At 43.3% G+C, this 72,089-nt stretch overlaps 3 protein-coding genes across 3 annotated transcripts; all 3 read right to left on the bottom strand.

Annotated features, from left to right (window-relative positions):
* Positions 1-4,733: 4,733 nt before the first annotated feature.
* Positions 4,734-5,681, bottom strand: LOC113539068 (olfactory receptor 52K1-like). The gene has a single exon (XM_034310913.2). The coding sequence runs from the start codon at positions 5,679-5,681 to the stop codon at positions 4,734-4,736; it is 948 nt and encodes a 315-aa protein (XP_034166804.1).
* A 13,415-nt stretch (positions 5,682-19,096) lies between these two features.
* Positions 19,097-20,258, bottom strand: LOC117599100 (olfactory receptor 52K1-like). Its single transcript, XM_034310870.2, has 2 exons — positions 20,218-20,258; positions 19,097-20,069 (listed from the first exon to the last, which is right to left on the bottom strand). The coding sequence occupies exons 1-2, from the start codon at positions 20,256-20,258 to the stop codon at positions 19,097-19,099; spliced, it is 1,014 nt and encodes a 337-aa protein (XP_034166761.1).
* A 20,693-nt stretch (positions 20,259-40,951) lies between these two features.
* LOC113539380 (olfactory receptor 52K1-like) lies at positions 40,952-41,899 on the bottom strand. The gene has a single exon (XM_026935112.1). The coding sequence runs from the start codon at positions 41,894-41,896 to the stop codon at positions 40,952-40,954; it is 945 nt and encodes a 314-aa protein (XP_026790913.1). The 5' UTR covers positions 41,897-41,899.
* Positions 41,900-72,089: the final 30,190 nt, after the last annotated feature.

Raw genomic sequence — 72,089 nt, 5'->3', positions numbered from 1 at the left:
AAGAGGAAAGGTAAGAGTGTAGGACTGAGAATAGGAACTCTGAATGTTGGTAACTGAGAATAGTAACTCTGAATGACAGGGAAAGGAAGAGAGCTGGCTGATATGATGGAGAGAAGGAAGGTGGATATACTGTGTGTACAGGAGACCAGGTGGAAGGGTAGCAAGGCTCATAGTATAGGAGCAGGATTCAAGCTGTTTTATTATGGTGTGGATAGTAAGAGAAATGGGGTAGGGGTGGTCTTGAAGGAGGAGTTTGGGAGGAATGTTCTGGAGGTGAAGAGAGTGTCAGACAGGGTGATGAGTCTGAAGTTAGAGATTGAAGGGGTGATGTTGAATGTTGTTAGTGGTTATGCCCCACAGGTAGGTTGTGAGTTAGAGGAGAAAGAGAGATTCTGGAGTGAATTAGATGAGGTGATAGAGAGTATTCCCATGGGTGAGAGAGTGGTGATAGGAGCAGATTTTAATGGACATGTTGGTGAGGGGAACACAGGTGATAAGGAGGTGATGGGCAAGTTTGGAGTTATGGAAAGGAACCTTGAAGGACAGATGGTAGTGGACTTTGCTAAGAGGATGGACATGGCTGTGGTTAACACTTATTTTCAGAAGAGGGCTGTAAGAAGAAGAGGTCAAAGATAGAGATAGAGAAGAAAACCAAGTGGTGGAAGCTGAAAAAGGAGGAATGTTGTGAGGACTTTAGACAGAAGTTGAGGCAGGCTCTGGGTGGTCAGGTAGTGCTGCCAGATGACTGGGGAAACTACAGCAGAAGTGATCAGGGTGACAGGAAGAAAGGTGCTGGGTGTGTCATCTGGAAGGAGGAAAGAAGATAAGGAGACTTGGTGGTGGCAAGAGGGAGTTCAGGATAGTATCCAGAGGAAGACATTAGCCAAGAAGAAGTGGGACATGGACAGGACTGAAGAGAATAGACAGGAATACAAGGAGCTACAGCGCAGATTGAAGAGGGAGGTGTCTAAGGCCAAGCAGGAGGCATATGACGAGTTGTACACTAGGTTAGACACTAGAGAAGGACAGAAGGACTTATACAGGTTAGCTAGGCAGAGGGATTGAGATGGGAAGGATGTGCAGCAAGTTAGACTTATTAAGGATAGAGATGGAAGAATGCTCACAAGTGAAGAGAGTGTACAGAGGAGATGGAAGGAGTACTTTGAAGAGCTGATGAATGAGGAAAATGAGAGGGGAAAAAAGAGTAGAAGGGGTGACCTCTGTGGAACAGAAAGTAGATAAGATTAGAAAGGATGAAGTCAGGAAGGCTTTGAAGAGGATGAAAAGTGGTAAGGCAGTTGGTCCTGACGACATCCCGGTGGAGGTCTGGAAGTGCCTAGGAGAGGCAGCAGTGGAATTTTTAACTAGTTTGTTTAACAGGGTTTTAGAGAGTGAGACGATGCCTGAGGAATGGAGAAGTAGTGTATTAGTGTCGATCTTTAAGAATAAGGGTGACATGCAGAGTTGCAGCAACTATAGGGGGATAAAGTTGATGAGCCATACAATGAAGCTATGGGAAAGAGTAGTGGAAGCTAGGTTAAGGAAGGTGGTGGAAATTTGTGAGCAGCAATATGGCTTCATGCCCAGAAAGAGCACAACGGATGCAATTTTTGCTCTAAGCATTTTGATGGAGAAGTATAGGGATGGTCAGAGGGAGTTACACTGTGTGTTTGTAGACTTGGAGAAGGCGTATGACAAGGTGCCAAGAGGAGAGCTGTGGTACTGTATGAGGAAGTCAGGAGTAGTAGAGAAGTATGTCAGAGTGGTGCAGGACATGTATGAGAGGAGCAGGACAGTGGTGAGGTGTGCTGTAGGTCAGACAGAGGAGTTCAAAGTGGAGGTGGGACTGCATCAGGGATCGGCTCTGAGCCCCTTCCTGTTTGCTATGGTGATAGACCAGTTGTCAGAGGAGGTCAGACAGGAGTCTCCTTACACAATGATGTTTGCGGATGACATTGTGATCTGTAGTGAGAGCAGGGAGCAGGTGGAAGAAAACCTGGAGAGGTGGAGGTTTGCGCTGGAGAGAAGAGGAATGAAAGTCAGTCATAGTAAGACTGAGTACATGTGTGTGAATGAAAGGGAGGGAAGTGGAACAGTAAGATTACAGGGTGAAGAGGTGAAGAAGGTTCAGGAGTTTAAGTACTTGGGGTCAACAGTCCAGAGCAATGGAGAGTGTGGGAAAGAGGTAAAGAAGCGAGGGCAGGCAGATTGGAATGGGTGGAGAAAGGTGTGGGGAGTTCTGTGTGATAGAAAAATATCAGCGAGACTCAAGGGGAAGGTGTACGAGACAGTGGTGAGACCGGCTATGCTGTATGGTTTAGAGACAGTGTCACTGAGGAAGAGACAGGAGTCAGAGCTAGAGGTAGCAGAGCTGAAGATGTTGAGGTTCTCTTTGGGAGTGACAAGGTTTAGGAACGAGTACATCAGAGGGTCAGCTCATGTTGGACGTTTGGGGGACAAAGTTAGGGAGACCAGATTAAGATGGTTTGGACATGTTCAGAGGAGGGAGAGTGAGTATATTGGTAAGAGAATGTTGGACATGGAGCTGCCAGGCAGGAGGCAAAGAGGAAGGCCAAAGAGGAGGTATATGGAGGTAATAAATGAATATGATATGATGATATGAAAATGATATGAAGCTAGTGGGTGCAAGTGTTGAGGATGCAGAAGATAGGGATAGGTGGAGAGTGATGATTCGCTGTGGCGACCCCTGAAGGGAAAAGCCGAAAGAAGAAGAAGAAGCAAGAAAATTCAAGTGAATACTCTTAACTTAAACAATAAATCTGGTTGCACAAGTGTACACACCTTATTATAATGGGACATATGACTATGCTCAGAATTAACTAATCATATTTACAATAATGTTCAAATGTATTTATCATATACGTATGGGCTCCCATTGTCGAAATGCATTGATTAGGAAAAGGGTACAAAATAACATCCAAAACATTAGATGTACCATGGACACTATTAAGGCCATCATCAACAAGTGGAGAAAATCGGGCACCACAGTGACATAACCAAGAGCAGGTCATCCCTCTAAAATTGACAATAGGACAAAAAGAAAAGGAGGCTTATCAAGGAGGCTGCAAAGAGACATACAACAATATTAAAGGAGCTGCTGGAATATCTGGCAGATACTGGTCACTACCTGCATGTGACAACAATCTCTCATATTCTTCACATGTCTGGGCTATAGAGTAAGGTGGCAAGACAGAAGCCCTTTCACATGAAAAACACATCCAATCCCACCTAAACCACCTAAAATGATATGGTCTGAGGAGACCAAGGTAGAATGTTTTGGGCATGATTCTAAAAGATATGTTTGGCACAAAAACAAGACAGCTTATCTCCCAAAGAACACCTGGTGAAGCATGGTGGTGGCAGCATCATGCTATGGGGCTGCTTCTATTCAGATAGCAATGGGGCTCTAGTCAAGATCATGAAAAGGGATCAAGATCAAGAAGGAATTATGGATAGCTCTAAATACTCTATTTTGGCACAAAACCACTGTACATCCACTGTATATCCAATGTTTCAAATAGATGTGCATGTGACATCAAACAGGCAAACTTATGTGGGAGACTACACATTTTCTATAAACTCTTTGAATTTTAACATGAAAGAGAACACAAAAGGTATAGATTTTAAAATATTTCTTGTTTGTGAATACATCACTTTGAAAAAAAAAACTGGCATTATGGATGTGACACATTTTATTTTGGATATGGGGGATCTTTTTAACCCCATTTTCTACTGCTCAGGATTCAAATGCACAATTTCCAGATGATAGGGCATACTCTTTTCTGTTGCACCACTTGGGAGCCAGGATATGACATGAATGAATGGCTGTACCTAAGTTTTCATTATTCCTTGTTTGTGAGTTTTGGCATCAAAATGTAACAAAATATCTTGTTATTATATTCTGTATAATATAGATGACACAGTAATGCCTCTAAACCAGCAAAATGAACTTTAATGATGAAATGTATATACACATGAGTAAACCATTACTGAAGGAAAACATTTTAAAGCTGTGTGAAACTGCATTACATCACCAATCTGATTATCATTATGCCATTCCATAAATTACATTTCCATCCAGACCAAATTTCCATCATCGCCTCTGGTTTGCTCATTAGACAAAAAATTTAAAGAAAAAAAAAATTATATCAGAATGTCTGTAAAGCTGTTGTTAAAATTGTTAAAAGTTAAAAGTGTTATACAAATAAAACTGAATTGAATTGAATTTCTATCAAATTATAATACAGGAGTTTTGCATACTCTTTGTGTAAACCAAAGATGGGGGAGCTGTTCTCCCCTAGGCTCCCACAGAATCTAACAACTGTCAATCTCATCTAAAATCAATAAATCACTCACTCTATTGGGATGAAATATTGTTATGGCCTCAGTGATTTCATACAAAATATTAACCTATTAGATACTATTAGAGATCTATTGTACATATACAGAACTTAGTATACAGTACCGTATACAACTGTAAAATATACTATTATGTTTTATTAACATATTAGTATGTAACATTTTTAACTATATATTTACTATTGCTAATAAAATATATTATTCAGTATTAGTGCTCAGAATTCATTCTGTGTATGTGGTGTGACATTTAATCATTTAAGACAACAGTTATTTGATAAAATAGATAAAAGTTATTTCAATTAAATGCACACCAAAACAACCCTGCAATTATTACACCATCCCACTTCAGTATATTACTGTGGTAAGACTTTCATATGGTTCAGAAATTTAAGAAACTGTTTTCTTATTTCAGTTGTTCTTACTCCATAAATAATTGGGTTGAAACAACATGGGAATAATATATACATAGTACTCAGAAAGACACGAATATTGGGAGAAAAATTATTTCTTATTCTGTATGACATAAAAGCAATCAAGGCAAATGCTAAGTTGACTGTCATGACAATAATATGTGTAATACAAGTGTTGATAGCCTTCAAGTGGGCTTTTCCTGATTTCATGATAGAAGCAAATATTATTATATATGATGCAGTAATGAAAAGAAAATCTGATGTTGGTATAAGGAAAGCAGATGCGAGGCCAATTACGTTGTTAATAGAGGTATCTCCACATGCCAGCTGAACCAATCCCATATGTTCACAAAAACAGTGATCTATCTCATTTATTGTACAGAAATTCAATTTCCCAGCCAAAGAGGTCATTATGATTTTTAAGAATAGATTTCTGGTAACTGGCACAATAATAAACTTTAGAAAACTTTTGAATTCCATGTATCTGTGATAATAAAGTGGTCTGCATATAGCAAAGAACCGATCTAGTGCCATCCACACCAGTACAGTAGACTGGAATGCACCAAGAATCTGAATGCAAAACATTTGTATTAAACAGCTCACTAGAGAAATTCCATTCCAGTCAAATAAAAAGTTGAGCATCAAACTTGGTACAAAAAATATTGGCCAACATAAGTCCACAACAGCCATAAAACCTATTAGTACATACATTGGTGAGTGTAGAGTCTTCTGAGATACAATTAAATATATTATAATAGAGTTTGATATAGTAGACAATAAAAACATAAGGAAATAGGGTATGGATAATATGGGTCTCCATTCTCCCAAGGTCAGAAAGCCATTTAGCTTAAAAGTTGTGTATGAAATATTTTGTGGTGGGAAACCTTGCATGCTGTTCAGTCTCAAAACATTCTTTCCTGAACCACAGTTAAGGCAGGATTGCTACCAATAATTACATGTTAGGTCTTAAAACATAATATTAACAAGTGTATTTCTAGCACAGCACCAGTATTATCTGCTATATGTCAAGGACGATAGAAATCCCTTCTATATGTAGATAATAATCGATAGTTATTGCTATTCCAACACACAGGAAAACACAATTTCATTGACTTTACCTGTGTTATAATCATTAAATATTTTATAATATATATTATTAATCAATAGAAGATGCCTTTCAAGAGACATTCAATACTGTGTGGAAGAAAAACACAACAGTTTATAGTTTTACAGTGATATGTTACAATAAAACTCAGTTGTAAACAAATACACATGCTCTGTATTGTGCAAAGATCATAAGAAACATTGCATTTGAGGAATAGAAATGGCAAAATCCCATGCATGATATAGCTGACTATTATCCTCTTGGCCTTTCTAGGACTTGTAAAGCCGTGACTCAATATACACGATGTATCTATATACATGTTGTGTTCTCATGAGGCTCTGCTTTATTCCGCTTTATTCCTACAGGCTTTTGCCAGCAGTCATAGAATGTCATAGAATGACTGCTGCCTGTTTATCTCCATTACACACTTACTCTGTCTATTATCAGGTTTACCTCATGAATTATGTTTTTGAAGATAATTTTGGAATTCTGGATATAACTGTAATAGCTTGTCATTAATGTGGTGTAACAAAGTCCCCAGTGGAGGGTTAGAAAACTGCTTATTTTGTCATCGACAAAAAAAGCCCAAAGGAAAAACTTAAAATGGAATTAAAGTTAAAACACAGCAAATAAATGGCTTACTTTCCAGTTGCGCTATCAGAGGAATTATTAATGAATTATTAGGCTGCATGCAAAGTGTACCTTCATAAAATGAGCCAATAATTATGTGGGTAGCCTATTCATTAAATGACATTATAAATTCATGACTTGGATTCAGTATTTCATGGCCACATGAAACTAAAACAAAGTTGACACTGATGCCATCTAAATCCAAAAACACAATCCAAAGAAGCAAAATGAAGCAGAGTAGAATAAAAAACAGAGGAAGCACAATGAGCACAAAGTCAGACAAAATGTCCCTGGGTTTCAAAACACAAAATTTAATGTGGCTTCAGCTGTCCACTGCAGCTAGTGGGACAAAGGGAATTATCTGACATTGTGAATTTTAGAAAATCTATCAGATGTAATTTCTATTTTAACAATTACAAGAAAAGATGTGTTAGGTTAAGGCTCTGGGCTATTTTTAGGAAGGTTTTTAGGAAATCCTGGCACCATCAAGCTGCCATTTTTGGGTCTTTGAGCAAGACCCTTAACTTTGGTCTTATCAGCTCAGTTGTAAGTCACTATGGATAAAAGCATCTGCTAAATGAGTAAAATTCTGTATGTAATCAGTGGCTTTGGATTAAAATGAGGTTTTATCACTAATCCTCAAATATTTAGGCCTTCACAAAGTGCCAGGCATCTGAATTTGTATTCTACAGCTATTCTATTTGCATGCAATATTTGGCATATTGCACAGTTAAAAATACATTTGTCAAGATTTTATAGTTTACTTCAGCCTTTCAGAGCTTATTTCTATAGGTTTTGGGCTTACTTCGTTTTATTATTTTATTGGGTATATTGTTACCTTGTATTTGCAAATAGAACTTAAATGTTTAACAAGCCTGACAGACACATAGCTGAAAAATATTGTGCATGTTCTTTTCTTTTGCTAATATGCTCACTGGAACCCCGGAATCAATATCCATGTGCAGTGTATTAGTGCTACAACATTCCTATTCCTATAAGGAACAACACTAATATGTTGCTGTTCTTCTTCTTCTTTCGGGTGCTCCCGTTAGGGGTCACCACAGCGGATCATTGGTCCGCATATTTGATTTGGCACAGTTTTTTGCCAGATGCCCTTCCTGACGCAACCCTCCCCAGTTTTATCTGGGCTTGGGACCGGCACTGGGAGTGCACGGTTGTGTGCATCCCCAGTCGCTGATGTTGGTTCACTGACCAGGAATCAAACCCAGGCCACAGCGCTGAGAGTGCCGTGCCCTAATCACTAGTCCTCCAGGGACCCAGGAACAACACTAATATATTTGGTGAAATACTGATTTATATAGTAATGCAGTTTCTCACTTTCTGCAATCCAGTACCAGGCACAAAGGACCATAATATTAAGTTACACTGTGGTTCACAAACAATTTGTAAAAACCAAAGAGATCTGGTACTATCTTGAATGGCAACTACATAGTTCTCTGAATGATTGTCGTACCCCAAAACACTAGTGCTGCCACTACTGATTATTTTGTTTTTCAAATATTCTCTGAGTTATTGTCCTCAATATTCTAATATTCTATAAAGATAAGAAAGGTTCAAGACTTAGAAAAGAATCATATGAAAGGTTCTTCTGTGGGGTAACACCAAATAAGTCCAAATAAGAGTTTAAATTTTTTTTTGGTAACTGATGAACAAAAGACCCTTCGCTGATCGAGGCCTTGTTGTATGACAGGGCTTGTGTACTTTGGTGAAGCTCAGGGCTATATCATGGGGAGTTTAGTGCTCCCGGTATGGTCACCCTTGGAGAGCAGATTTGAGTGAAGCAGGAACAATAGTGTATAATAAAACAAATCAAAATTAAATTGGAAAAATATTATCAAATAAGAAATTATAGACCACAAACTAACAACCTGGTCAGCTTCCATGATAAATGGAGTCTTAGCACTTGCAAAACTGCAAAAGACATGTGCAGGTTTAGACTGTGACATCGGCATTTCAAAAATAGGTTTTTCATATACCCACAGATAGGAGGCACCCCTTTCATGTAAACACGTATCTCACGGGGCAATTAATTTTCGTAGGCTCAGCAAAGACTGTGCACACAATCACATAAGTGATTGAGAGAGAACAATGGAGATGGATGGGTGTGATTCGGAGGAACAGCCTCCCAGATTTGTTCAAGCACAAGGTTGCACACTCATAAGTGTGCTTGGTACCAGAGCCAATGGTCAGTGATTGAATTTGTGATTGTGTTACCAGATGTATATTTACATTTACAGCATTTGGCAGATACCCTTATCCAGGGTAACGTACAGAAGTGCTTTGTTGTCATTAATTCCTTCATTCATTGATTCATTCATTCATCTTTGTTAACAAGTTTATCCTTGTCAGGGTCGCGGTAGAGCCAGAGCCTACCGCAGGAACACTGGGATTGAGGTGGGAAACACCCTGGGTGAGATGCCTGTCCATCACAGAGCACCATGCACTAGGGATGTAACTGAATATGAATATATTATTCAGAATTGAATATGAATGCAAATACATTCTTATATAAATTCCCATGTGAACTACATCTCAAAAATAGCACACAAACACACTTGAAGCTAGCCAAAATGTTCAGGCACAGAAAAGATGCATTTTTCATAATTTTTTCAGTCTTTTCATGGGAAAAAGTTAACATTGTTAACACATTTCTAATTTGCAGTATATATTTCTGAAATGCGAAGAAAATTGGGGTCCCCAATTGGAGACGATGTCCTGCGGTATGCCAAAGGTGCGGAAGACATGAGTAGTGATAAGCTCCGCTGTTTCTTTGGCTGTGGGTAGTTTGGGCAAGGGGATGAACTTAACGGCCTTGGAAAATCGGTCAACAATGACCATGATGCTGGTGTTATCTTGGGACGGTGGAAGCCCGGTGATGAAGTCCATGGACAGGTGGGACCAGGGCCTATGAGGGATGGGAAGAGGCTGCAGGAGACCCTGGGGAGATTGGTGCATGATTTTGCTCTGATTACACACAGCACAGGCCCTGACATAGGTGATGACATCCTCCTTGATGGTAGACTGCCTCTGGAGGAACTCGAGAGTATGCGAGGGACCCGGATGACAAGAGAAACGAGAGGAGTGCCCCCACTGGAGAATCGGGGATCAAACAGACTTGGGTACATACAGGCGGTTGGTCGGGCCGCTTTCTGGGTTGGGTTCTCTGGCTTGGGCTTGTCTCACTGTGTCCTCAAGTTGCCACCTGACCGGAGCTACGATTTCCGAGCTGGGAATGATACGGAGGACCTTGTCCTCTCGAGACGTGCTACCGTAGACTCGGGACAGTGAATCAGGCTTGAGGTTCTTGGAACCAGGGCGGTAAGACAGGACAAAGTGAAATCTGTTGAAGAACAGTGACCAACACGCCTGTTGGGGATTGAGCCGCTTGGCTTGTTGGATGTACTCATGATTTTTGTGGTCCATGAGTACCTGGAATGGGTGTTTCACGCCCTTGAGCCAATGCCTCCACTCCGCCAGCACTGACTTAACAGCCAGAAGTTCTCGATCACCCACATGGTAATTTCTCTCTGTTGGGGTAAGACGGTGGGAAAAGAAAGTGCAGGGGAAGCGGGACTTGAGCTTGCAGAAGGCCGACTCAGCGTCCTGGCTCCAGCGAAAGCCGTCGGAGGTGCCCTTGGTGAGAGCCAATAGTGGGGCAGCAACGGAGCTGAAGATCTGGATAAACTTGCGGTAGAAATTAGCGAACCCGAGGAAGTGTTGGACCTCTTTTACTGATGAGGGGGTAGGCCAATCCATGACTGCACGCACCTTTTTTGGGTCCATACTGATCGGGCTTGACAATGAACCCCAAGAACTGGACCCGGGTCACGTGGAACTCGCATTTCTCCGGCTTGACGTACAGGTGGTTGTCCAGTAGGCATCTGAGGACTTTGCTAACATGGGTAACATGCTCCTGCAGAGAGCTCAAGAAAATGAGTATGTCATCCAGATAGACAAAGACGAATTTGTTAAGCATGTCCCTAAGTACGTTGTTGACCAGGGTTTGAAAAACTGTAGGAGCATTAGTGAGGCCAAAAGGCATGACCAGGTACTCATAGTGCCCCGTAGGCGTGTTGAAGGCGGTCTTCCATTCGTCACCCGGCCGGATACACACAAGGTGGTAGGCGTTACGCAAGTCCAGTTTAGTGAAAATCAAGGCCTCTTGAAGGACCTCAAAAGCGGTGGCCATGAGAGGTAGGGGATAGCAGTTGCGCACAGTGATCTTGTTGAGCCCCCTGTAATCGATACACAGCCGAAGGCCCCCGTCCTTCTTCCCGACAAAAAAGAACCCCGCCCCAGCCGGGGAAGTGGATGGACGGATAATCCCGGCCGCAAGGGACTCCTCAATGTACTCGTTCATGGCGGCCCTTTCAGGAGGGGACAATGAGAAGATGTGGCCTCTAGGGGGACTGGAGTCAGGGACGAGGTCAATAGCGCAGTCATAGGGACGATGAGGCGGCAACGAGGTGGTTTTCTTCTTACTAAAAACCGTCTTGAGGTGGTGGTACTGGGGAGGAATTCAGGACAGATCTCTGGTTTCTAGAGACTCGGGAGCAGGGTCAGGGTCTCTCTGGCCCAAGCACACAGACTGGCATGATGCACCCCAACTGAGAATTGCCCCCGTGGACCAGTCGATGTGCGGGTTGTGCTGGAGGAGCCAGGGGTACCCAAGGATGATGAGAATCTCGGGAGCCTTGATAAGGTAAAAACAGATTTCCTCCTGGTGCTGGCCGATGGCCAGCCGGAAGGGACGAGGTAAGATAGGTGATTTCGCCAGGGGCTAGCGACCTAACATCCAATGCTGTGGCAGTCATGGGGGCAAGAAGAGAGTTCTTGGGGATCTGGAGTCTCTGGGCTAAGGAAATGTCCATAAAGTTCCCAGCAGCACCGGAGTCAATTAAGGCCTGGAGTGGGTGTTGCTGGTGGCCCCAGGTGAGAGAGATGGGAAGGACCAGCCCGGAGTCAGAGGGAGCGGCAGTGCAAGTTAATCCCGCGACAGTCCTGCCTTGCCTGTACGGGACTGAGCGTTTACTGAGAGCTCGGGGCAAGAGGTACGGAAATGGCCAGGTCGACCACAGTATAAGCAACAGTGTTCCCGCATGCGATGGTTTCGCTCCGCAGGGGAGAGACGGGCCCTGCCCAACTGCATCGGTTCAGAGGGATCTTGGGGATCAGAGCGCCCCTGAACTGCAATAGGGCTGGCCGGCTGGGTGGGGGCACGGGAACGGCTCTGGGCTCTCTCTCTCCGATTATCCAACCGGATAGCCTGGTCAATGAGGGCCTCCAGGTCCGGGGCAGGCTCTTTAGCGGCCACGTCATCCTTAATAGCCTCGGATAACACTCGCTTGAATTCCTCTACAAACCTAGAGTAGCTTGCACCTTCCAGACGGCCGATGCCCACAAGAGAGACTTTCCAGGAAGAAGGGTAATCACATAGGTGATCTTGGCCCGATCAGACAGGAAGGAGGAGGGCTGGGTGAGGAACCCTTTACAAGCACCTGAGAAGTGCTGGGGGTAACCAAGGTTCAGCCACCAGAGTGGGGGCTCAAGACTCCTGAAGGGGCACAGAGGCTGCAGGAAGCTGGTCAGAGATTGTAGCTTGGTTATCCTGTCACGACCGGGGATCAAACCCAGGTCTCCGGCAGAAACAGACATTATACCCTTGAGCCACAGGAAGGTGGTGAACCTGCGAAGCAAATGCTGAAGTACTGCACAAGAATCTATTTATTAAGAAAAAAACAAGGAAATGACTCAAGGGAAAAAACGGGAAAACGAGAAGGCAACGAATAACAAAAAACGAAGACGGTCAGGAAAACCGAAAAAAAAGACAAAACTAAAATAGAGGAAAAAAAGGAGCAAAAAAGACAAAAAACAAGGCAAGAGTGCTAGGAAAAAACACAGAAGAAATTTAACTCGAGAGACGCAACTATAACGACGACAGGGGCTTAGGAAAGAACAATAACCAAGCGGGGAACAAAGGCAAAAGGGACAGCTTAAATACACCAAACGGGAACAAGACGCAGGTGAAAGCAATGAATCCAATTACAACAAAGAACTAAGGCTGAGCGACATCTAGTGGGGAAAATGTAACACAACAAAAACACAAAAAAGGACCAAAACTCTGATAGGTTTCAACAGGGTCTTCTCATAATTGACCTTCAGTCCTAGAGTTTCCATATGTGAGATAAGGAGCTCTGTCTGAATTGTTACTTGTTACAGTTTTTCAGATAAGAGAGTATGCATGGACTCTGGACCCATGGGTTCTAGGGCAACTCACACATTTAATTCTCTCGGATGATAAATGGGGCTGGTTTCACTTCCTTTTTCTGGAATCAGGAAATAAAAACCCAATCAGGTTTTCTGGTCCATGCACTACTTCTGTTGCTTGTTTTTCAAGTAGCAACAGCATTTTGGTAGTCAATGTAGGCAATGGGCTTGGGTCTTGCACCTCTTTGGGACTGACCCCTGTGTTTGGCAATGGCTGACAGTGAAACTGTAAACAATATCCTGTGGTCAGTGTATTCATTAGACACTGGTGTAGGCACCACAACTTCCTCTCAGATGACTCCATCTGAGACCCCCTGTGATAAAAACCGCCAAGGGACATCACCTTGCTCTATCTCATGCCCAGCTCCATCATAATTTGGGCCAAAATAGACATGTTCTGCTGAAACAACTTGGTGGAAAACACAATAGTCCTTGTGTGCACCTGGGCCCTATTGCACCATTAAATGAAATTCGTCCATGAACAGCACCATTGTGAGTAAGTGCATCACATCACTCTTATTCCACTTTTTAATCTACGCATTCAAAAACTGGGACCAATTACCTGGAGCTAGAGCTCCCTATAATTCCATCCCAGTTATTTAAAGTTATTTAAAGAATTCTGAACTTTGAGATGTCACTATTATTATTCTTAATTAATAATAATAGTTGATTAATTGCAATTAATGTTGTTAAAAAAATTAATAATAATTTAATTATTTTATTAATAATCAGAGCACTGAATATTAATATAAAATTTAGTAATTTTATGAGACTGATTACTTGTCAAGACAGATCCTGTCGGGAACTCAGTTTCCCTGAATGCACCGCAGCCTAAGAACATGACCGCCGCAGACTACACTTCCCAGCACTCAAGAAATGTCATGTTCCTAATCACAATTTTGATTACACTCATCTGTTCGCAGTGAGCACAAGCGCATATAAGGGACTCTCACACAAACACACTTCACAAAGTAATGCTCAGTGTTTGCTCAGGTGAACTTACCAAGCTGTTTATTCAGTGATTGTTATTCTCGTTTTGATGGTGTTTGCCTTTTGGATTTGCCCAGTTTGTGTTGTTTGCTGATCGCCTGACTATTTCCTGTTGTCTGCCAGCTCTTCATTAATCACCAACTGCACTTCCATCCACTTCAGTCTACTTTTCCTGACATTACTTAAAGAAATGTACAACCATCACTATTATTAAGTATAAGGTATCTACACTGGTCTGTTGTTATCAAGCTCCAGTGCAAAAGTAACCATACTACTAGGGACCACATTATTTGTGAAGATATTTTCACTTGCAAAGATGACATTTTGCAGTGTCTGTCCACAACAGTGTACACTTCACAGATCAAACACCAAAATATGTGTCACAGGCAGAGACAGGTAAGAAGGCTTTATTCAAAACTTGGCAAACAAATCCTAAGTGTTAAGCAAGATCGTGGTCACAAATCAGGCAGGGCATGAGAATCAAAACCAGAAACCAGATCAAAAACCAGAATAACAACACGTGGGATAAAGAGCTTGATAGTTTCAGGCAGGCATACACTGATACTTTGCAGAGAGCTTTTTTGTGGGTATTTTGTGGGTATTTATGCAGTGCTCATGATTAAGTCCAGGTGTTTGTGATCAGTAAGATGGCAACTGAGACTCAACTGAGTTGAGCGTTGTAATCCATGGTGGCCATCTTCATAGGCCGCAATGCATTTTGGGGATTGTGTGTGACACTGATTCCCGTGTTGATGTGACAGAAGATTTTTTTTGATAATGTAAGCAGGTTGACCTTCAATGCCGAGAAGCTAAGGGGGTAAGGAGGGAGGGACACTTTCAGCTAGTGAACCAGGAGTGACAGGCTTGAAACATGGAATGAAGTAGCAAGGTGGCAGTGACCAGTGACCAGTGGCAATGGTAAATCAAGTTTATAGGTTACTTCAGTGATTCTTTGGAGTATTTTAAATGGGGCAAGGTAATGGTGTGCCAGCTTTACGCACCCTTGGGTTGCACAGACATCCTTTGTCGAGAGCCATACTTGGTCACTGGGTTGGTACCGAGGAGTTTCACCCTGGTTTTGGTTGGTGAAATCTTTGTTTACTAGGGCATTTTGTTCAAGGTGTTGGTGTGCTGTCTCCCACACTTGTTCATGCCATCTGAACCACTCAAAATGTTCTCAGAAAGTGCCCTATTTCTTGGTTTGCTCTCTCTACTTGGCCGTTAGCTTAGGATTGATAACCAGGCGTCAGCCTGACGGATATCCCCAGCTTTTCCATGAAGCTCCCCCATACTCATGAGATGAATTGGGCCCCTCTGTCACTCACAATGTCTTCTGGGATGCCGAAGTACCAGAACACATGGTTGAAGACAAGTTTGGCTCTGGTTTGGTTCGTGTCTGTCTTCAACCATGGCTGACGGAAGGCCGGGCACAGTTATCCAAGGAGAGACTTGGAGAAATGGTCAGTGATAACCATGATGACTGTGTTGCCTTGAGACAGGGGGACAATGGCTATGTGCTACCATGGTTACTGTGGCATGGGCAATGAGAGTAGTTTTCCAGCTGGCAAGGTTCTGGGAACTTTGGCTTGAACACAGACTGTGCAAGAGGATATGAACTTATGGATATCAAAGAATGTATGGAGCCACCAGTACTTACACTGTAGAAGCTGATGAGTTCTGTGGGTTTTTGGATGTCCAGTAGCCACAGAGGTGTGCGCCCATGTGATGAGTTTGTCTCTGAGGTGGTGTGGAACATACTTCCTGCCGACTGGACATTGAGTGGGGATACATTGTTCAGGAGCATTGTCGATCTCACAGTTGAAATCCCAGGTTAACTCCCCCAAAAGCATGACTGTGGCAAGATGCATTATGAGTTCTCTTGGGAACCTGCTTTGGTGTTATTGGAACCTGGGTGGTACGAGAGGGTGAACTGGAATGGGTGAAAAACAAGGCCCAGCATGCTTGGCATAAGTTTAGCCATTTGGCAGTTTTGATATATTCAAGGTTCTTGAATATAGGTTCATGATCAGTGAAGATTATGAAAAGGTGAAGCACCCCTTCCAGCTAGTGATGCCACTCCTACAGCGCCAGCTTGACAGCAAGGTGCTCCCTGTTTCTAATATATTGTTGTATTCTTCTGGAGTTTCCATGAAAAAAGGCCACTGGATGGAGCTTGAGTTTTTCATCAAACCTCATCACCTGTTTCTGAGGCATCCACTTTGACTATGAAGGATGTGGAAGATTCAGGGTGTTTCAAGATGGGAGCTGAAGTGAATGCCCTTGGCTTGGTGTGCAGAAGTGTTCCAATGTGGTGTTTTGGGGCCCCTTCTTGGGCAGTGAAGTAAGGGGTGCGTCAGTGGAACTGAGCCCCTGATTAGCCTTATATAAAAGTTGGCAAACCCTAGGAACCTCTGCAGCTTCTTGATGGTGGTGGGAATGGGCCAGTTCTTGACTTCCATGACCTTGCCTTGGTCCATGAGAACTTCCTCTGGGCTGATAATATATCCTAAGAATGGGATCTTGGAAACATGAAATTCACACTTCTCCCCCTTGATGGGGAGGTGGTTTTCATGGAGATGAGCCAGGACCTTTCTGAAATGGCTGATGTATGTTTCTTTGGATGGGGAGTAAGTCAAGATGTTGTCCATGTCCGCAATGACGAATTTGCCCAACTTGTCATGGAGGACATCAGTGATAAGACATTGGAACACTGAAGGTGCACAAGAGCCTATATGGCATTACCTAGTACTCAAAGTATCCAGAGGTGGTGCTAAAGGCTGTTTTCCCATTCATCTCCCTCTCAGATTAGGTTATATGCACTGCATAAATCAAGCTTAGTGAAAATATAGTGCTGCTGGGACCAAGGGCTGGGACCAAGTAAACATACTTGACAATGATTTGGTTCAGTCCACAATAATTAATACAAGGCCTGAGGGGACCACATTTTTTCCTCCACAAAGAAGAAGCCTGTCGAAACTGGGGAAGGATAGAATATATAAAGCATTTATTACTTTATTTTTGGACAGAAGTTGCAATACAATGATTAAAAAAAACATAATAAATTGAGTACAGCTAAGAAAAAAAATATCACTTCATTCAACAAAAGTTTACAAAAAGTTTTCAGACAATTTGTACAAAAAAGGAGCATTTTGTTTTTTGATAGTGATTGCAATACTACTCTTAAAAAAACCTTCATTACTCAATGCATGTACATATACTTAGGAAACACATGTTCAAACTTGATGCATACTTGCAAAACTTTTTTTTTTTTTTTTTTTAACGAAGTACCAACATTCATAGCAATTCAAAAATTCAGTTTAAAAAGTACCCCCTTGACCACAAATGCAATAAAGGCATGTTAATGGATTTTAAAAAGACAAACTTTAATATTTTACTTCTTTTATTTAAAGACAGCTTACCTGAAAATATTTTCACCATCTTCACCATGTTGCACTTCAGAAAATGGCTCCAAGTGTTTCACTGGATATTTGCATATCACATCACTCACAGTCATACGTGAAATTTTCTGTTAGATTTACTTAATCTAACTATATTGTTGACGTGACTCACGCTTTTTCATTCACTCTTTGTTCACCTTGTAATTGATATTTTTGTATTGCACACACTAATGTATGTTAAGTAAAGCTAAAAATATTAGAAAAATTTACGTTTTTGAGTTTAGTCTATTTATATTTATACGTAATGGTTGTTGAGCGAACAAATCTTTTTTTTTTCAGTGTGGGAGTTAGTCTCAGGGCATTCAACTGAAGTTGATGCTGGAAGGAGAGCAGGGGTTTGGAGACACTGAGTGCAACAAGATGTCAGACAAGATACACTGAGCGGATACTTCACAGAGAACTATTGGTTTCTGTGGGAATTTGTGCAGTGTTCCTGATTAAGTCCAGGTGTGTGTGATCAGTAAGATGGCAACTGAGAACATGACAGAGTTCGTGTCTGTTAAGTGAAGTAGTCCATGGCCATTTCTGTAGGCCGCAAAGCAGGTTGGGAGTTGTGGTTCATGGTAGCTTCTTCATAGGCCACAGTGCATTTTAGGGATTGTAGTGTGATGCTGATTCCAGCATTGGATTGCATAATACAAATACAAATATTGATAGTGATACTTATAAAACTTTGTCAACATAGAACTATAAGTAAGTTGGATGTCTAACTAACTAGATAAAAGAAAGACTGAACAGCTTCCAGATACAGACAATTTACTTTATTTACAATTGACTTCAAAAATCAAAAGTAAAGTACATACACAAGGAACAACATATACTATATGTTTCATGTATTTGGTCAACAACAACAACATAACCATAGCATGCTGTCTAAAGATTGAGCTCAACTAAATTTCACAGAAATACATTAACACAGTACCTCCACTGGAATTTGACCCATCCTTCCTGTATGATAAAGGTCTCTGATTAGTTAATATAACAGAGCACATGTGATTGTTTAAGGAAGCAGCGTCCTTCTGATTGTTTAAGAAGCCGAGCCCTTCTGATTGGTGAATACACGTGGATTTTTTCCCCACTCAGGAATAGAAAACAGTGACAGAAAGCTTAGTGTTTTGCATTTTAAGAGACCCACATGTGAAGATCAGCAGATCTTCAGATCGCAGGCCCTTTGGAGCAACAACCAGCCGCTCCATAATTGCTGTTAGACAACAATCCATATCTGGGTGCAGTAACTGCTGCACTGATACCTCACCTGATAAGTGAGAACAGAAGATAAAGAGTTCGCCTGTTGTTGGGAGAGCACAAGCTTGAATCATCAAAATTCCATAGACATCTGTGGCCAGGAGTCCATGAGAATATAATTAGAACAACATTAGCCAATTGTTGGCATTTGTGAGCTCATGTATACAGAAGGGGGCATCTCTTTCAAGCATCAGTTGTCCTCTGATGTTGCATAAGCAGCAGTTTGAAAAAATGCAGTGTACGTTAGCCTTTGCCCTTACAAGTTGATCACACAATAAGGAAATAGCTTGTGGATGGTGGGGTGCTACTCATGCAAAGCCATGGTCACCCAGAACTGCAACACAAGTTCTCAAACTTCCCTTTCATTCCTTCACAAAGTTTTACAATCAATCCACATACAACATGAAATTGCATTCACTGTCAGTTGTAAGCATTTTCATTTGTTTATTTAGTCATTAAAATTTTAATTTCATTTAACCCTTTAAAATTATAACCCAGTTCTATAAAAGAAAAAAAGTGATGTTTTATTATAAATTAACTTTGTTGTTTTAAAGGGGTATTTAACATGTGATACGATATACATTATATGATTACTTTGGAGAGACTTTCAAATGGTTCATGAATTTCAGAAACTGTTCTCTTATTTCTTTGGTTCTTACACCATAAATAATTGGATTAAAACAACTTGGAAAAAGCAAGTACATTGTACTCAGGAAGACACGGCTAGAGGGAGAAAAATTGTTTCTTATTCTGTATGACATAAAGGCAATTAAAGCAAAAGTCAGACTAACTGTCATGACAATTATATGAGTAATGCAGGTGTTAACAGCCTTTAAACAGGCCTTGCCAGATCTCAGGATAGAAGAAAGTATTGCTATATATGATATTGTAATGAAAATAAAATCAGCAGTTATTGTAAGAAAAACAGCCAAAAGCCCTACTGCATTGTTAATGGAAATATCTCCACATGCCAGCTGAACCAATGCCATGTGTTCACAAAAACAGTGATCTATTTCATTTGTTGCACAAAAAGTCAATTTTCCAGCCCAAGAAACCATTGTGGTAATAAAGAACAGATTTCTGATAACTGGAAAAATAATGAACTTTAGAAAATTAGACATTTCCATGTATTTGTGGTAATAAAGAGGTCTACATATAGCAAAAAAACGATCCAGAGCCATCCACAGCAGTATAGTAGATTGAAATGTACCAACAAAATAAATGCAAAACATTTGAACCAAACAGCCCACTAGTGAAATTCCTTTCCAGTTAAATAAGAAACTAAGCAGCATATTTGGCACACAAAATATTGGCAAAAAGAGGTCCACAACTGCCATAAGACCAATTAGTATACACATAGGAGAGTGAAGAGCCCTCTGAGATATAATTAAATATATGAGTGTAAGGTTTGAAGTAGAAGACAATAAAAACATAAGAAGATAGGGAATGGATAGAATGGGCCGCCATTCTCCCAAATCATGAAAACCAGTAAGTGTAAAAGTTGTGAATGAAAAATTTTGTACAGGAGTCATTTTGAGAACATTATTTTGAGATTGCAAATTTCTAAGAATTCAGATCAGCCACCCATGTAAAGATATGAACAATCTTGGATTGATAAAAGTTGAAGATTTTCTAATTAATTAATTCTAACAAGATACAATAAAATTTGTCAATCTTTACAATTTTATGAATTTTGTATTATCAGAAATACCTCTCAAGCTGCACACTGCCTTCAAATATCACCAGTGTCATCAACAAAAAATTTGCTTTCCAAGTGATACATAATTTCATTGCAATATCTGACCAAAACTACTAATATAGTAACCTAGAATGATAATCTCATGCTCATTAAACAATACTTTTTGCAAGATAATTTAGTTTTTTAGGGAAACTAATTCAGTTGTTTAGGGAAAATTTTGCATGTAATAATAATTAAAAAAAAAATTTTTTTACATTGCCCATGTACTAAGCTAAGTATTGCGAGATAACAATTCTCTGAATCATTTAAAGAGAAAAAAAGTTAACTCAATTATATATACAGGCATATGGTGTACTCCGAAATGTGGCAATAAGACAATCTAGCATATATTCCTTTTTGTAACACTGATGCATAGATGTACCTTGTCTTATAATTGCTTATGACGTGTCCTGTTTTGCTTCCGGACACTGCAAAAACAAGTTTGTTTTGGTCTCTGTATACCATTATTGCAGTCCCGTGTGGTTCTATCCTTTCTTTAGAATCTTGTGAAAAAATATGATGGATAAGCCCTGTTGATCCATGCTTGCCTTCCAATCCAATCACATACTGTATTTCATCATCGCATCTATGCTCTATTTTCTTCACAAAAGAAGATTACCAAATTTATATAGGTAATAAGAATTATTACTATTATTATTATTATTATTATTTAGCTCTGGCATAAAATTTAAGTATTGCAGTTTTCTGAGTGTCTCCACTTTTCACAGTTTCCATTCTGCTGAGGATAATTGATCATTAAAAATTCAGGTGGTTCATTATGTCCTTTTAATAATGTCTAGACACCTATCTGGATGCTTTTTCAGCAGTGGAACTGCTGTGAACTGCTTCTTTAATCTGTGTACAGTATAAAGTAATCATTGCACAAATTTCACACAAACCACTACCAAATTTCACACAGAAATCAACAAATCACCTGAGCATGGTGAACAGGGAGCTAGCACAAATTATATATATATTATCAAAACAGAGAATGAGAATTACACGGTCATTGTAAGTATTCTTTGTAATCCCTGGAAAACAAAACTCCTCAAACCTCAAAGAGGTGCATTGGAATCATTACAGAATGATTCTGAATGTTACTAGTAATACAAAGATCAATCAAGTATGGTGGTATGGTTACAGTTCTGAAAAATATGAGCAAAAAAATAAAGGACAATCTGAAAGATTAGATTTCTTCTACAAGAATCAGCAATCTAATCCAACTCAAAAGTGAAATAGACTCATTGTTAAAATGAGCTCTTACACACAATGGTTAAATGTCTAAGTAATGATAAGCCAAGAATCTCTGTATTACATGTGTTATCTAAAGTTTATATGTCTTAATATAGCCCTCCATTTTGACCTATTGTGTCAGGTATTGGCTCATTAACTGAACCCAGTTCACGATTCCCCAACTCACTCATTCAACCTTTACTGACTTTATCATACTTTATAAATGACACTACTACCTTTTTAAAAAACAAACTTGGAAAAAATGAGTAATATAAATGAAAATTATTCATTAGTAACTCTTTATCTCATGATTTTATACCAACATTTCACATAAGGCAGGTCTTGAAGATGTTGACTTTTTTTTTTACAAGGATCAAGATGGCAAGACTTTTTAATAAATCTTAACACTTTAGGGGTTTTTTAAATATTATTTAAAGATTCAAGTACAGCAGTTGGTACTCTCTGAGCTAATTATTTGTGGGAGTTTTTTAATTAGATTATATTTTAAACACCAACAGTGTGTTTAAGTCATGTTGGACACAATATAGGTATACTATATGGCCAAAAGTATGTGGACACTTGACCATCACCGCCATATTTGCTTGTTGAATGTGCATCCCACTCCAAAAACATGGATGATAATATGGGGTTGGTCCCCTCTTTGCTGCTATAATAGCCTCCAATCTTCAGAGAATTCTTTCCACTAGATTTTGGAATGTGGCTTTGGGGATTTGTGCACATTCAGGCATAAGAGCTTTAATAAGGTCAGGCACTGATGTCAGGCAAGAATGCCTGGTGCAAAGTATTCAGTGGGGTTGAGGTCAGGGCTCTGTGCACTCCACTCGAGGTCTTCCAAACCAACTTTAGCAAACCACTTCTTTGTGGACCCTGTTTTGTGCATAGGGACACTGTCATGGTGGAACCAGTTTGGGCTCAATTGTGTGCTTCCAACTTTGTGGCAACAGTTTGGGGAATGCCCACATTTGGGTGTGAGGGTCAGGTGTCTACATACTTTTGGCAATATAGTATATTCCTAATTTGGAATGGAACTGAAATAGCTCCAGCTCCAGCTCCTCCTGGGGGATCCTCAGACATTTCCAAGCTAACAATGAAACATAATCTCCAGTGAGCCCCAGGGTCCTCTTCCAGTGGGATGTTAAGCAAAGGGACATCTTTGTAAGGTGCCTGAACCACATCAACTGGCTCTTCTCAAGTTGGAGCCTTATTCTTTCAGTCAATAACCACAGCTCATGCCCATGGTTGAGGGTAAGGATGTAGCTTGACCCATAAAACAGAGAGTTTCATCTGCAGATAAAGCTTCTGGGGCAACATCTCTTTCTCTAGGTAAAGGGAGCACCCTACTGTTCTGGGAGAGCATTGCCTCACACATGAATGCACTTCACATTCAGCAACATTCCAGTGCATGACAGAGTTCCATATAAGATTGTGCCAAGAGAGCATCATCATCTGCAAATAATGGGGATACAACATGAGCAGTTTACTGATAAGCCAATTACATATATTACAGTGTACTTGCAACACAGAGGAAGAATTCATTAATACAGGCAGATGCATTCTGGATCATTTGCAGTGGTTGGATAGCACTAAGGGAAGGCTTGCCAGGAAGGAGTTGTGGTAGTCCAATCTTGAAATGATAAAAGACCACACAAGCATTCATGTGGTATCTGTGAAGAAATACAGTCAGGTCCAGAAGTATTTGGACAATGACAGAGTATTTGTGATTTTGCCTTCATACACCACCACAATGGATTTGAAATAAAACAATCAAGATGTGATTTACAGCTTTATTTTAAGCTTTTTATTTTGCCAGGCCTTCACTGCAGCCACCTTCAGTTGCTGCTTGTTTGTGGGTTTTTCTGCCTTCAGTCTTGTCTTCAGTAAGTGAAAAGCATTCTCTATTGGGTTGAGATCAGGTGCTTGACTTGGCCATTGAAGAATATTCCATTTCTTTGCCTTCGAAAAGTCTTGAGATGCTTTTGCAGTATGTTTAGGGTCATTATCCACCTGCACTGTGAAGCGGCGTCCTATCAGTTTTGTAGCATTTGGCTGAATGTGAGCAGAGAGTATAGCCCTATACACCTCAGAATTCATCTTGCTAATTATGTCAGCAGTCACATCATCAGTAAACACCAGTGAGCCCGTTCCATTGGCAGCCATATATGCCCATGCTATAACACTGCCTCCACCATGTTTGACACATGATGTGGTATACTTTGGATCATCAGCTGTATCATTCTTTAGCCATTTTTAGATGTTTTCTGGCAAAGTCTAATCTGCCTTTCCTGTTCTTGAATGTTATGAGGGGTTTGCACCTTGTTGTAAACCCTCTGTATTTACATTCATGAAGGCTTCTCTTGATTGTAGATTTTGACAATGATACTCCTACCTTCTCCAGAGTATTCTTGACTTCTGTTGATGTTGTGAAGGGGTTTTTCTTCACTAAGGAAAGGATTCTGCGATCATCCACTTTAGTTGTCTTCCATGGTCTTCCAGGCCTTTCGATGTTGTTGAGCTCACCAGTGCTTTCTTTCTTTTTAAGAATGTACCCAACTGTTGATTTGGCCACACCTGAGGTTTTTGCTATCTCTCTTATAGATTTATGTTGTTTTTTCAGCCTAATGATGGCCTCCTTCACTTGCATTGAGATCTCCATGGACGTAATATTGGTAGCTCCAGTCAAACAGCTCCCAAATGCCAAATCAATACCTGATGTCAACTCCAGACCTTTTATCTGCTTCATTTGTCTTGAAGTAACAAGGGAAAGGACCGCACCTGGTCAGTTAACTTCTTGTCAGTCAACTGTCCAAATAACTTTGAGCCCCTGAAAATAGAAGTACTTTGCTTAAAATGGCTGTAATTCCTAAATGGTAAATGCCATATTATTGTGGAACCTCTAAAGGTGTAAGTCTACACTTCGATCACATCTTGATTGTTTTATTTCAAATCCATTGTGGTGGTGTATAAAGGCAAAATCACAAAAACTCCATCATTGTCCAAATACTTCCGGACCTGACTATACCTGCATTGCTCAGTCAGATTAGCAATATGCAGAGAGAAGGATACTTGATTTGACAGAACTATCGCAATATAGTATGTGTTTTCAGATGGTGTGATTTCTCCAAGTAGATCACAAGATCTTGACAGGGGGATGCATCCAATCTACAGAAGTTGATCCCTCTCTAAAGGAGTTGATCAACACCTCGCTTCTAATGGTGGGACACCTAGACCAGGTTTATGCACAGTATCAAGTTAACATAGCATCAGGTTAGCACAATCTGTTCTGCTGAACATGTGCAAATCAACCCTACAAAACCTTATCTGTGCCATCTGTTTTTTTGAGTTTTGAAGTTTCACAATCATCTGTCCATGTCATGGGATGGGTCAGAAGAGCCCCTTGACCACCACTAAATAACATATAGCACACAGCTGAAGGGAAGAGTCTGGCAATGAAATGCTTTACCAATGGTTGGTGGATGTCATTACCATGGCCTGTATATGGGCTCGATCCATGCTATAAACCAGGACTGGAACTGATACTGGACTTATTTAACTTTTTGGCACTGTCAGTAGGCCTGGTCACTTCATTGCATTTTGGGGTGAGGAAAATGAAGGATCTGTAATGAAATTATCATAGTCAAACATCATGCAGGTACTTTAAAAGTGTCTGGGAATGCATATGCTTTTTTCCTCCCCAACACTACAATTAAAAAAACAAAAGTCATACATTGCAAACTGATAGCCCGGATAGCAAATCACAAATATCTATAGGAAGGATAAGCACCAAATTTAAGTTCCAACCCTTTTTGTTTCTGCGTACGAAACCAAGTGAACCTCATTCTCATGTCAGCAGGTAGCAAGGGTTCTAACATAAATCAAGACACCAGACACCAGTTTAGTCATTTTGAAGTAAATTGTTACAGGACAGTTAAGTATGGACAACAGAGAGAGGTCAAAGGAGAATGGCCAGAAAGGCCAGGCTGGTTTGAGCTGACAGAAAGGTAACCACTCTGTCCAATTGTGGTGAGCAGAAAAGCAACACAGAATGCACAACACGTCAAACCTTGAGGTGGCTGTGCTACAACAGCAGAAAATCACGTCAGGTTCTACTTCTGTCCATCAAGAATAGAAAGTTGAGGCTGCAGTGGGCACAGGTTCATTAAAAGTAGACAGTTTACGACTGGAAAACGTAGCCTGGTCTGATGAATCTTGATTTTTGCTGAGGCATACAGATGGTAGAGTCAAAATTTGGCACCAACATCATGAATCCATGAACCCAACTTGTTATGTGTCAACAGTCCAGTCTGGTGGAGAGGTATCTACCATACTGGTCACCCCTCTTCAAAGGTGCTATGAAGGGCTGCATCAAAGGATGGCCTTGAGTATGCTGCCTGGCAGGTGCATGCAACCCAGGTTAATCAGTCTGGAGAAGTCCCACATGGCTACTCTCATTGTGCAATGCTGCCTCCCTCTACTGGCTGCCAGCAATATAGCATGGCCTCTTACAGTCCCCCCCTTCTAATGATGGCCCCTGAATTCCATAGGCCAACAGCCCGACTGTGCCAGAACTCTCTAATGAGCACCAGGTCCATGACCATGCCTCTGGGCTGTAGTTCTCCCAGACCACGAGGAGTCATTGGTCTGTATAGGACAGGGCTCCATCTGTAAGACATGGAGTGGTTGCTCATGGACAGGGGCAAGCACAGCTGATAGCTGACTGGGGGTCGAAGCCAGAGCAAAGGCTTACCATGAGCTGGCAGGTCTTCCAGTAATGTGGCGGTGGGGGGTTGGTTTCTGGGAGGAGGTTGATGGCACAATCATACACTCGATGAAGGGGCAGGACCTGGGCCTTTCTTTTACTGAAGACATCCCAAAGGTCCCAGTATTCCCTTGAGACCCCTGAGAGATCCTGATCAGATGGAGGTCCAAGCAAACATTCTCCTGGTATGGAGCATTGACCCATCAAGCATACCCCCCCCCATATTGTAGTCCCCAAGGCCCCACGGATTGGAAAGACCAAACGATTTGGGGGTTGTGCTCTGCCAGCCAGGGAAATCCCATTATCAGTCATAATTTGGGGGTCTGGATGAAGCACAACACAACCCTCTCAGGTCCACATGCATAGTGAGTGGCTGGGTTCTATGTTTGACCATCCAGGGCAAGAATTGGGGCAGGTCAGCTCAATGGCTCAGTAGATACCCCAAACTGTCAGCCAAAGTGATGTCAATAAAGTTTCCTGCCACGCTAGGGTCTGTAAAGGCATGGAAAGACATTTGCTGCCAGCTGTCCCACAAGAGATTATTTTTCAGGAACAACTCTAGGGGGAGGCTGCTTTATGTCCATCACAGGGCCTCTAGACCCAGCGGGGCATGAAGGACCGATTCTGCTTTGGCCCCTAGTTGGGTTGTCGGACCATTGAGTACCACCCAGCTGCATGGGTTCAGGGGGTTTGGCATCAGACCATGCACCTGCTGGTGTAGTGAGATGGGAGTGTAGGGGGGCGGGACTGTGGCATGTTCCGAGCACCCAAGGCCCAGGTCCTCTTCCTACCCCTGATGTAATTCTCGACCCGGATGGCCAGGTCGTAGCAGGCTTCTAGGGTGGGCAGTGGGTCTCAAGTAGTGAGCACATCCTTGAGGCACTCACAAAGTACCTGCTGTTACATTGCCATGAGCACCTCAGAATTCCAGCCACTTTCGGTGGCCAAGGGGCGGAACACCAACATATAAACAGCCACTGACCTGGTCCCCTGTTGGATGCAAAGCAGACTGGGTGCTGCTTCCCGACCCCCCTCTGGATTATGAAAGGTCCGGTGCACTATTTCTATCAGCAACTGCTTCTGGCGCCGTATGTAATAAATGGAATACTTTTATTTTGTAAAGACAATTCAAACCACTTGTGGGAATACATAATTTAGTGTCACTTTATGATCAACTGATCCTCTGTTTATCCCATATCATCATAGGAAACAGCAAAGTGATATATTGCTCACGGGCATTCAAGATAGCATCTGTTGAATGGTTAGGTTAAACTGAGACTTTACAGTTGAATGGGTCTGCCTTTTTCTTTGATCACTGTCTAAGACAATGTGGTACCCTAGGTGTGGATGTAGCTTCTCAATTCCTTTGTAAGACCTCTAAGTACAGTCCACTGAATGCCTATAAAATTACAGCATATGTCTCCCTTAGTTAGACTTGATGACTACAGTGTGAAACAGCATATTCTGATGTTGTCTGATGGTCTCATCTGCAATAGAGAATCATGCTGAAGATTTTTCCAAATCTCCTGGTCTTCTCTGCACATTCCCAACACTGCAATGTCAATACAATATTGGTGTCAGACTCAAATTGTGCCCAGGCCACATGTCTATGAGCCATAATCAGAAGGGCCATGATCAAAGTTTTTATTTTTTTCATATTCTGTTGACTAACACCAATAATATATAGGCTCTGAAGTTAGAATAGGATCTTTCTTGGAAAAAGAGTTCTAACAGAAACTATTAAAGTGTATGCACTATTAGGTAAGAAGATTTATTTATACTGATTATAATAAAAGTTTTCCCTTCAGGAACTCAAGCTGCGTCGAAACGCTATGGGAACGCCCCCAGCGTGACACGCTCTGAATCAGGTGTGCAATCAGTCCAATGGATGGGCAAGACGTCACGGGCGGGGTGATGTAGTGGCCCAGAAGCTTAAAAGCACGTATGGTGGACACTGCGGCAGCTTTTCTGTCATTCAGCAAGCGTTCTGTGTGTGTCAGTCTGATTTTGTATTGTCTGTCTTTCAAAGTATCATGTCAAAAGCGATTAAAAAGACAAAACATGAGGGCGAGAGCAGGCAGCGTTTAGGCTGTGCGTTGTCTGCTTGGGAGCAGAGCATGCAAAGTCGGCTCTCGAGGGAGCCGGCTGTCCGCATTGCGAGCGTTTGCCGCTGTGTGCGCTTCGCTCCCGGAAGGCTCTCTTTGAGGAGGGAGCCTTCACCAGTGTTCCTCGCAGTGCTGGCCCCGCTTCTGCTGAGGCAGAGCGGCGGTTACAATGGTGGGGTTCGCAGATGGATTTGGTGGAGGGAATGGAGACGGGTGAGTCCCTTTCTTCTTCCTCACCCACCAGATCCACTGCCCACTCTCTGGGATCGGAAGCCCACTCTGCGGTTTCTTTCCCCCGGGGAGAGGGCTCGGCGCTCCACCTGTCTTTCGCAGATGAGGATTCGCCCCCTCAATCTCCCCAGTATGAGGAGCTGTTCTAGGTGGTCACTCGTGCCGTGGCCAAGCTAAACATTGACTGGCCCGCCGAGAAACGGGCTAGTAAGCCGCCACCTCCACGCCGGAGCCTGCCTCTATATTCAGTCCCGCCTCTAGTTATTATGCCAATGTGGCGGGGCTGAATGATCACGCTTGCGAGCTATCTGTCCCCCGGCACAGCATCGTACCTGAAGGCTCCGGCACTGCCCTCCAAGCCGCTGCGGACCACCTCAGTGCTGGTGAGCAAAGGGTACACGGCAGCAGGTCAGGCTGGTGCTTGCTTGCACACCATGGCGGTTTTGCAGGCTTACCAGGCCGATCTGCTAAAAGAGCTAGATGAGGGCATGGAGATTATGTCCGAGCATGTCACAGAGCTCAGACGAGCCGCCGATTGGAGAGACATCTGTGGTTGACCCTGTCCGATATGAAAGAGAAGGACAGAGTCTTCCTCATGGACGCCCCGTTTGCACCTTCTGGCCTGTTCGGTGACACCGTCAGTTCTGTCGTCGACAGGTACCAGGAGGCTCGTACACAGACGGCGGCGTTCCAGAGGTTCCTCCCTCGCCGCTCTCTAGCTCTTTGGGTTGCCGGGCGGGTGCAGCCCCCCCGTGTGCCAGCTTGTGGCCCAGGACTTCTGAGGGCAGGCCCCTCTGGGGGAGAACGGTGTACACCTCATCATACGGTGCCTGTCTCTGATCGACCTGCCAACCCTGCCACCCATGGTGCTTCAGGGCACAGTGGTGAGCGCTTCTCTCAGTTTCCGCCCGGGAACATAGCGGTACTGGGAGGCTCGCTACCTCTTCGGAGCTCTCCAGCGCAGCTAGTTCGGCCATCCCCTGCCAGTCCGCCACTTCAGGGCACTGAGCTACACCAGAGGTCAGTCTCGAGAGACTGATTCCCTTATTAGACTATTTTGCGGCGTGGAAACTTCTGCCAAATGTGTCTCAATGGGTCCTGCATACTGTAGAGAGAGGCTACTGAATCCAATTCGGTTCTCCACCGCCTCGTTTTTGCGGGGTTCTTCCCACTCTGGTGGGCCCTGAGCAGGCTCTGGTAATGGAACAGGAAGTAAACACTTTCCTGAGTGTGGAGGGTTGCGTCCCATTTTAGATCTGCGTCATTTGAACCACTCAGTCATGCGACTGAAGTTCAAGATGCTCACGATCAAAGGTTGTGTCTCAGATCAGGTCCGAGGACTGGTTTGTCATGATCGATCTAAAAGACGCATATTTCCATGTCTCCATCCTTCCCCAGCACAGGAAGTTCCTGAGGTTTGCTTTCGGGGGCGACGCTTACCAATAATGGGTTCTTCCGTTCGGCCTGGCACTCTCACCCCGCACTTTCACGAAGATGCTGCTCTGGCTCCTCTGCGACTCCAGAGCATTCGCATACTGAATTATATCGACGATTGGTTGATATTAGCTTAATCGGAGCAGGCAGCGGTTCGGCATCGAGATGTTGTTCTCGCCCACATGAAAGTGCTGGGGTTAAGACTAAACGCAGAGAAAAGTGTGCTTTCTCCAGTACAGAGAGCCACTTATCTGGGTGTGGTGTGGGATTCAAACACGATGCAGGCACGTCTGTCTCCTGTTCGGATCGAGTCGTTCCTCACAGCAGTCACGAGAGTAAGAGAAGGCCAGTCACTCACTGTAAAGTAGTTCCAGAAACTGCTGGGTCTGATGGCAGCTGCATCCAATGTGATACCTTTTGGCCTGCTGTACATGAGACCTATACAGTGGTGGCTCAAGACCAAGGGGTTCTCCCCAAGGGGAAGCCCACTCCGCATGATCAAGGTCACGCGGCGGTGCCTACGTGCCGTGGAGGAGACCATGGCTCTTGTCCCAGGGCCCGGTGCTCGGAGATCCTTGTTACCGTGTAACGCTAGCCACGGACGCATCTCTCACCGGATGGGGAGCGGTCATGAATGGCCACTCAGCCCATGGTCTGTGGAGTGGCTGCCATCTCACGTGGCACATCAACTGCCTAGAGATGCTGGCCGTGTTTCCAGTATTGAAACACTTTCTTCAGGACCTGAGAGATCGCCATGTGTTGGTGCTCACCGACACCACAACGGTGGTCTCTTACATCAACAACCAGGGAGGACTGCGTTCGCGTCCCCTTTACAGGCTGGCGCACCAGATCCTTGTGTGGTCCCAGGGGAAACTCCTCTCACTGAGAGCAGTTTACATCCCTGGAGATTTCAATATGGGAGCAGACACCGAGGCCCGGGGAATGGAGGCTCCACCCCGATGTGGTGAAGCAGATATGGAGAGTGTTTGGCCAGGCTCAGGTGGATCTGTTTGCGACTCAGGAGACATCGCACTGTCCCCTCTGGTTCTCTGTGACTCATCCAGCTCCTTTCGGACTGGATGCCATGGTACAGACTTGGCCGAGGCGGCGTCTGTACGCCTTTCCCCCGGTCACTCTGCTCCTGGGAGTTCTGGAGAGAGTGCACCGGGACGGGGTCCGTCTGTTGCTAGTAACCCCATTCTGGCCGGGCCAAGTATGGTTCTCGGACCTGATTTCTCTTCTCGATGGCTCTCCATGGGAGATTCCCGTCAGGAGGGGTCTCCTCTCACAGGCGGGGGGCACCATCTTCCACCCCCGCCTGGAGTTGTGGAAGCTGTGGGTGTGGCCTCTGAGGGGGCACAACTCGTAGCTTCTGGTCTCTCAGCCGAGGTCGTTGAGACCATTCTCCAATCCAGAGCTCCCTCGACGAGGAAACTGTACGTCTTGAGGTGGAAACTTTTCACTTCTTGGTGCGGAGACCACCGGCTCAACCCAGGTCACTGCCCAGTGGGTACAGTGCTGGAGTTCCTGCAGGCCCGTTTCTCCGCAGGGTTGACCCACTCCACCTTGAAGGTCTACGTGGCGGCCATTGCGGCCTACCACGCACCTCTCGGTGGTCAGTCTGTGGGCAGACACCCCTTAGTTACACGTTTCCTCCGCGGTGCGCTGAGCCTGAGGCCTCCGGTACGATCTCGTGTCCCTCCGTGGGACCTGGCTGTGGTGGTAGAGGCTCTCTCTAAACCCCCTTTCGAGCCTATAGAGGGGATTTCTGATCGTCTTCTCACTATAAAGACTGCCTTTCTTCTGGCGATTTCCTCTCTTAAGAGAGTTGGGGATTTACAGGCCCTCTCTGTGGCCCCCTCTTATTTAGACTTTGCGCCCGTTCTGGCCAAAGCATTTCTCGAGCGGGTTATGTACCTAAAATTCCCTCCTCTACACCACGGCCAGTCGTACTCCAGGCTTTCTGTCCTCCTCCCTTTCGAGAGCTCGACCATCAGAGGCTTAACTGTATGTGTCCAGTGCGTGCACAGGACGCATACGTCCACAGAGCTGCCCTGTGGAGAAGGGCGGACCAATTGTTTGTGTGTTATGGTCCCCCAAAGAGGGGTCTTCCTGCTACTAAGCAGACCCTCAGTCGGTGGATCGTGGATGCCATCTGTCTAGCATATGAGTCCTCTGATCTCCCCTCGCCCTTGGGGGTCAAGGCTCACTCTACCAGAAGCGTGGCGGCCTCCAAGGCCTTTTTGGCAGTCCTCGATATGCAAGCCGCTCCGGGGTCTTCTGTTCTCTTGCCCTAGCTGTGCTCTTTCACTCTAGGCAGGGATTCATAAGTCTGGCGGCGTGGGCATACTCGTTCCCATAGCGTTTCGACGCTGCTCGAGTTGAAGGGGAACGTCTCTAGGTTACTCATGTAACCATGGTTCCCCGAGGGAACGAGATGCTGCGTCTAAGGGCAATACTTCCGGCATCCCTGTGAGCGCTTGCTTCATTTCTCAGAAGCTGCCGCTGTGTCCACCGTACGTGCTTTTAAGCTTCCGGGTCGCTACGGCACCCCGCCCGTGACGTCTCTCCCATCCATTGGACTGATTGCACACGTGATTCAGAGCGTGTCACGCTGGGGGCGTCCCCATAGTGTTTCGACAAAGCATCTCGTTCCCTCTGGGAACCATGGTTACATGCGTAACCTAGAGATGTTTTTTATAAATGTACTCTGTTGTTTAATCACATTTTGTTGGATACCAGCTGCTGTGATGAGAAACAGGTTTAACCAATTCCGATGCATTTTTCTTGTTTCTGTTTGAAAGCTCCTCACCAGATAACTACACTATAAAGACAGAGATATGGAGGTGAGAGCCTGCTAGATTTTACTGCAAAACAAAAGTAGATCAGGATTTGTATAAATTTTTCTCCTATTATTAACATGTGATTTTAATCATTTTCAATGGAACAGTCATAAATGGGTTTCATGGCAACATTATTAATATGAAAAGATTGTTTGACAGTAAGTTGTGCCTTAAATGATTAAAATAACATCACCAATCCTACTGCTGTCTGAAATTGACCTGAAATGCACAAGTGTATCACCAGTTTAATTGTACAGATGATTAAAAACAATCATGATTTTATTTTGTGTATTTCCTCATTCCACCGAAATTAATTTCTGGTTATGCCAGTGCCAGCACAATACACAACATGCTTCTGAATTGTTTTAGATCCAAGAATGACTGACATCAAGGGCAGCACACATGCATTGATTTTAACCCACATTCAGACCACAGACTGCACATATACACAATGGTTTACAATAACTACCCTTCAGATGGCTATGCTATAGATGTGCTGTGAATTCTGGATAGTGTGAGCAGTACTGTACTACAGACAATTTCAGCATTATTTTATCCAGGTTCATGCCTTGTGCTTGACACGTGTCATAATGCTTCCTTTTGACTAGCTTAAGGTTTTGGAGTATTAAGTAAGCATGCTTTGAGACAGTTAGGTTCCCATGTGCAAACTTCATGTTCTGTTTGCTACTACCAGTGGTGCTGCCGCCTAGTGTGTAAGAAGACATAGAGCTCATAATGAATATTAAATGGAAATATCACGATACATGATATGAGCGTCAAATTCATCTCAACAGTATTTTGTATCACAATATTCAAGACAGCGATATTCTGTCTTGAATATTGTATGGAATACCAGACAAAGAGAGATGGTGCATATTTATTAAGCTCAGTGCTGCTTCATAATTTGCATATACTCAGCAACAATAGCGTCTACACTGCTCACAGACTTTCTCTCTCATTGTGGTTTAAGCCATGCATGAAGCAAAAAGATTTTATTCGGTCACCTCATCCACACGCACAAGTGACTGGCTATGACTGACAGGAGAGACAGAGAATACAGCAGCCCTCTCACCCTGACTTTGCTCCCTTGTCTCCTAGCCTATGGCATGGTGTGGCTTCAAATTTGTGATATTCGGATGACAAGGCAAGTGTTTTTCTGTTGCGCCACTCAGAAGGCCAGCATGAAGTAAAACTGACTAATTTTGTCAACTGCAGGATTTGTGATTTTTATTGTAATAATGTGATGGTTTTCTTGTAATAACATGGGTTTTTTCTGGTTTTCTCATTATAATGAGATTTTCTTATTATAAGTGTGTGTTTTTTTTAATATTGAGATAATGCTGAAAGGCTTTGTTCCCCTTCAGGAACTCGAGCTGCGTCACGAAACGCTATGGGAACGCCCCCGCGTGACCGCGCTCTGAATCACGTGTCTAATCCGTCCAATGGATGGGCGAGACGTCACGGGCGGGGTGACATAGCGACCCGGAAGCATAAAAGCCCGATCGGCGAGCCCCGCGTTAGCTTCCTGTTTTCAGCAAGCGCTCTATGTTTATTGTCTGTCTTTTTTCCGTCTTTTTTGTGTTTTATCGGCGGCATGCCTAAGGCCAAAGATAAGACAAAGGGCGAGAGCGGGCAGCGCTTCAGGCTGTGTGTTCCTCCCTGTCCGCGATATATTAAGGGCGGGGATACACACAGTCTGTGCGTTGCCTGTTTGGGAGCGGATTGCGAGCGTTTACTGCTGCGCACTCTCCGCTCCCGCTGGGCTCTTTGAGGAGGGAGCCCTCACTAGCGTGCCTCGCGGTGCCGGCCCCGCTTTTGCCGAGGCAGAGCGGCGGTTGCGCTCGTGGGGCTCGCAGATGGACCTGGCAGAGGGAATGGAGACTGGCCCGTCCCTTTCTCCTTCCTCGCCCTCCAGGTCCACTGTCCCCTCCCCATGCTCTGCGGTTTCTTCCCCCCAGGGAGCGGACTCGGCGCTCCACCTATCGTCCTCCGAGGAGGTCGATGTGGAGAGCGTCGACCCTGAGCCACAGTCTCCTCAGTACGGGGAGCTGCTCGAGGTGGTTACGCGGGCAGTCGCCAAGCTTAACATTGACTGGCCCGCTGAGTCATGGCCCGAGCCTCAAGGCTCTAGACTGGATGAGCGTTTTCTACGCAGTAGGCCGCCACCTCCGCCCCGGAGCCTGCCCTTTTTTCCGGACCTCCACACTGAGGTGTCGAGATCCTGGAATAGGCCATTTTCAGCCCCACTTCTTCCCATTACGCTAATGTGGAGGGGCTGGACTACTCCGGTTACAGGGCGATGCCCAGGGTTGAACAGACGCTAGCCAGCTATCTGTCCCCTGCTGCTGCATCGTCCCTGAAGGCTCCGGCGTTGCCTACCAAGCCGCTGAGGACCACCTCAGCGCTGGTAGGCAAGGCGTACATGGCAGCAGGTCAGGCCGGTGCGTGTCTGCACACCATGGCGGTGTTACAGGCGTACCAGGCCGACCTGCTTAAAGAGCTGGATGAGCAGGGGGAGGGGACGTCTGAGGAGGTAGCTGAGCTCAGGCGGGCCACTGATCTGGCGGCGGAGAGACACCTCTGGCTGACCCTGTCCGATATGAAAGAGAAGGACAGGGTCGTGCTCATGGACGCCCCGCTTACTCCCTCGGGCCTGTTTGGCGACGCGGTAGACTCCGTCGTCGAGAGATACCAGCAGGCCCGTGCTCAGGCGGCGACGTTCCAGCGGTTCCTACCCCGTCGCTCTCTAGCTCGTGGAGCTGCTGGGCTGGGGCAGCCCCCTCCGTGTACGGCCCCCTCCTACAGGGAGGCCCAAAAACAGAGCGTCACCTCCCGTGCTCCCCCGAGGCGGGAGCAGGAGTCGCTACAACGCTCTGGGCCCGGCCCTTCGGGCACTAAGGCGGATCTGAGGACCGTCCTCATGTCTAAGAAGCCCTGACGGTTTTGGCCCAGGGCTTCCGAGGGCGGGCCCCTCTGGGGCAACACGGCGTACACCCCATCTCACGGTGCCCGGGTCCCCCCAGTGCCCTCAGGAGGTCGGTCTGCCAACCCTGCCACCTATGGTGCTTCAGGGCGCAGCGGTCTCCGGCGAGCGCCTCTCCCAGTTCTCGCCCGGCAACGTAGCGGGTCTGGGAGGCTCGCGGCCTCTTCTGAGGCCTTCGCGGCGGTTAGCTCATTTCCCCCATGTCGGTTCGCCGCCTCAGGGCACCCAGCTAACCGCTTCTATTACACCAGAGGTCAGTCTCGAGAGATTGATTCCCTTAGTGAGCTTTCTGGCAGCGTGGAAACTTCTGCCGAATGTGTCTCATTGGGTCCTGCGTACTGTAGAGAGAGGCTATCGAATTCAGTTCGGCTCGCCTCCGCCTCGTTTTTCTGGGGTTCTTCCCACTGTGGTGGGTCCCGAGCAGGCTCTGGTATTGGAGCAGGAAGTACACACTCTCCTGAGGAAGGAGGCCATCGAGGTGGTCCCTCCTCACGACAGAGAGTCCGGGTTCTTCAGCCGGTACTTCATTGTTCCCAAGAAGGGGGGAGGGCTGCGTCCCATTTTGGACTTGCGGCAAGTGAACCTCTCAGTCGCACGACTGAAGTTCAGGATGCTTACGGTCACTCAGGTCGTGTCTCAGATCAGGTCTGAGGACTGGTTCGTCACGATCGACCTAAAAGATGCGTATTTCCACATCTCCATCCTTCCCCCGCACAGGAAGTTCCTGAGGTTCGCTTTCGGGGGCGAAGCTTACCAGTATCGGGTTCTTCCCTTCGGCCTAGCACTCTCACCCCTCACCTTCACGAAGTGCGTGGATGCTGCCCTGGCTCCTATGCGACTACAGGGCATCCGCATACTGAATTATATCGACGACTGGTTGATTTTAGCTCATTCAGAGCAGATGGCGGCTCGGCATCGAGATGTCGTTCTCGCCCATATGAAGGAACTGGGGTTAAGACTAAACGCCGAGAAAAGCGTGCTTTCTCCAGATCAGAGAACCGCTTATCTAGGCGTCGTGTGGGATTCAACCACGATGCAGGCACGTTTGTCTCCTGCTCAGATCGAGTCGGTCCTCACATCGGTCGCGAGAGTGAAAGTAGGCCGGTCACTCACTGTAAAGCAGTTTCAGAGACTGCTGGGCCTATTGGCAGCTGCGTCCAACGTGATACCGTTTGGCCTGCTGCACATGAGACCCCTACAGTGGTGGCTCAAGACCAGGGGGTTTTTCTGAAACAGAGGAAACCTGCTCCGCATGATCAAGGTCACACGGCGATGCCGCCGTGCCTTAGCTGTGTGGAGAGAACCTGGGTTCTTGTCTCAGGGCCCGGTCCTGGGAGCTCCTAGTCGCCACGTAGTGCTAGCGACGGATGCGTCCCTCACCGGATGGGGAGCGGTCATGAGTGGCCGTCCTGCCCGTGGTCTGTGGAGCGGCCGCCATCTCACTTGGCACATCAACCGCCTGGAGATGCTGGCCGTGTTTCTACCTCTGAAACACTTTCTCCCAGACCTAAGAGGCCGCCACGTGTTGGTGCGCACTGACAACACGACGGTGGTCTCTTACATCAACCGCCAGGGAGGTCTGCGTTCGCGCCCCCTTTACAGGCTGGCGCTCCAGATCCTTGTGTGGTCCCAAGGGAACCTCCTCTCATTAAGTGGATCTGTTTGCGACGCAGGAGACGTCGCACTGTCCCCTTTGGTTCTCTCTGACTCATCCAGCTCCTCTTGGACTGGATGCCATGGTACAGCCGTGGCCATGGTACAGTCTGTATGCCTTTCCTCCGGTCGCTCTGCTCCCGGGAGTTCTGGAGAGAGTGCGCCGGGACGGAATTCGTCTACTGTTAGTAGCCCCGTTCTGGCCGGGCCGAGTATGGTTCTCGGACCTGATTTCCCTCCTAGACGGCTCCCCATGGGAGATTCCGATCAGGAGGGATCTCCTCTCACAGGCGGGGGGCCATCTTCACCCCCGCCCGGAGCTGTGGAAGCTGTGGGTGTGGCCTTTGAGGGGGCACAACTCCGCGCTTCCGGTCTCTCAACCGAGGTTGTGGAGACCATCCTCCAGTCCAGAGCTCCCTCTACGAGGAAACTGTACGCCCTGAAGTGGAAACTTTTCACCTCCTGGTGCGGAGACCGCCGGCTTGACCCTGTTCACTGCCCAGTGGGTACAGTGCTGGAGTTCTTGCAGGCCCGCCTCTCCGCGGGGCTGACCCACTCCACCCTGAAGGTGGACACCCCTGGGTGACACGTTTCCTCCGCAGTGCGCTGAGGATCAGACCTCCAGCTCGATCTCGGGTCCCCTCGTGGGACCTGGCCGTGGTTTTAGAGGCTCTCTGCAAACCCCCCTTCGAGCCCATAGAGGAGATTTTGGACCGTCTTCTGACGTTAAAAACTGCCTTTCTCTTGGCAATTTCCTCTCTTAGGAGAGTGGGGGATCTTCAGGCCCTCTCTGTGGCCCCTTCCTATTTAGACTTTGCGCCTGGTTTGGCCAAAGCATTCTTGTACCCCCGAGCGGGGTACGTACCGAAAGTCCCCTTCTCGGCACCACGGCCAATGATTGAGGACATAGTGTAGACTCAGGTGGACTGCATCATTAGTGGAACAATTTGCTCTATAAGCAAACTGCATTGGGTCAAAGAGGGGGTCAATAACAGACTTGAGAAGAGAAAGAACCAGCCATTCAAAACATTTCATGACAGCTGATGTTAAGGCCACAGGCCTATAGTCATTTAGGCAGGTTATACTGACCTTCTTTAGAATGGGGTTGAAAATCTCAGTGAAAACAAAGGTTAGCTGGCTCGCAGTGATCTAATGTGCCAGGTGGAATTCTATCTTGAAATTCCATCATGTTGTCACCCCAAGAGGCACACACTGTGTTTTGGTGGCTTTTGATGAGACTGTGAAATAGAAAATCTCCTACTTAAACGATTACAGGCCAGTTGCTTTGACATTTGTAATCACCCAGTGCTCTGAAAGACTAATTCTGCATCTTTCTGCACCGATTCTGCATTCAAAATCATGATTGATGCCCTTCTAGATCCTCTTCAGTTCTCATATAAAGCTAACAGGTCTGTAGACAATGCCATAAACTTTGCATTGCACTACATCCTGCAGCATCTGCACAGCTCTGACACCTATGCCCACATTTCATTTGCGGATTTTAGCTCTGCATAAAATAATATCATCCCTGACTTACTTTTTGATAAAGTGAGGCAGCTTAACATTTCTCCAAATGTCTGCAGCTGGATTATTGATTCTCTGTTTCCAATAGGAAACAGTACCCAGCACAGATCTCAGACCCACTCTACCTCAACACCGGTGCTCCACAAGGTTGCACACTTTCTCCCTTGCTCTACTCACTGTACACCAACTACTGTACTTCTGAGAGTGACTCCATCAAGCTCAGAAACACCAACACAATCACCAAGAAGGCCCTGCAACGCCTGCACTTTCTGCAACAGCTAAACAAATTTGTCACAGAAGCTACTGGCCCTCTTCTACAAATTTACATTAGAATCAATAGTCACATCCTCCATTTCTGTCTGGTTCAGGTTTGCAACTTCACATTCCAAATGCAAGCTACAGTGCATCATCAGACGTACAGAAATAAAAATGACTGGGCTTTCAGTTACCCACCCTCACTGACCTACACCCATGCAGGTTGAAGAACAGAGCAAATTCATGGATGACTCCACACATCCCAGCCAACTCCTTTTTCAGCGTTTCCCTTCAAAAAGAAAACCCAGAATAAGAGCCCTGAAATCCCGTACCAGTCCACACAGGTTCTTCCCACAGTCTACAATCTTTCTAAATAAAGATCCCTCCCACATCCTTCCCCTCTGACATTTAGCAAAACTCACTTTAATACACTTACGCCTTATGAGATGAGTCGAATGGAGCATTATATCTTACATGAACTTGTTCATGTGATTTTTCAATTGCATATCTGTGAAGTGATATTTAAACCTTTCTTTGCTATGTGTTCATTCCTCAGTGAAGTCATGCCTGTTTACCCCATCTAGATATTTACAAATTGATGTGTTAAACAACTTAGAACATGGCACCTATTGCATGAATCTACCAATTTTCAAGTGATCAAACATATTGGAACATGTGACTGACAGGTGTTTCTTGTTCCCCAGTTGTGCCCTGTTAGATTAAGTGTTTAAATAATTAATAGCTCTGAATGTCTACTCTTGGTTTGAGCCTTGGTTTGTGCCTGTGAAGACTGCATTTGTTATTAAAAAGGATAAACTAAGATGAAGACCAGAGAGCTCTAAATGGGAGAAAAGCAAGCCATTTTGGAGCCATTACACAAGCATTCGGCATAGCCAATACAACAATTTGGAATGTGCTGAAAAATAAAGAAACCACTGGTGTACCAAAAACCAGACATCAAACAGGTCAGCCAAGGAAAACAACAGCAGTTGATGGTATCACAATCCACTGTTCAAAGAAGACTTTGTCAGCAGAAATACAGAGGCCATACCACGAGGTGCAAACCACTCATCAGCAGTAAAAATCAGAAGGCCAGATTGGAATTCTCAAAGAAATACAGAGATGAGCCACAAAAGTTCTATAACCAAGATTAACCTATACCAAAGTGATGGAAAGGCCAAAGTGTGGAGAGGTGTCATGGCTTGGGCTTGCATGAATTCAGATGTCTAGAGAAATATTCTGTCTGCCTATTTACAAAGAAACGAATGATTGGGAGGAATGTCATTATGCTGCAAGGTGATGACCCCCAAATACACTGCCAACACAACAAAGGACTTCATCGGGGTTTCCTGAAGATTTTAGACTGTGGTACAAGCTTGGAAAAGCATCACAAAAGAAAAATGCAACAGTTTGATGATGTCAGTGCATCAACAGCAGTCAACAGTGTTACAATCAATCTACATATCACAGCCAGTGAATGAAACATTCCCAGTTGGTTGTAAGCATCTTAATTTGTTTATTTATTGATTAAAATTTTCATTTCATTTAATCCTTTAAAATTACAATGCAATTATATAAAGCAAAAAAGAAAAATACTTTTGTTTAATTATAAATTAACTTGGTTGTTGCAAAGGGATGTTTAATATGTGATGCCATATGCATTATTTGATTACTTTGGAAAGACCTTAACATGGTTCAAAAATTTCAGAAACTGTTCTCTTATTTCTTTGGTTCTTACTCCATAAATAATTGGATTAAAACAGCTTGGAAAAATCAAGTACATTGTACTCATGAAGACACGGCTGGAGGGAGAGAAGTTGTTTCTTATTCTGTATGACATAAATGCAATTAACGCAAAAGTCAGACTAACTGTCATGACAATTATATGAGTAATGCAGGTGTTAACAGCCTTTAAGCAGGTTTTTCCAGATCTCAGTAGAGAAGAAAATATTGCTATATATGATATTATAATGAAAATAAAATCAGCAGTCATTGTAAGAAAAACAACCAAAAGCCCTATTGCATTGTTAATGGAAATATCTCCACATGCTAGCTGAACCAATGCCATGTGTTCACAAAAACAATGATCTATTTCATTTGTTGCACAAAAAGTCAATTTTCCAGCCCATGAAACCATTGTGGTACTTAAGAACACATTTCTGATAACTGGAAAAATAATAAACTTTAGAAAATTGGTCATTCGCATGTAGTTGTGGTAATAAAGAGGTTTGCATATAGCAAAAAAACGATCCAGAGCCATCCACAGCAGTATAGTAGATTGAAATGTACCAGCACAATGAATGAAAAACATTTGCACCAAACAGCCCACTAGTGAAATTTCTTTCCAGTCAAATAAGAAACTTAGCAGCATATTTGGTATACAAAATATTGGCAAAGAAAGGTGCAATACTGCCATAAGGCCAATTAGTATACACATAGGAGAGTGAAGAACCCTCTGAGATATAATTAAATAAATGAGTGTAAGGTTTGAAATAGAAGATAATAAAAACATAAGAAAATAGGGAATGGATAGAATGGGCCGCCATTCTCCCAAATCATGAAAACCAGTAAGTGTAAATGTTGTGAATGAAATATTTTGTACAGGAGCCAACATTGTCTCAAGATTTCTAAGACATCAGATCTGCTACCTCATATGTAAAGTTATGAATAGTCTGGGGTGCATAAAAATTGTAGATATTTTTATGAAAAAAAAATGTAACAAGATTTAATGAAATTTCTGTCAAGATTTACAGTTCTATGAATTTTGTACCATATCATAAGTTCTATGAATCACCATTATCATAAAATATTCCAAATGATATAATTTCATTGCAGTATATTTGCCAAAACTACTACAGAAATAATAATGTTGCTCCCAATAATATATTCAATTAGAATAATCTCATGCTCATTACACAATACGTTTTGCAAGATAATCCAGTTGTCTAAGGAAACAAAAACACCTCTTTACATTGTTCATCTATTAAGGCTTTCTAGCTAACAGTTCACTGAATCATTTTCAGAGGGAAAAAAACTAAAATGAAAAACACAGGCAAAAAGGATATTTCAATCTTAAACTGTGCAAAGGCAACCAAATAATCTGGCATATATTACTTTTTGTAACATTGATGCATAGATGTGCCTTGTCTTATAATTGGTTAACACATGTCCTGTTTTGCTTCTGGACACTCCAAAAACTTATTAGTCTTGGTCTCTATATACTATTCTTGTGGTCCCATGTGGGTCTATCCTTTCTTTAGAATCTTGTGAGGAAACATGATGGATGAGCCCTGCTGATCCACACGTACCCTCCCATTCAGACACATACTGCATTTCATCATCACATCTGTACTCTGTTCCCTCTCAAACGAAGATTACCAGAAGATTATGTAGGTAATAAGAAATTATTTAAGTTTGAAATAAAATTAAAGTCGCACAATTTTCAGAGTGTCTCCACTTTTCAAGTGCCAAATTTACCTATAGTAGTTCACAGTTTACATTCTACTGAGGATAATTGACCCAAAAATTCAGTTGGTCCATAATTTTCTTCTAATAATGTCTTTACACCTATCTGGATGCTTTATCAGCAGTGGTGTGACGTGCTACAATCAGTCTATGAAATCAGCTGTGGAGAGCTAAAAAAAAAACATTTCACAAAGGCCAGAAATATTAATGGTGAGTTGGCCAGGTCATGTGGCATCACTACTGTACATAGTTCCCCAAGGCCTGAAATACTGATCATGAGTTAGCCAGTCAATATGGCATCACTAAGGGCACTTTCACACACAAAATTAAATGAACCAAATAAGCAAAAAAAGCATGTATGGATGAAAGTGTACTCATAAAACTGTTTCATTCATTGGTCAGAAATATAGCAATGGAATAAGGCAAACAAACTATTGCCAAATTTCACACACAAATCACCAAAGCATGGTGAACATGGAGCCAGCAGTAAAAATCATCATATCACCTAATTATGGAAATAGAAAATGAGGTGAACAGGTTATTGTTAGCGCCTCAAAAATTTAACTACTGGAACAAAATCTCATCAATCTTCAAACAGACATACTGGAATCATTATTGAATGATACCTTACTAGTAATACAGCAAGCAAATAATCATGATTGTAAGGTTGTAAATTCTGAAAAAATAGAGGTGAAAGATGATTTATTTTACAAGAAACTGAGACATTATTAAAATCAGCTCTTATACCCAATGGCTAAATATCTTAATAATGACAACCCATGAATCCCAGCAATTATCTAATGTCTGTAATTCTTTAACTGAGACTCCATTTTGACCTATTGTGTCTGTTACTGGCTCATCATCTCACCTTCATTGAAACTCTTGGGTCAGTCCATCTCAAGAGGTCCAATAAATGTACAAGAATGTGCAAAACGTTTATATGTGTACATTTACCTTGTAATGAGTACTAGAGATAAATTTTGTTCAAGGAACAAAGACCATCCTGAGCTGAGATATTGAGGTTTCTGTAAACAGCTGTATAACCAAAATTTGTTGTGTTCCATGACACAAAGATGGCCATTGTTGTTAAACCAAGTGAAATAAAAAAAACTGGTGGTTTTGCAATGCCAATACATAGAGGTGATCAGTCAGACATGGCTGACAAAATGCAAGAGTTTGGTGCCTAAAAATTCAACAACAGTTATCCAGTTAATCCAGGAACTGCTGGATTTTACACACAGGACACAACACTTGTTTGCAAAGTAGGGAGGCATTTGAAAAATGGCACTGCTTATGAGGAAACAAGTAAGTGCTGGAAAGAAATTACTGATGCTATAGAATATTTTAACCACAAAATGTTAACCACAAAATATGTACTCATATTTAATAATGTTTAATCCTCCATGTTATAGATGTATGGAACGAATACAGTGCAAAATGTATCATTGTACCCAGTATCTCAGTAAAAGCCTTGCCGACTAGAACTGTGTGCATGGGACAGGGACTGAGTGCATGAGACACTCAGGCCCAAAAGTGACCTATAGAACCTTACATATGCATGTGTAAGGTGTTACCTGCATAAAGTGGGAAAACAGGAACAAGCTGTAAATTTAAGTGAGTAAGGCTTCCTTAAACAATAAGTTAAGCATATGGGGTAATATGAAAGCAGGATACACATGTATGGGAATATTGTGTCTTGTTAAAAACAGGATGTGGAAGTTTTTTCATGTAAATGTATATAAGAATAACCTCTGATGAGTTGAGTAGCATTTTCTCTGCAGATAACTGCTCGGCTTGATTCTTGAAAGAATAAAGTCTACTGGCCTCATCACCCCTGCTCTCCGGAGTGATCTCTGCACCTTTGGTTAATCGTCATTATTTTCTACAACAATACCATGCCATTTTACCTGGTCAGGGATATAATAACAACCATCAAAACAATCAAAATGATGGTTTTAAGTAACTTCTAAAAATAGTTCATACTTGTTAGAACACAAATGTTTTTCTAATGCCAAAATTACACATATGTACAGAGAATGCTGGGAGAAGTGTATTAAAAACCAGAACGATGAAACAACTAATAAAAATGTAAACCCAGTTAATTAATTCTGTATTTAAGCCTATTTAAATACTCCCTGGCCTGTAACTCACCTTTCCATTTATTGCATTTCTAAATACTGAAGATATTGTTAGATGTGATGTACAATTTTTTTATATTTTTAAATATGCTAGATTGATTTTTGAAATTCTTTTTTGAAATAATTGTTTGTATTTTGTTGGGAAGTGCTCTTTATTAAAATTATTTTGAAAAGGTACTTTGGCCTAAGTGGTCTCTGATATACTTTTCCATTGAGGTCATGTTTCCTTGTAGATATCCTATATTTCCATCAATAGAAAAATTAGTTTGGTTGCTCTGTTCAGTAATTTTGCAATATAATCTTAAAAACCAACATGAAAAGTAATTTGTACAAGATTGTGGATCATGTTATGAATGTATGGTGATGCATATAATTTGAAGCCTTTCTCCATCTTGCTAGAAGCGGCTTTGCAAGTATTGCAATAAATCCGATGAACGTCATTGACATTCAACTTCTAGAGCTCTTGCAAATACTTCAATTATGACTGTAGTGAATGAACTGGAAATGTTAAATTTCTTGTTATGAATGTATTTTTTCTTAGGTTAAACATTTAAAACTTTGTGTGCTGTTGAGTGTCCTCAGGGAGTCCTCTATGAAGATGACTTCAGTGGTTTCCATGGCTGTGGGAAGCTTTGGGAGAGGGATCAAACAACAGGCTTTTGAGAGTCAGTCTATTATGTTTAGAATGATGGTGTTATCTTGTGAAATGGGAAGGTCAGTAATGAAGTCAGCCGAGATACCTGACCAGGGTCTTCAGGGAATAAACTGAAGACGTTCAAGGAGGTCTGTATTACTTCCCAAAAAATGTAGTGCAAGTAGAGTAAAAGTAGCTGTCCTAAATACTACTCAAAGTACGAGTAAACAGTAGCCCTTTTAAAAGTACTCAAGAGTAATGAGTAGCGAGTATTATGCTGTGAATGTTATTCCACATTATACCCTGCAAATTAAAAGTGTAGCTTACAGTGTCACTCTTTTATGGATGTTTCTCAGTTAAAAAATATATATACATATATATATATATATATATATATATATATAAAAATAAATATATATATATACATATATATATATATATATATATATATATATATATATATATATATATATAATTTATTTATTTATTTATTTCTCCAACAGTTTTATTTTTGACTGCTAGCACTGAAAATCCAGGCATGTAATAGTTGTTAAAGCAACCAATAATCAGGTAACATTTATGACAACTATTCTGTAGAGGTCTTCTTGCAGATTAATAAAGTTTGCAAAGCATTGTACATTAACAATTTAACATAAAAAGATGAGCCTGTAGCACAAATTAGAAAATTACACTGAAGTGAATATAACATGCATTAACTGACAAGTCTCTGAACATGAACGCAGGCTTGCAGCGATTTTAGCGTAGGGGTCAACAACAAGCCTATATTTTGAATTTGTTGCTCAGTTTTACAATGAGCTGATTCTCAAAATTTGTACTGTCCAGCCTTGCTCGTTTAGGTGTAAACAGCTGCCCAGCACAACTAAAAAGGCGCTCACATGCTGCAGAGGCAGGCAAGGGTGTGTTCAGTTTGAGGCTTAGCTTTTTCACCAAAGGAAACGAGTGAAGCAGTCCCATCTCTTCTGAGGCACAAGCCAAGTATCCATCCAATTCAGATGCAGTTGCGGATGGAACAGTCTTAATGGAAGAAAAGAAGTCATCCTCATCAGAGGCATCATGTTGTGATTCGTTTTGCTGGGTGCCCTTAATGGCATCAAGATAATGCAGGATGTAATCCATACATACAATACACACAAACATTAATAATAATTGTGGATAATACTGATAGACAAATTATGGCATGTTTACTAGTGTGTTATGGACCAACTATTGGGGTTGTCATGGATAGTTTAGAAATTAAATAAAACCGTTCACTTGCTACATAAGCCCTGCTGCATTTACTACCCTATAACCCCTCAATACCCTTGTCTTTTCTAACACAGTTTCACAGTCTGACTGTGCTACAGTAGGCAAGTAAATAAATATTGAACCAATAGCTTAACTCCACACAAACCCATACACAGTAGTGGAACAAGCGTGGGATAAGCAAAATGTACCCATGACTCCTGACAGTAAAAAACAAAATGCTGCATGTTCTCACTCTTTAACAGAAATTGGCATAATATCCATTTTATCAGATAATCTGTATTCATGTACAAAATATTAGGAACATCTTACCTGCTTTTATGATGTGGGCCTTGTCTGTCCATGACGTTTTGAATTTTGGAAGAAGAATTGCAGCACCGATGAGTTCCGGATCTTCCATAAACTCCCCAAAGCGCTTTTGTAGACCCTGCTGCAGAGCATGAATAAGGGGAAGACATACCTTGACTGCAGCCTCCATCTTTTTGAGCTTGGAATCAGACTGAAGGATGTTCAAGGCCATGGATACAGGCCTCATCACAATGCAGTATTCAGAGAGGTAAGAAACTTCAGCAGGATTTAGCCTATTAAAAAAAAAAAATGTCAAAATCAAAACACACAAACACCTTAAGTACTCCATTTTCATTTTCAATGCTGCACATACATTCCGAAGGGATGCTTCTCCCTGCTCCTATAGGATCCGTATTACCCTCTTTGCAGCATTGTACACCAAATTCCATCTTGTGTGGTTGGGCTGAATGAACTGGAGCTTACATTCTTCTTGGACGATCTCAGCATTGACCAGCTGGTTTTATTGTATAACGCCTGGCATTTCGCAAACGTTGAACGGGTAAGCTTCTTATATACCTCACTGCTGTCCTCTGCCTTGGAAGCATCCACAGTAGCCACCAAATTAAGAAGATGACACACGCAACGCTGATGCTTGGGTAGATGATACCCCAACCCACTGTTAGTGTTTAAAATAGAACAGGTGTCCTGAACCTCAACTCCTTCTGCATCTTCCTCACTCTCCAGAGTCACTGCCTCAGCAGAGTCAGCACCAATCAACTCTTGCTGACTCTGTTCACCATACACCTTAAATGCTTTAATAAAATTTGGTCCACTATCAGTTGTTGTTCTGACTATTTTTCCTGAGATGCCATATTCCGAGTGGATGTCATCCAGGGTCCCTGCAAGCAAATCAAATGTATGTGATCCTTTCAAGCGTCTAAAGGCAATCGAAGCAGACCTTCTTTCCAGTGTAGATTCATCGATCCAGTGTGCGGTTACACCGATGTAACTCCGTTGTCAAGCTGTCCAACAATCAGTAGTGGTACCTATATAGCTGACTTTTGCCATCTCAGCAATGATGTTTTTTTTTACCTTTGCGGCTGCTTCCTCGATTCTCAACTTCACAGTTGGTCTGGACATAAATGTACAGCTAGGTTGCATTGTATGGGTTAGATTTTTGAATGTTGGAAGTTCAACTACGGTAAAGGGCTGAAGGCTTTCACAGACAAACTCAACTACCAGCCTGTCAATTGTGGACTGAGTAACCTGCCTGCATGACATGGAGTAGTCTTTAATCTTCATCTGTTTCACAGCTGAATCACACCTCTGTTCTTCTGAGTTTTTTCTTTTCAAGACAAATTCATTGTACTGCTTTAATTTCAATGGATGTTTTCTCTGTAAAAAGAATACACTTTGAGTAACTCACATTTGTAACCACTGAAAAACTTTTGCTTGCATCATTTAAAAACAAACAAACATGATTTAAATATAAAACTATAAAATATAAAAGTTACTTGCTATTAACAGACTACAATTTTAAATCGCCATGTGAGAACATATTACATTAATATATGCACCGATAATAAGCAAACAGAAAGCAGGTTAATGCGTTTATATGCTGAGCAAATCCTGTGTAACAGGCAAAAAGATAGCTGTGACGATAGGTTAATGATAGGTGCACTTTGAACCCTGGCTAACAAGCTAAGGGTGTCCAGCAGTTTTTGTGCAATTTTTTGGTTGCCAAACATTCGGTGAATCCCTAATTCAGACTGGCTCATAAAACCTCTACGTGAACACACTATCCCAGAAAAATTGCGCATTTACGCCCCCTGCACTATATTGGTTGTGACTTTTATTATACCATTTAACATATTTAAGATATGATACTTGGCAGACATTCAAAACTTACCTCGATATGTTTTTTCAAATTAGACGAAGAACTCTTGAATGCCGATATTTCAACTGGTCTAGGCAGGCAAAGTTGACATGATATAATGACACAATTGCCCTTCTTCGCCTTCACTGCAAAAAGCTCCTTCAGGTGTGGCCAAGGATGCTGAAGTGCTGTATTTGAGCTGTTGCATGTTGAAGCATCCACCACACTTCCTCCCTCCTCCACGATTAAACTAAATTGGCACCAGGTGTCTTGAAGTCTGTCTGATGCAAGTTTTCTATGCGCGATTTGATTCGACGGGAATCACGGGACTGATTATTCTCCTTAGCCAATCACCGTTGACAGGAAAAAAATTAACATATAAAGTAGCGACGGCAGGTTGAGGGAAAGTAGTGCGGTAAAAGTACCGATACGGCGCTAAAAATGTACTCAAGTAAAAGTAAAAGTACACTGTTTTTAAACTACTTAATAAAGTACAATTCCTGAGAATAACTACTCAATTACAGTAACAAGAGAATTTGTAATTCATTACTTTACATCACTGTCTGTGGATAACTGAAGAGAGGTATGAAATTGTGCACAGACAAGACTTCAAAAATTGCTCAATGTCTTGAGATATAGAAGGACACCAGAATTTATTCCCCACTAATATCTTAGTTCAATTAATGCCAGAGTGTCCAGAACTAAGGAAAGTGTGTACCCAGTGCATAATAAACACTACAGAATTCTGCGTTGTCGCAAAAAAAGACTCATGAACAGCTTTTTCCCTTCAGCTGTACTAAATTTGGACTCAGCTTCTAAGTGTTAACAGCCAGCCTCCACCTAATAACTAAACATTAGCATTAGACACAACTGTTAACTGCAATTATTTGCAAGTACTTGCACTTTACTGCATTAGCTGTCTTCTTTCTTCTTCTTTAGGGCTCCTGCAATGGGGGGTGGGGGGGAGACCCATCCCGGTGCGTTGAGCTGACCAGATGAACCAGTTTTTTCCAGCACTGGCGGTCTTGTGCCAGCTGCTCTGCATCCTCCACAGCAACTCCGTATTGTTGGAGGTCCCCCGCGATGACGTCAAGCCACCGAGTGCGGGGCTTGCCTCGTGGTCGTCTCCAGCCTGCAGCCCTCGGGTCAAACTGGAGAATGGTTTTTGTCGGATGGTCAGGAGGGAGATGGAGGACATGACCGAACCAGCGGGTGCGGCGTTGTGCGACCAGGCCAGATGCTCTGTGCTGGCACGTGCGGGCTCTAAGTGCCTCATTGGAGACTCGCTGGGGCCATCTGATGTTTTCGATGGTTCTGAGAGCCCTGCTATCAAAGCCATCTATTCTTGCAGCCAGAGTCTTATTTAAGGGCCATGTTTCCGAGCCATATAGCAGGATAGAGAGTATGGCGGAGTTGTAAATCCGGAGCTTCGTCTTGCGTAAGATGGTCTGGTGCCGCCAGAGTGGTTTACAGAGAGACTGCAGAGCTGATGCTGCCAGGGCTCTTCTGCGGAGAATCTCTGGTTTTAGGTCCCCGTTATCTGTCACAGTGGATCCCAGATATACAAAGTTCTTGACAGGCTCTACGATGTTGTCCCCAAGCCGAAGGGGAGGTGGGTCCGGTCCATCACCGACACGCATGAACTTAGTTTTTGTCCAGCTCACATGGAGGCCAAGCTTCTCTGCCTCTTTACTGTATACGCCCACAGCGTCTCTCAGCTGGCTGTAGGATGTGCTGAGCAGGATGGTGTCATCAGCGTACTCCAGGTCAGTCAGGTGGTAACTGCCAAAGGGCACTCCGGGGACCCGTTCACAAACCTTAGACATCAGATGGTCAATGATGCAGTTGAAGAGATCAGGAGCAGCCACACAGCCCTGGCGGACGCCACTGGAGATGGGAAACCAGTCAGAGTCTCTGCCGTTCACACGGACACAGCTCTGTGCATTGCTGTAAAGCAGCTTGAGCAGGTCAACAATCTCAGGTGGTGCTCCAAGGGCCTGTAGGATACTCCAGAGTGAAGAGTGGCAGACGGTGTCAAAGGCAGCCTTCAGATCTATGAATGCCATGTATAGATGGTGATCTTTACGGAATTCGCAGGTCTTCTCTATGAGCAGTCGAACAGTGGAGATGTGGTCTATTGTGGAGCGGTTGGGCATGAAGCCAGCCTGCTGGGGACGGCGGCTGCTTCTGATGGCTGGGAGAGCACGTGTGAGCAAGATCCTGGTGAAGAGCTTGCCAGGGATGGATAACAAGGTAATGCCTCTGTGGTTGCCGCAGACTAGCCTGTCGCCCTTACGTTTCCAGAAGGGCAGGATGACTCCTCTGGTCCAGTCACTGGGAAGCCTCTCTGTCTCCCACACCTGGTTAAAGATGTGGGTCAGCCACTCGACAATGCTGTCCCCGCCTGATTTTAGCATCTCGGCGGTTATTGCACAGATGCTGGGGGCTTTCCTGTTGTTCAGTTTTTTCAGAGCGGCTCTGACTTCCATGGGTGTGACAGGAACTGTGCTGCAGGCGTCACTAGGGGCCGCAGCGTTTGCAGCCACTAGGATGGTGGGATCAGCCGGGGTGGTATTGTGCTGCAAGAGGAGGCTGAAGTGCTCTTTCCAACGTTCGAGGCAGTTTGCTTCGGTCATAATGTTGCCATCAGAGTCTTTCACCAGGGCTGTCTTGATGCGTGGGCCATTACGGGCTTGGCGCAACAGACTGAAGACACGGCTCATGTTGTTGCTATTGGCCGCGGACTCTGTGTTTCGCTGTGTTTCACAGAAGGTGTTTCGCTTCTGCTTGCCAGAACTTCTCCCTGTCCTCAGCTATGGCCATATTGCGCTGGCGGTTCAGTCGCCAATATTCCGTCAGGTCGCCTCGGAGCCGAGCCTCACGCCGCCGCTCGATGATGTCCAGTGTCGTCTCCGATATCCAAGGCTTGTTTGGGGATGATTTTGAGGATCCAAGGACATTATGAGCTGACTGGATGACACTTTCCTTGAAGGTCTGCCAGTCGGTCACTTTGTCAGTAGCCAGGGCATCGAGGGTGCGGCGGATGGAGCAAATGAAATTTGTGGTGATGTTGGGATCACTGAGTAGGGAGGAGTCCAGGCGAGGCTGAGTCTTGGTGTGCTGGTTGGCTCGCAGCTTTATCTTAAGCTGAGCCACCAGCAGACGATGGTAAGTGTTGCCAAGCTCTGCTCCTCTGTACACACGGCATTTGGTGACAAACGACTTCCAGCATCAAGAGATGAGGATGTGGTCCAGTGCTTTCCTGGTTCTGCCATCTGGGCTGTACCATGTCCAATGATGGATTTGTTTCCGGGGAAACCAGGTATCGGCAATGCAGAGGTTGTTGTGGTGGCAGAGAAGGAGAAGGCGGTTACCATTATCGTTTGTGGTTCTGTCGACGAAGGTTGTGCCGACAGGTGAGCCGGTGGTCCGATCACTGCTGGACAGAGTGGCATTGGCATCAGTGAGGATGATGGTAATGTCGTGTGGTGGGGCTTGGCCAACAGCCTGATGGAGTTGGTCGAAGAAGGCGTCCTTTACATCTTCATCAGCGACATCAGTGGGGGCATAGGCAACAATTACTGTCATCTTGCCCTGCTGGTGGAGGAAGCAGGCAGACAGTAATCTGTCGCCCAGACGTGTCCAGCTGATGAGGGATTTACGGAGGGTATTTGGGATGGCAAGTGCCACGCCGTAAAGGCCTGTCCGTTTCTCGGGGCCACTATAGATGTAGCAATGGTCGCCTGCTGTTGTTTCACCATTGCCTTGCCATCGAACTTCACAGAGCCCTGCCAGGGTGACGTTATAGCGGCAGAGCTCTCGGGACAGCAGGGTGGCAGTTCCCGGGCGAAGGAGCGTCTGGACATTCCATGTGGCGACACGGGGCCTGTGACGAAGATTGATCCGTACTCGTTGGTCGGGGGCAGGCTGGGGTCCGTTACCGTGTTGGGCAGTCCGGCTTCTTTTTCTGGTCAGTTTCGTAACAAAGGGGAGTTTCTCCTGGGTGGGTTGTTAGCCCTCCGCAGGATAGTCGGTTGGTGGGTCTGTCACCTCACAGCGTACCGACACGCTGGGGTCTTTGTTTGTCTGGAACCTGCCCTGGAGACCGGCCCACCAAAGGGTGACCCTACCAGGAGTAAGCTCCAGACGGTATCGCTCTCCAGGGTCACTGGAACACACAAGCCTCCTCGCCACGTCAAGGCCAGACCCATTCGAGGAAGGCATTAGCTGTCATTACTAAAATTATTTATATCAGACTGTTATTTGCGCATTATTGCTATTTGCACATCTGCACTTTATCCACTGTATGTACCCACTGCATCACATTGCATGCATCATGCTGCTTACCACTACCTGTATACTGTTTCTCTCAACTAACTGCACCATAATTCTTATTTATTTCATTTAACTTAGTTGTCATTTGCATTACTGGTATGCATCATATTGTTTACCTTTACCTGTACACTTTTAACTTATTGCACCATTCAATTCAATTCAATTCAATTTTATTTGTATAGCGCTTTTAACAATGGACATTGTCACAAAGCAGCTTTACAGAAATAAATGGATTCACAAAAATATATTGTAAATATTTAAATTTATCACTGTGAATTTATCCCTAATGAGCAAGCCAGTGGCGACGGTGGCAAGGAAAAACTCCCCGAGATGATATGAGGAAGAAACCTTGAGAGGAACCAGGCTCAAAAGGGAACCCATCCTCATCTGGGTGCAACGGATAGTGCAATTATAAATAAATCCCTTCTATTGTGTACTATATGGACAAATAGTGCAATTGTGCAACCAATAAATTCATCACAGTATTTGCAAGAGGTCCGGCTGGTTAAAATCTATCCACTGTCCACTGATGGAGTCCTGAGTACGAAGCTGCTCGTGGCAACTGCAGCCCCAAAGCCACTACAGCAATCGCAGTCCCAAGCCATTACAGTACAGCTCCCCATATGTGATCCCCAAGCCATCTCCACAGCCCCCAGGTGGCACCATCCCCAGCAATCCAAACAGTTCTTCAGGCAGTCCATATGGGGCCACCCCCAGCAGCAGCGAGCGAACTCAACCAATGAGAACTCCAACCAGACGTAGGGCATCAGGATGGGTCAAGCAGCGAGGAGGAGCAGAAGGGGTCAGGATCACTGGCATCACTGGCATCTCAGAAGTAGCATGTGTAGCTCGACAGAGAGTGAGGAAGAGAGAGAGATGGAGAGAAAGGAAGAGATTGTTAGGTGAGCTTTTGTCCTCTAATGGTTAAGCACGATGTACTTTGCATGCAGAGTGCAAGCAGGGACTCCGGCAAGACTAGCTATGACAGCATAACTGAAAGGGAGAGCCAGAAGCTAACACAGACATGAGGGCACCCTGGGACATAAGGCAGCCAGCCACTCCACCGTCGACAAACCTGAGTGAACGTGTGAGAGTGGGGGGGCGACAGCATCCAAACATCCCATTTCACCACAACACTCTATGCCTGTGAAACCCTCCAGACCTGTCCCTGTACCTAAGAAAACTATTCACAAAAGGCTTGACTAAACAAATATGTTTTCAGCCTAGAATTAAACACTGAGACTTGGTCTGAGCCCCGAACACTAAGTGGAAGGCTGTTCCATAACTGTGGGGCTTTGTATGAGAAAGCTCTACCCCCAGCTGTAGCCCGCATTATTCGAGGTACCAACAAATAGCCTGCATCTTTTGATCTGAGTAGGCGTGACGGATCATAAAAGACCAAAAGTTCGCTCAGGTACTGTGGCGCGAGACCATTTAGTGCTTTATAGGTCAATAGTAGTATTTTATAATCAATACGAAATTTGATTGGGAGCCAATGCAGTGTCGATAAGATAGGGGTGATGTGGTCATATCTTCTGGTTCTAGTAAGGACTCTCGCTGCTGCATTCTGGACTAACTGGAGCTTGTTTATGCATCTACTGGAACATCCAGACAGTAAGGCATTACAATAATCCAACCTAGAGGTAACAAAAGCATGAACTAATTTTTCTGCATCGTGTAGTGACAATATATTTCTTATTTTAGCAATATTTCTGAGATGAAAGAAAGCAATCCTAGTTATATTATCTACATGAGCTTCAAAAGAAAGACTAGAGTCGATAATCACACCAAGGTCTTTTACTGCTGCACATGATGAAACAGAAAGGTCATCCAGAGTTATTATGTAATCAGAAAGCTTACTTCTAGCTGCATGTGGTCCTAGTACAAGTACTTCTGTCTTGTCAGAATTAAGTAAGAGAAAGTTAATAAGCATCCAGTTTCTAATGTCTTTTACACATTCCTCAACTTTATTAAGCTGGTGTCTGTCATCTGGCTTTGCTGAAACATACAACTGTGTGTCATCAGCGTAACAGTGGAAGCTAATACCATGCTTACGAATAATTTTGCCCAGAGGTAGCATATATAAAGAAAAGAGCAGTGGGCCTAAAACAGAGCCTTGCGGAACACCAAACTTTACCTTAGCATGAGAAGAGAAGTCACCATTTACGTTTACAAACTGATAACGATCAGTCAAATAAGACCTGAGCCAGGAAAGGGCTGTTCCCTTAATGCCTACTACATTTTCTAGTCTATTGAGGAGAATAGCATGATCAATGGTATCAAAAGCTGCACTAAGGTCAAGCAGCACCAGCAAGGAGACACAACCCTGATCAGAGGCCAGTAGTAAGTCATTTACAACTTTTACCAGTGCTGTCTCTGTGCTATGATGAGGCCTAAATCCTGACTGATACATTTCATGAATGTTATTCCTATGTAAGTATGAGCATAGCTGCTGTGCTACAACCTTTTCAAGGACCTTGGAAATAAAGGGGAGGTTTGATATTGGCCTGTAGTTGGACAGTTGACAGGGATTGAGGTCAGGTTTTTTAATCAGGGGCTTGATAACTGCTAATTTAAAAGATTTAGGTACATAGCCAATGCTAAGGGAAGAATTGATTATCTTTAAAAGAGGTTTGATTGTTTCAGGAATTATCTGTTTGAGGAAACAAGTAGGTAAGGGATCTAGCATACAGGTTGATGATTTTGATGATGAAATTAGTGAAATTAGTTCAGTCTCTTCAAGGGGACTAAAGCGTTGTAGTTGTTTATCTAATATTATCATATTATCATCTACAGGGTTAGTTATAGAACTGTCCGGTTTTAAATTAATAGTCTGAATTTCTAGCCTGATATTTTCAATTTTACCATTGAAAAAATTCATGAAGTCATCGCTGCTATATAATGATTGTGTGCGTGTTTCTATTGTGGTCTTATTCCTAGTTAATTTTGCTACAGTATTAAATAAGAATCTAGGATTATTTCTGTTATCTTCAATTAGGGTGGAGAGATACATTGATCTAGCAGCACTAAGAGCTTTCTTATAGCTCAATAGGCTCTCCTTCCATGCTATTTGAAATACTACCAAGTTAGTTTGACGCCATTTACGTTCTAGTTTTCGAGTGGTCTGTTTTAAAGTTCGTGTGTGATCGCTATACCAGGGTGCTAGCTTTTTCTCCCTAATTATTTTTCTTTTAAGTGGAGCTACCTTATCTAGTGAGTTGCAGAACGTTGATTCTAAACATTCAGTTGCCTGGTCAAGTTCTTCGGGATCAGACGGTGATCCAATCATGGTTGAAACCATAACCTTTTTACCTCATTTTAACTTATTTGCTATTTGCACTAATGTTTGGATGCTAACTGCATTTCGTTGTCTCTGTACTCTTACTCTGACAATAACAATAAAGTTGAACCTAACCTAACCTAATGTTTTCTTGTATGAACTCTGGTACACAGACCTTCTCTCGTGGGCACTCTGGTGGAGTGGGTTCATTGTTTTAAGCCTTTCTGATATCCTCCATGATGTGACAGGACCAACAGTTCAGGATCCTGGTAAGATAAACTCTGGAGTTTTATTCATGTTTTGGCAAATTCGTAGTCACCTATCTTATTCATGCAATTATCTAATCTGTCAATTGTGTGGCAGTAGTGCAATGCATAAAATCATCCAGATACGCCCAGCAGCTTCAGGTAATCACATCAACAATCAGAATGGGGAAAAAATGTAGTCTCAGTGATTTTGACCATGACATGATTGTTGGTGCCAGACGGGCTGATTTGAGTATTTCTATAACTACTGATCTCCTGGGATTTTGATGCAAACAGTTTATTCATAATGGTGCAATAAAGAAAAACTTCCAGTGTGAGGCAGTTCAGCCGGCCGAAACGCCTTGTTGATGAGAGAGGTGAACTGAGAATGGATAGACTTGTTCGAGCTGACAGAAAGGCTACAGTATCTCAGATAACCACCCTATACAATTGTGGGAAGCAGAATGCACGACTCATTGAACCTTGAGGCAGATGGGCTACAACAGCAGAGGGCCATGTCAGGTTCCAATTCTGTCAGAAAAGAATAGAAAGCTGAGTCTGTAGTGGGCACAGGCTGACAAAAACTGGACAGTTTAAGACTGGAAAAATGTAGCCTACTCTGTTGAATCTCAATTGTTGTGGAGGCACACAAATGGTAGAGGATCCAATAGAACACCTGAATCCAATAGAACACCTTTGGGATGTGGTAGAATGGGAGATTCGCAATATCTTCCAATATCTTGTGGAATCCATGCCATGAAGAATTGAGGCTGTTTTAAGAGTAAAGAGAGGCCCTATCCAATATTAGTATAGTGTTCCTAATAAATTGTTTAGTGGGTTTATATGGGATAGAGTATCTGCTATTGTACTCTTGTACTCAGGTCTGTAAGTCAAGGTGAAGTTGAAACAGGTAAAGAAAAGTGTCCACCTGGCTTGTCATTGATTTGGCTGTGTTACCTTGACATTGTGAGAGGGCTTCTCCAACTCCAGTTTCTGATGCATCAACTTTCACTACGAACTGATGTAAGGGATCTGGATAACGAAGAATAGGGGCAGTAGGGAATCTTTCTTTGAGGGTCTGGAATGCTTTGGTGGCTTCACTGGACAATTTTAAGGTTCTGGGTTTCCCCTTCAGAAGGGATGTCAGAAGGGCCACATAGGAGCTGAAGCCTAAGATGAAGTGGCAATAGAAACTGGCAAATCTGAGGAAACTTTGGTGGTATGAGGCTGGGGCCAGGTAGGTACAGATTCCACCTTGGACTCGTCCATTTTCACCCCCTGCAGTTCAAAGATTTAACCTACAGACTTGACAGATGGTTGGTGAAATTCACACTTTTCCAATTTAACAAAAAACCTATCCTCCAAGAGGAGAATATGTTCCATCTCTGACGAAGAAAAAATTAAAATATGATTGATATACACAATGGCACATTTGTTCAAAAACTCTTTCAGAATTTCATTAATAAAGGCTTGGAAAACTGAAGGAGCATTCATATGGCATTACAAGATATTCATAATATTAAGAGTTGGTGGCTGTTTTCCATTTATCACCCTTACTGATATGGATCAAGTTGTATGTATGTGCATGTGAAGATATGGTGAAATTTGGTGAAAATATTTGCTCCACTTACTTGTTTGAGGGCAGAAGGGACAAGAATCCAAGAATCGGTGTATTGCTACATGACCATAACAGCATTGAGGCCTTAGTAGTCAATACTGGACTGCCTAATACACAGTAGCCTTGGCTGAGGGCTTCATGGATGTACTCTTCCATGGCTTTTGACTCAGGTATGGAGAGTATGCCAGACAGGTGAGGAGGGGTGAGGGGTGAAGAGTCAGATAGGAGGTCAATGGCACAATCATAGGCTTGGCAGCTTTGTCTTTGCTAAATACTTCAATTAGGTCTAGATACATATTACAATGTACTTGCAACACAGAGGAAGAATTCTATATACAGGCAATACTTTTATGTGTCGTATCCAAAAGGATACCCTGATGAATGGATAAAAACAGCACTTGAAAAAGGAAAATAAAACATAATAATGCATAATGATATTTGACAACATACATGATACAACTGAATCAAAAAACGATTAAATTGGACTTAACTTGCTCTGCCCAAACTGCCCATGGTAGACACTTATAAAATGGCCTGTGTAGGACTGGTGGTTCAAGACAGTCGACAACACTGAATCAAGCCATTCCACAGGCCTGAAGGAACACAGAGAAGTGCAGGATTTGTGCCTTCAGATATGTGGGGGCTCGTCCATTTTTGGCTTTGTGGGAAGTCGTCATTATTTTAAATCGGATGCAGACATCTGCAAGAAGACAGTTGAGGAAACACAGCAATGGGGTGATGTGGGATTACCTGGGGACGAAACAACTTATGCAGATGCATTCTGGATCATTTATAGTGGTTGGATAGCAGTAAGGAAAGACTTGCCAGGAAGGAGTTGTGGTAGTCCAATCTCAAAATGACCAAACAAGCATCCAAGGGGGATCTGCGTAGAAAAATGGCCAGATTCGGCTGATGTTTTAATGGAGAAACTTGCATGGCTCAGTCAGATTAACAATATGAAGAAAGAAGGATACTTGGTTTGACAGAACTATTCCAATATAGTATGTGTTTTCAGATGGTGTGATTTCTCCAGGATCTTGACAGGGGGATGCAAGTTGATCCCTCTCTAAAGGAGCTGATCAACACCTCACTTCTAATGGTGGGACACCTAGACCAGGTTATGGGGTGACTCCCCACCAACCTGGTTTATGCACAGCATCAAGTTAACATAGCATCAGGTTAGCACAATCTGTTCTGCTGGACATGTGCAAATCAACCCTACAAATCCTTATCTGTGTGCCAGTTGCTTTTTGAGACTGTGGCCAAAGGAACAAGATTCACAATTATCTGTCCATGTCATAGGATGGGTCAAAACAGCCCCCTGACCACCACTAAATACCATACAGCACATAGCTGAAGGGCAGGGTCTGGCAACAGGATGCTTTACAGCCAAAGACATTGCAACAGCTGGACCACTGGTTGATGAAGGTCATTACCATGGCCTGTAGATGGGCTGGATCCATGCTGACATGCCATTGTCTATAAACCAGGACTGGAACTAATACTGGACTTATTTAACGTTTTGGCACTGTCAGTAGGCCTGGTCACTTCACTGCATTTTGGGGTGAGGAAGATGAAAGATCTGTCATAAAATTATCATAGTCAAACATTATGCAGATACTTTAAAAGTGTCTGAGCATGCATATGCTTGCTTCCAACCCCCCACACTACAGTTAAAAAACCCAAGTCAAACATTGCAAACTGATACCCCAGATAGAGAATCACAAATATTTATAGGAAGTGAACCTCAGGCTCATGTAAGTGGGTAGCAAGGGTCCTAACGTAAATCAAGACACCAGACACAAGTTTAGTAGTTTTGAAGTAAATTTTTACAGGACATTTTAGTGTGTGCAACAGAGAGAGGTCAATGGAGAATGGTCAGATTGCTTTGAGCTAACAGAAAGGCTATATAATAACTCAGATAACCACTCTGTACAATTCTGGTGAGCAGAAAAGCAGCTCAGGATGCTGTCAAACATGTCAACATGTCGAACCTTGAGGTGGATGTGCTACAACAGTAGAAGACCATGACAGGTTCCATTTCTATCAGTCAAAAACAGAGCCTGCAGTGGGCAAAGGCTCACCAAAACTGGACAGCTGAAGACTGGAAAAACATAGTCTGGTCTGATGAATCTCGATTTTTGCTAAGGCATACATTTGGTAGAGTCAAAATTTGGCACCAACATCATGAATCATGAATCACCAACTTACCTTGTGTCAACAGTCTAGGCTGGTGAAGGTGTACCTACCATACTGGTCACCCCTCTTCAAAGGTGCCACGAAGGGCAGCATCAAAGGCTGGCCTTAAGTATCTCTCTACTGCAGTGTTCTTTAGTCTTTGAAGCATCCAGGGTCCCCTTCAAACCTCTCAGGGTTGGGTAGCTAGGACTCGGGGGTGTCGCTGTGGCCTCAGCGGAGGGGTCATGGTGAAGGCCTGGGTGAGCTGATTCAGCTGTTGCACTATTTCTGGCAGCAACTGCTCATGGCACCCTACGTAATACATGGAATACTTTTATTTTTGTAATGACACCAAATCAAACCACTTGTGGGAATGCACAATTTAGGGTCACTTTAAGATCAACTGATCCTCTGTTTATCCCATATCATCATAGGAAACATCAGAGTGATATATATTGCTTATGGGCATTCAACATAGAGACTTTACAGTCAAATGGGTGTGCCTGTTTCTTTGATCACTGTCTGAGTCAAATGTGAATGCGGTAGCCTAGGTGTGGATATAGATATGCTATTTCTATATGCTAGAGCTTTTTACTTCTTTTGTAACACCTCTAAATACAACCCACTGAATGCCTATAAAATTACAATGTATGTCTCCCTTAGGTAGACTTGATGACTACAGAGTGAAACAGCATATTCTGATGTTGTCTGATGGTCTCATCTGCAATAAAGAATCATGCTGAAGATATTTCCAAGTCTCCTGGTCTTCTCCGCAAATTACCAACACTCTGCAATATCAATACAATATTGGTGTCAGACTCAAATTGTGCCCAGGCCACATTTCTATGAGCCCGGAAGGGCCATAATCAAAGTCTATAATTTTTTTTCATATTTAACATATTCTATGGTTGACTAACACCAATAATATACAAGCTCTGAAATTAGAATGTTTCTAGGAAAAAGAGGTCTAACAGAAACTATTAGTGTTTGCACTATTAGATAACATTTATTTATACTGATTATCATAAAAGTTATGAATATATTTTATGAATATATTCCTTTGTTTAATCACATTTTATTGGATACCAGCTGCTGTGATGAGAAACAGGTTTAACCAATTCCGATGCATTTTTCTTGTTTCTGTTTGAAAGCTCTTCACCAGTTAACTACACTATACAGACAGATATATGGAGGTGAGAGCCTGCTAGAGTTTATAGCAAAATAAAAGTAGAAAAGGATTTGTACAAATTTTCCCCTTATTATTAACGTGATTTTAATCATTTTCCATGGAACTGTCATAAATGGATTTCATGGCAACATTATTAATATGGAAAGATTGTTTGACAGTAAGTTGTGCCTTAAATGATTAAAATAACATCACCACTCCTACTGCTGTCTGACATCCACCTGAAATGCACAAGTGTATCACCAGTTTAATTGTACAGATGATAAAAACAATCATGGTTTTATTTTGTGTATTTCCTCATTCCACCGAAATTAACTTCTGGTTATGCCAGTGCCAGCACAACACACAACATGCTTCTGAATTGTTTTTAGATGCAAGAATGACTGACATCAAGTGCAGCACACATGCATTGATTTTAACCCACATTCAGACCACAGACTGCACATATACACAATGGTTTACAATAACTACCCCTCAGATGGCTACGCTATAGATTCTCAATTCTCGATAGTGTGAGCAGTACTGTACTACAGACAATTTCAGCATTATTTTTTCCAAGTTCACGCCTTGTGTTTGACATGTGTCATAATGCTTCCTTTTGACTAGCTTAAGTTTTTGGACTATTAAGTAAGCATGCTTTGAGACAGTTAGGTCCCCATGTGCAAACTTCATGTTCTGTTTGCTACTACCTCTGGTGCTGCCGCCTAGTGTGTAAGAAGAGATAGAGCTCATAATGAACATTAAATAGAAATATCACGATACACGATATGAGTGGCAAATTCATCTCAACAGTATTTTTTATCACAATATTCAAGACAGCAATACTCTGTCTTGAATATTGTATGAAATACCAGACAGAGAGAGATGGTGCATATTTATTAAGCTCAGTGCTGCTTCATAATTTGCACAATTTTGCTCCCTTGTCTCCTGGCCTATGGCATGGTGTGGCTTCAAATTTGTGATATTCGGATGACAAGGCAAGTGTTTTTCTGTTGCGCCACTCAGAAGGCCAGCATGAAGTAAAACTGACTAATTTTGTCAACTGCAGGATTTGTGATTTTTATTGTAATAATGTGATGGTTTTCTTGTAATAACATGGGTTTTTTCTGGTTAAAAAGGGATGTTTTTCTCATAATAACAAAATGGTTTTCTCATTATAATGAGATTTTCTTATTATAAGGGTGTGCTTTTTTAATATTGAGATAATGCTGAAAGGGTTTGTTTTTCTTGTGTAGCAGCATAGCACTCCACTCTGATAAAATAGAATTAAATTAGAATACATTGAAACAAAAGTAAATCGTATACTGTAGTAAACCCCCCCCCCCCCCAATACCTTAACTCTGTGCTTCTGATTATGGCCAAACCTGTTCCTCTCAAACGCAGACTGGCCAAATACAGATTGTTATCTGCCCAACAAGGAAGGGGAAATTTTAGACCACTTTTATTCCTATATAAAAGGGGCCCATTGATTGCTTTCTTGTGCTCCCCTCAGCATTTCTGACCATGCAGTAATCCAGATGGTGCCTTCATACAAATAGCTAAAGAAATTCAAATCAAGCAAAAATAGAGTCAGAAGGTGGACCCCTGAAGCAGTGGAAATGCTCAAGGATCGTATGGGCACCACTGACTGGGAATCTTTACAAGCATTCTGTGTCTCTTTGGATTATTATACTGTCTCCTGTTACATCTCATTCTGTGAGGCAAATATGCCTTCTTCACCAAAACTGTGGTTAAATTTAATCACAATAAGCCTTGGTTCACAAAGGGAGCTGAGAAGGAACAGAGAGGAGTACTAGATTGCTAAATAAAATCTCAATAAAGCAATCAGGTCAGCAACGCACAAGTATAAGGACAAAATTGAGTAAGCTTTTGAAAAACACAACAACTCCACAGTATGGCAATCACTTAAAACCATCACTGGCTACAAGAAAAAGTGTTCACAAGTAACACCATCCCCCAAGCTGGCTAACCAACTCAACGACTTTTATACTCCCCTTGAAGGTCAAAGTACTCAGCCATTCTCCACTCCACTCAACATCTGTCACTCCTCACCTGTCACAGTTGAGGAGAATGACATTTACAGATTATTCAAATGCCAGAACATCAGGAATGCAAATGGTGCAGATCAGAATCAAAAGGATTGATTTTCTTTAATGGGCAAGTTAGGTTTTTCTCTTGTAAATATATGTATTGGCTGGCTGTGATCATCGCTGAAGAAAGTGCTTCTTTTAAAAAATAAACTAGTGGCTAATACTTCTGCTTGAGTCTCATGTTTTGGGTCTGGCAGTTGGTCAACCAGGAGGCTGAGGGGAGCCCTTGCTTAGCTTACAAATGTACATCAATCACTTTCAGTTGGTTCTAACACTGATGGTGCCCCAAAATATTTCTTAATAGCACCTGAAAAATGACTATTATGACACCTGCTTTCATAAAAACTCCCAGAACTCCATGCCACAAGGAAACACCTGCATTGAACTTTATTTCCCAGCAGGATAACGGACTACAAACTCCACCACATGATCAGTCACATGACCCACTTCCAAGCTCATGTTCACCTGATTACAAACTCTGCACACCTGTTTCTAATCACACATTCTCTTTAAATACTGAACTTTTAAACACATTCAGTACTTAATGCTAGAAGTGATTCTAAACCTTTGGTCTCTCATCCCCTTCTGTATTGATCATGTTTTTTTTGTATACTTTCATTTGATGATCACATGACTTTTTTAATGTTTTTGATTGTGTATTTCTGTTTGCTCTTTGCTGTTTTTGCTCATCAAAAAATCTGCCTTTGCATCCAACACTAGTCTCAATCCTGACAATGGCCAATAGGCTACTTAGCATGGTAAAAGGTTTGAAATAAGTCATTGGTTGTGGTCTTCTGAAATTGTGGTCTTCTGATGAGAGTAGAAACTGCAATTTATATAACTAATTAGGTAAATAGTGTAACTAATGAAGCCATTTTAATGGTAATTTACCAGTGTTTTAGGTCAGATTTGTGTCTTCTACTTTTTTATTTTTGTGTTTTTAAACTCCAGATAGCTTCATGATTGCCACTTCTTCATGATCTTCTGACATTGGTTACACTCTTGTCACAAAATCATGAAGAAGTGGCAATCATGTAAATTGCAGTTTCTACTCTTTTCACACTGCAAGGGAGCCCCCAGAGAGTGCCTGATAACATACAATGATCAGGGATAATAATAAAACCACTGACAGGTGAAGTGAATAACATTGATTATCTCGTAGCACCGCCACATATTTTCTGTCTTATATACATGTTTTAAGTATTATTACTGTTAGCACATGTTAAAGGTTTTAGTCTGTCTTTGTTGCTGCCATACGATGTCATGGGGGGATAAGTACTTGCATGTATCGTGAGACTTGAAGAGACTTACGTGCATCTACCTCATCACGTAAGAACGTAGGTGTAAGCAGAAATGAACTTAAACCGGGAATCGACATTGTGAGGGGGAGTGCGCTACTGAGAGACCAAAAAAGGGTTGTGGATTATTGCTTCGCTTGGCTGAAGACAAAGCAACAGTAGATTAAAGGCAGATACTTTTCCTTTGCAAGTAGTTTCCATGTGAGGGAGGATTCGCCAGTGGCTGTGGTGTTCGGCGAAAGCAGAGGGATACGCTCACCAGTGATTAAGTTTTGGGTGAGGCCTACCCTAAACAAACTCTGAACATGTACATAGGCTTATACTGAGTACTGTTTATTAACAGCTAGAAGAACTGTAGGGAATTGGGGGTGTGTATATAGTGTTTTTGTTCCTTTGTATATATTCTTGTTTAATACACTTCTTCATTTTTCACATATTTTGGTGTCAGCTTTATTTTCTATGACTTTTACCATGGCCAAGGTCTGGATTTGTTTTTGTGACCAGGGCCTCTTAGAGGTGAGCCATTACAATCTTGTTACAGTGGCGCCTGTCAAGGGGTGAGATATATTAGGCAGCAAGTGAACAGTCAGTTCTTGAAGTTGATGTGTTGGAAGCAGGAAAAATGGGCAAGTGTAAGGACATGAGCAGCTTTGACAAAAGCCAAACCCCATTGGCTAGACTACTGGGTCAGAGCATCTCCAAAACGACAGGTCTTGTGAGGTGTTCCTGAGATTCAGTGGTTAGGACCTACCAAAACTGGTCCAAAGAAAAGCAACCGGTCAACATGCAACAGGGACATGGGCACCCAAAACTCACTGACGCATGTGGGGAGCAAAGGCTAGCCCATCTGATCAGATCCCACCAAAGAACTACTGCAGCACACATTGCTGAAAATGTCAATGGTGACTATGATAGAAAGGTGTCAGAACACACAGTGCATCACAGCTTGCTGCGTATGGGGCTGTGTAGCCTCGGAGTGTCCACGCTGACCCCTGTCCACCGTCGAAAGCACCTACAATTGGTAGGTGAGCTTCAGAATTGGACCATTGCGCAATTGAAGAAGGTGGCCTGGTCTAATAAATCATGTTTTCTTTTATACCATGTGGATCGCTGGGTGCGTGTGCATCGCTTACCTGGTGAAGAGATGGTGCCAGGATGCACTATAGGAAGAAGGCAAGCTGGCAGAGGCAGTGTGTTGCTCTGGGCAATGTTCTGCTGGGAAACCTCAGGTCATGGCATTCAGGTGGATGTTATTTTGACACATATCATCTACCTAAACATTGCTGCAGACCAAGTACACTCATTCATGGCAATGGTATTCCCTAATGGCAGTGGCCTCTTTCACCAGAATTATGCACCCAGCCACACTGCAAAAATTGTTCGCGAATGGTTTGAGGAACATTATATGTTGTTCGAGAGTTCAAGATGTTGACTTGGTGTCCAAATTCCCCAGATCTCAATCCGATCAAGCATCTGTGTTGGACAAACAAGTCCGATCCATAGAGGCCCCACCTTGCAACTTACAGGACTTAAAGGATCTGCTGCTAACGTCTTGGTGCCAGAGACCACAGCACATGGAAGTCTTGGGGAGTCTATGCCTTAATGGGTCGGAGCTGTATTGGGGCACAAGGGATATCTATTATAAAATTGTATATCTATTATAAAACTCATGGGGGGACTCCTGGTGGTCTGGGGGCCCTAAGTGACCACTTAGACCATTGTTGACTCATTATTGTTACTAATTGAGTCGTATTATAGTTATGTCACCTGTGAATTTTACCAGCTCGACAAAATGGCCAATGGATGTGCATTCATTGGTGTACAAGGATAACAGGAGAGGTGAGAGCACACAGCCTTGTGGAGCCCCAGTGCTGATGGATAGGGGTTCTGACTGGTAGGGTCCAAGCTGCACAAACTGTCTCCTGTCTGTTAGGAACTCTACAATCCACTAACAGAAGGAGGGGTCCACACTCAGTTGTAGCAGTTTGCTGTAGAGTCATTACTGTATTAAAGGCAGATCTGAAGTCCACAAACATGACTTTGGTATAGTAGCCTGAAGTGTCCAGATGATTGAGGACATAGTGTAGACTCAGGTGGACTGCATCATTAGCGGAACAATTTGCTCTATAAGCAAACTACATTGGGTCAAAGAGGGGGTCAGTAACAGACTTAAGAAGAGAGAACCAGCTATTCAAAACATTTTATGACAACTGATGGTAAGGCCACAGGCCTGTAGTGATTTAGGCAGGTTATACTGTCTTTCTTTAGAATGGGGTTAAAAATCTCAGTGAAAACAAAGGTTAGCTGGCTTGCAGTGATCTAGTGTGCCAGGTGGAATTCTATCTTGACATTCCATCATGATGTCACCCCAAGAGGCACACACTGTGTTTTGGTGGCTTTTGATGAGACTGCGAAATAGAAAATCTCCTACTTAAATGATTACAGGCCAGTTGCTTTGACATTTGTAATCACCCAGTGCTTTGAAAGATTAATTCTGCACCATTCTGCACCAATTCTGCATTCAATATCATGATTGATGCCCTTCTAGATCCTCTTCAGTTCGCATATAAAGCTAACAGGTCTGTAGACAATGCCATAAACTTTGTGTTGCACTACATCCTGCAGCATCAGTCCTACCTTTTGATAAAGTGAGGCAGCTTAACATATCTCCAAATGTCTGCAGCTGGATTATTCTGTTTCCAACAGGAAACAGTACCCAGGACAGATCTCAGACCTACTCTACTTCAACACCAGTACTCCACAAGGATGCACACTTTCTCCCTTGCTCTACTCACTGTACACCAACTACTGTACTTCTGAGAGTGACTCCATCAAGCTCAGAAACACCAACACAATCACCAAGAAGGCTCTGCAACAGCTAAACAAATTTGTCACAGAAGCTACTGGAAAGCTATGTTAGAATCAATAGTCCTCCATTTCTCTCTGGTTCAGGTTTGCAACTTCATATTCCAAATGCAAGCTACAGCGCATCATCAGAAGTACACAAAAAAATGACTGAGCTTTCAGTTCCCCACCCTCACTGACCTACACTCATGCAGGTTGAAGAACTGAGCAGGGAAACTCATGGTTGACTCCACACATTCCAGCCACCTCCTTTTTCAGCATTTCCCTTCAAAAAGGAAACCCAGAATAAGAGCCCTGAAATCCTGTACCAGTCCACACAGGTTCTTCCCACAGTCTACAATCCTTCTCAATAAAGATCCTTCCCACATTCTTCCCCTCTGACATTTAGTACAACTCACTTTAATACACTTACACCTTATGAGATGAGTCGAATGGAGCATTATATCTTACATGAACTTGTTCATGTGATTTTTCAATTGCATATCTGTGAAGTGATATTTAAACCTTTCTTTGCTATGTGTTCATTCCTCAGTGAAGTCATGCCTGTTTACCCCATCTAGATATTTACAAATTGATGTGTTAAACAACTTAAAACATGGCACCTATTGCTTGAACCTACCCATTTTCAAGTGATCAAAAATATTGGAACATGTTGTGCCCTGTTAGATTAATTGTTTAAATAATTAATAGCTCTGAATCTCTACTCTTGGTTTGAGCCTTGGTTTGTGCCTGTATGACTGCATTTGTTGTTAAAAAAGATAAACTAAGACGAAGACCAGAGAGCTCTAAATCGGAGAAAAGCAAGCCATTTTGCAGCTGAGAAAACAGCCATTACACAAGCATTGGGCATAGCCAATACAACAATTTGGAATGTGCTGAAAAATAAACAACCCACTGGTGTGCCAAAAACCAGACATCAAACAGGTCAGCCAAGGAAAACAACAGCAGTTGATGGTATCACAATCCACTGTTCAAAGAAGACTTTGAGAGCAGAAATATAGAGACCATACCACAAGGTGCAAACCACTCATCAGCAGTAAAAATCAGAAGGCCAGATTGGAATTCTCAAAGAAATACAGAGATGAGCCACAAAAGTTCTATAACCAAGATTAACCTGTACCAAAGTGATAGAAAGGCCAAGGTGTAGAGAAAGTATGGATCTAATCTAATCCAAAACATACAAGCTCACTGGTCAAGAATGGTGGGGAGGTGTCATGGCTTGGGCTTGCATGAATTCAGATGTCTACAGAAATATTCTGTCTGCCTATTTACAAAAAATGCATCCAATCTAATTGGGAGGAATGTCATCATGCAGCAAGGCACTGCCAACACAACAAAGGACTTCATCAGGGTTTCCTGAAGGTTTTAAACTGTGGTACAAGCCTGGAAAAGCATCACAAAAGAAAATTATATTAGGAAGAAACCTTGAGAGGAACCAGGCTCAAAAGGGAACCCATCCTCATCTGGGTGCAATGGATAGTGCGATTATAAATAAATCCCTTCTATTATTGTGTACTATATGGACAAATAGTGCAATTGTGCGACCAATAAATTCATCACAGTTTTCGCAAGAAGTCCGGTTGGTTAAATATATCCACTGTCCACTGATGGAGTCCTGAGTTCGAAGCTGCTCGTGGCAACTGCAGCCCCAAAGCCACTACAGCAATCGCAGTACCAAGCCATTACAGTACAGCTCCCCATATGTGATCCCCAAGCCATCTCCACAGCCCCCAGGTGGCACCATCCCCAGCAATCAAAACAGTTCTTCAGGCTGTCCATATGGGGCCACCCCCAGCAGCAGCGAGTGAACTCAACCGATGAGAACTCCAACCAGAAGTAGGGCATCAGGATGGGTCAAGCAGCGAGGAGGAGCAGAAGGTGCATCAGGATGGGTCAGGCAGCGAGGAGGAGCAGAAGGGGTCAGTAACATGTGTAGCTCAACAGAGACTGAGGGAGAGAGAGAGAGATGGAGAGAGAGGAAGAGATTATTAGGTAAGTTTTTGTCCTCTAGTGGTTAAGATGGTGCCGCAGATGGCTGCCTCAGTGTTTTGGTGCGCTCTTCTATGTCTCTTTTTTTGTTTTAATTTAGTTTTCTGCCACTGCTCTGGTGGCTCCTACTCCAGGGAGGAGCTCATGAACATCAGAGCTACTACCCCTGTGGACCTTTTTCCGACTTTTCTGGCTTCTACCGTTGATTTACTGGCTATTTTGATCAAGGACGCTCGTAACAAAGTGAGGCTCCGCAGAAGAGGTAAACGCTCAGGTGTGCTTGTGCGTCTCCGACGGCGCGGATTACGCACCGCACTTCCCGGGATATTCCTCTCTAACGTGCGCTCACTTTGCAACAAAATAGACGAGATGACACTGCTGCTGAATGAAAATAGAGACTTTTCTACGTCCTGTGTTTTGTGCTTCACGGAATCGTGGCTGTGTGATCTTATACCGGACTCTGAGCTCCAGCTGAGCGGATTTCAACTCTACAGAGCGGACAGACACATGGAGCTTTCCGGCAAAAAAAAGGAGGTGGAATCTGTTTTTATATCAACAGCGGCTGGTGCAACAATGTTACTGTACTGTCTCAGCATTGTTCCCCAGACCTGGAGGCCTGCATCATTAACTGCAAACTCGCCCCGCAAGTTCTCCTCATTCATTCTCGTCGGTGTTTACATCCCGCCGCAAGGTAATGCGCGTGGGGCGCAGCGTGCACTGGCTGACGAGATACTGAGTGTGGAACGGACAAACCCGGGCACCTTGGTTATTGTACTAGGAGATTTTAACAAAGTTAATCTCTCCCACGAACTCCCCAAATACAAACAGTTCATTAAGTGCCCGACTAGAGAGGGGCATGTACTGGACCACTGCTACACCACCATCAGCGGTGCTTATCGTGATGTCCCTCGCGCTGCACTGTGTCAGTCAGACCACATCATGGTACACTTGATTCCGGCATACAGGCAGAAGCTAAAACTCTGCAAACCTACTGTGAGGACATCAAAGAAGTGGACTACTGAGGCTGTGGGGGAACTGCAGGAATGTCTGGACTGTACAAACTGGGAAGTTTTCAGGTCTGCCACCAATAGTCTGGACGAGTACACGGACACTGTGACGTCCTACATTAACTTTTGTGAGGACAGCGTCATTCCATCACACACCAGGGTGAGTTACAACAATGATAAACCCTGGTTCCCAGCTAAACTCAGACAGCTAAGGTCAGAGAAAGAGGCTGCATTCAGAAGTGGGGACAAAGACAAATACAAAGAGGCCAAGTACACCATCGACAAACCTGAGTGAACGTGTGAGAGTGGGGGGGCGACAGCATCCAAACATCCCAGTTCACCACAACACTCTATGCCTGTGAACCCTCCAGACCTGCCCCTGTACCTAAGAAAAAACTATTCACAAAAGGCTTGACTAAACAAATACTGTATGTTTTCAGCCTAGGCTTAAACACTATACTGTGTCTGAGCCCCGAACACTAAGTGGAAGGCTGCTCCATAACTGTGGGGCTTTGTAAGAGAAAGCTCTACCCCCAGCTCAGCCTTTGCTGAAACATACAACTGTGTATCATCAGCGTAACAGTGGAAGCTAATACCATGCTTACGGATAATTTTGCCCAGAGGTAGCATATATAGAGAAAAGAGCAGTGGGCCTAAAACAGAGCCTTGTGGGACACCAAACTTTACCTTAGTATGAGAAGAGAAGTCACCATTTATGTTTACAAACTGATAACGATCAGTCAAATAAGACCTGAGCCAGGAAAGGGCTGTTCCTTTAATGCCTACTACATTTTCTAGTCTATCGAGGAGAATAGCATGATCAATGGTATCAAAAGCTGCACTAAGGTCAAGCAGCACAAGCAAGGAGACACAACCCTGATCAGAGGCCAGTAGTAAGTCATTTACAACTTTTACCAGTGCTGTCTCTGTGCTATGATGAGGCCTAAATCCTGACTGATACATTTCATGAATGTTATTCCTATGTAAGTATGAGCATAGCTGCTGTGCTACAACTTTTTCTAGGACCTTGGAGATAAAGGGGAGGTTTGATA

Source organism: Pangasianodon hypophthalmus, chromosome 14 (assembly GCF_027358585.1).
Source record: "Pangasianodon hypophthalmus isolate fPanHyp1 chromosome 14, fPanHyp1.pri, whole genome shotgun sequence".
Taxonomy (NCBI): domain Eukaryota; kingdom Metazoa; phylum Chordata; class Actinopteri; order Siluriformes; family Pangasiidae; genus Pangasianodon; species Pangasianodon hypophthalmus.
The sequence above is the reverse complement of the archived record's forward strand: the minus strand, read 5'-3'. Positions and strand labels throughout refer to the sequence as shown.

Excerpts from the sequence above, each read along its gene's own strand:
- LOC113539380 (XM_026935112.1), bottom strand. The coding sequence starts at position 41,896 with ATGTTGGCTCCTGTACAAAATATTTCATTCACAACATTTACACTTACT.
- LOC113539068 (XM_034310913.2), bottom strand. The coding sequence starts at position 5,681 with ATGCAAGGTTTCCCACCACAAAATATTTCATACACAACTTTTAAGCTA.
- LOC117599100 (XM_034310870.2), bottom strand. The coding sequence starts at position 20,258 with ATGACACTGGTGATATTTGAAGGCAGTGTGCAGCTTGAGAG. Across the intron at positions 20,070-20,217 it reads GGCAGTGTGCAGCTTGAGAG|AAATTTGCAATCTCAAAATA; the intron begins GTATTTCTGATA and ends CTGAATTCTTAG.